General features: G+C 32.7%; 1 protein-coding gene across 1 annotated transcript; it reads left to right on the top strand.

Moving 5' to 3' along the window:
* Positions 1-39,050: 39,050 nt before the first annotated feature.
* LOC148628840 (uncharacterized) lies at positions 39,051-69,387 on the top strand. The gene is made up of 14 exons (XM_088595469.1): positions 39,051-39,634; positions 54,066-54,207; positions 55,876-55,943; positions 57,270-57,350; positions 58,809-58,988; positions 59,289-59,395; positions 61,126-61,234; positions 61,758-62,031; positions 62,728-62,792; positions 63,436-63,510; positions 63,782-63,940; positions 64,910-65,007; positions 65,518-65,629; positions 66,140-69,387. The coding sequence occupies exons 1-14, from the start codon at positions 39,571-39,573 to the stop codon at positions 66,343-66,345; spliced, it is 1,740 nt and encodes a 579-aa protein (XP_088451595.1). The 5' UTR covers positions 39,051-39,570; the 3' UTR covers positions 66,346-69,387.
* The last annotated feature ends 2,702 nt before the right edge of the window (positions 69,388-72,089 follow it).

Genomic DNA, 72,089 nt, shown 5'->3' with positions numbered 1-72,089 from the left:
TAAATCTGCAATAAATCTATCTGACTCTATCAGCTTTGACAAAGAACTTGCCAATGATTTAATTATCAGTACCTTACAGGAAATCATACTCATCCTACGTATACACAAGGAAATATCACTACTTGTTGAACACGCACAAAACAATCACATTCAATGCATATGCATCAAATCAGAGATAAATGACCATACCATACATGCGTGTGGGTAGCTTTTACGTTCGTCCATGACAAACAACTATTTTAGAAACTAACAGTCAATAATTATTAACTAACTCGTCAATAGAATTGAACACATACTTTTATCTCGAGGAATGTTTTAGTATTCCATGCGACATTTATTGTTCATCAGCTCATTAAAAATTAACAAGAGAAATTCTATAACTACAGAACACAGAAAGTAAAGAGGATGTCCATGTAGGACCAGGCAGTGGTTTGCACTTGACATTTTTTTTTTCATCAAATTCATATTACGAATACATCCTTCCTCAAAGTTCAGTGTTGGATTTTGATCAACTGCAACGATTAAAGTTAAGTAAATTAGATAAAAAAACAATAAAATGCATTGAATAACGGAGATAATCCTTTCATTCTGTGCAAAATTTATTTGTTTTGTTATAGAACTTTAAAATCGTTTTTTGAGTCATCCTTTCTTGAACTGACATACAATTGATATAAACATTAAATTTTAAAAAAAATCAGTGGAATAAAATTTACCAGGTGTCAACCATAAATAAGATCCCCCTGCAAAAAGAAGACTCCAACACTAAAAGTGCTTCAAGTTTTTGTTGCATTTTAGCAAATTTCTAATTACCTTCCTGGTATTACTCTAATAGTTTTTTTTTCTCGAACGTATCATTTCCGCTCCAAGGATTCATAATCCTACATTTTATATTTCATCCTTCCTGTGGTAAGGTGATAAAAGTTCACCAATTAATTAAAGCGTGATATGTAGTTTTAATGTAATGGTTGGGCAAATTACCAATGAAAAATTACTTAGAACGGTTAATGCTTTATTTCGATTTAAAGTAGGTGTATTTCCGCTTTTCATAGGATCTGCAAGATCTTTGCATGGACAGCCTCTGAAAAAAAAACAACTCTGTTACTTCTTGTCTTCTACTGAGATTATTAAAATCAATATATTTAAAAAGAGTAATAAAGAGTAAATGTTAAATATGTCAAATTTAAATTTGGAAACCATGTTTTCGCGTGTTTCATCTATTGCAAAAGACATATCTTAAAAAGCATTCCTTTCGTACGCATGCGTGGTAACTTTAACATTTAAGTTACCAATTTAGATATTTTAGATTGCCACCAAGAATGCGCAACTAGAATGAATGTTCTTTCTTCTTACACTAATAGTGCTCTGATTTTTTGTTGCTTTTGTTGCATTTTATCAAATGTTATTGTGTTGTATTAATTGAGCTTATTAATTTCTTGTTTTCACTACCTTTGAGTACTTTACTTTTTCTTGGTTTATTGTCATTTGGTAATTTTCAAATGTGTTATGTGAAAATAAAATCACAGCTTATAATATATAGGAACATAGATATCTGCATTTGCCACAGAGTTCGAGTGAAAATTTGTGAAAACTAGAAAACTATGCTAAAATGGTTAAAATTCAAGTAATTAATCCGTCAAGGAATGATGTCAAATGATGTCATAAGATGGCATTGTAAAAAGGGGGCGTTATGTCACCAACTGGACGGGATATTACTAAATAAGTTAATGCAGTGCAGATGAAAGACTATGATATTTCAATCGCAATGGCTTGAAACACCTCATTATAGCTCTCTTTTATTCTTGATCTAATTTTCGTAAAAAGTAAAATAAATTTTATATTAAATATCTTATTACCATCTGCTTTATTATTGCAAAGATGTTAAAAGTGTCGTCTTCTTTTGCATGTTTTATTACTAAAGATGTTCCAACATTACAAATTTCTTAATTAGCTGACCATATGTGCAGACCGGAACGTTGGGTAAGGAGGTAGACCTAGAGTAAGGGACATAACTCATAAAATCAGTGATATGTTTGCATCATATTCAATTTCACCAAAGCTTCTCAAGCTTTTGTTTGAAGCAGAATAAAATGAATCCACATTAACTAGATGCTTACATAAGATTGATGTAAAATGCTGAATATAAACGTTCCAATGATTTTTAAGAGTTGTGTCCCTTACCCTATGTCTACCTGCTTAAGTGCAAATTAATATAGGACAAAGCGAACAACATACAGGAAAGGTTCGCAAGTAACAGCAAGTTATATAGTTGACCTGAGTTAAATATTATAGAGTTAGTCTTCCGTGTTAAATAACTTACAAAGAGCTGAGAAAAAATAATTCAAACATAAATTAAAATATCTACGAATTGACAGGTCTAAGTATCCTTGTTAATTGTGTAATGCATTAAATCAGATATTTCATCATGTAATGGTCATTCAATCTCTATACCCTGAAGTTAATATAATCTATCGCTATAAAAAATAAAATAATACACACAAAGTACCAAAAGTAATTGAACAAATCGGACTCCACTAAAACAGGGAGTATGGAATAGGTGCACCGGTAGTGTAAATGTCCTCCGTTTTTTCTAGAGATATAGTAGTAAACTCTCAGCTAATTTTTAATTTGTACAGTTAACTTCTTTCAAATTCTTAAATAAGGCTAAAACCCACTGCCCCATTAAATATGAATATATTTCTGAGTCTACTCAAAAGGGTATAAAGAATATTTCGCTCTCTTAAATACCCCACTTGGTAAGAAATGACTGTTCTCTTTCGTGTGTACAATATGGATTCTTATGCTCGAGATTTTAAAAATCTAACACGTACTCTATTATTTTTTTCTTAAACATATCATTTCCGCTCCATGGATCCAGAATCCTACATTTTATATTTCATCCTTCCTGTAGTAAGGTGATAAAAGTTCACCAATTAATTAAAGTGTGATATGTAGTCTTAATGTAATGGTTGGGCAAATTACAAATGAAAAGTTACTTAGGAAGGTTAATGCTTTATTTCGATTTAAAGTAGATGTATTTCCGCTTTTCTTAGAAGCATTGGTTTACTGGTCCAATAAAAGATACCAGTTAAATAGTAATACTACAGTTAACCAACGTTTACCAATACTAAGTGCTAAGAACCATTTGAAAAGTCGAAGATGGGGTAACTTTGAAACTACGGATTTTTTTTTTCACTAGTGAAATAAATGCATCGTCTTTTCACACTCGTTGCAAAAATCCCAGGTATTCAGTAGGAACTAATATAAGAACCTTTTTATATCCACCGTGACTACAGACCTGTGCGAATTTTCTTAGGATCACCTAACAACATTGAGTACCTTGACAGATGTTACTAAGGACAGGACGCACTTCCCTTAAGGGTGCTCCTGATCACTCTCAAAGGTTTGAGTGATGAATTCGTAATTTTCTTTTTCTTTTAGTTTTAATTGTGGCTCACTAAAAGTTAGGAAACTTGTTTATATTTGAAGATATAAGTAAAGTGTTGTTTTTATGACTGAAAGGTCTATCTACTCAAGTTGTGGGGTCATTTAAGACTTATTCGGAAATCTTTTGCTGATTCGAAAAATTGTGTACCAATCCACATATATTTCTAAAACATTGCAGAAGGATTTAGTGTACTACAAATAAAAGCAGGTTTGCGACATGCTTGATTTCCTCATTGATAAAATATTTGTCACATTTGAAATGGCTATTTCGTTGGCATTCAGTTGTACACTAACTGTACTTCTCTCCTAGCATATTCATACGAGGCTGAATTACTTCAGAATCTCGTCAAGAATATAAGAGATGTTAAATCCTATAACTTTATTTCGTTTGAAATGCCTGTACCAAGTCAGAACCATTGCGGTAATAGCTGCCCTGGTGGTGTAATATCTATTTTGCCAGATTGGTTTTAGGCTTGACTTGATTATGAATCGGATTAGTGTTCGGTATTTTTTTTTTTTTTTTTTTTGTTACCCTTATTTAAGAACTTTGCCACACTTCTGAAATTTCTAATATATAGAGATATATATAAGGGTCTGAAAAATTCCCGAATTCGTACCGCTGTGACATCTATGGCAACACAGCCTGCATGGTAGTACGGGACAGTTCATCTAGGTGTTATTATGTAGGATAGAGGATTAAATTAATGATGCATGTCACAACAAATCATTATTATACAACGTCTCAGAAAGCTATATTATAATATAGCCTAGCTGGCCGAGTGGTCTAGGGCGCTGGACTTAATGCAGGCGGTGTTGCCATAGATGTCACAGCGGTACGAGTTCGAGTCCCGCGGAGGGAACGACAAAAATTTGCTTCGCAAATTTGACAGTTCTAACATCGTTGGGAATTTTTCAGACCCTTCTATAAGTTTACGTTATCTTCCCTGTATCAATTTGATCCGATGGAGCAGTGTAGTGAATAGAGTCGTCACATTCTGAGACGTTGTACATATATATATATTAATATATATACAGATATCAATAGATGTCTATAATATGCAGCCTGTTTTTTTTTTTTTTTTTTTTTTTACAAGTTATTCCAATCCTAAACCCTTTTTGTTCTTCTCTATTGATTTTTGTTTTGAATTGAACTGAACAGTGCCTATATTTGAAAGAAATGGGTTTTAGATGTTTTTAAATAAGTACAATTGATATGTTCTTTACAAAGCAAGGGAGGCGTTCAAGAGACAAACTCGATTTCTAAACAAGATGAAATGAATTGTAAAATGATGTCATCTGCTTTATGGGAAAATAAAAGTAAAAATCAAAGTCTCAAGCTGTTTATATTTGGACAAATATTAATATAATCTGTCGTGAAATACGAATTTGTTTTGCATTTTACAAATCAAGATACATCTGCTGACCTTATTAAAAGAAAATTTTTCATATAAAATGGATTATGGTTTCTTATTAGAAATGTTATGAAAGACCACCTACAGTTTACACTTATCGACACTGCAGCAAAAGTGTGTCTTGTTTTGTGTCTAAGAATTAGATGCAAGTGGATATTTATTAACTTACGCTTCACCTTACAGACTAAATAACGTGAACAAATACGTTAATCAAACTCTCATATAGCATTCAAGTTTTCTATTATGAATGTTATAATACATAATAAAAAATTTAATTACAGAGAATAAGAATCTGTTTACATTTTACCTTTTCAAAACATTGTATTACAAAATAATTTCATTTTTACTTTTTTTATCAAGATACGTCCAGATAGACCTAAATTACAGGGAATGTTGTCTAAACCAAAACTCTGCTGGATTCAGAATATGTTTAGTGTTTAGTAGCCGATCGATTAACCAAAGTTCAAATTACGTTTATTCTGATACAAATAGACTTTTGAAAAACATCTTGTTTAGACAGGTTTTCAATTTATTCACGGTTTGGTATCGCAGGTTTTACTGTAATTAGTTCAAAAAAGCATTTCCCGGGTAGTTTGTTACGAAAAATAAGGATATAGATGTATCATAATTCTATATATGTTGTGCAATTAAATTGTATGTAAAAATTAAGTTCAGCTGACGGCCCAAGTTGTACTTGTTCACAATACCACACACTAAAATACGAAATTAAGGGAAATAAATAAAACGCTGAATAAAACATATCTTGAAATCATGTAAAACACAAAATTGCAACCATAAAAAATGCAGATAAAAACTTCCAATAAATTCTCAACTTAGACTAAAGGGGTGTTAACATGCGGACTGATTTTACCACTGTTTAACATGCATACAGCCTGATTTACGGCGATAGACTTCTAACTTTAAATTCAGAAACTCCTTTTAATTATTTATTTGATGCCTTATTTAGATGGCTGGATACTTTACTTTTTTAAATAAAGATTTAATGTCAATCCCGTGTTACTGTAGATGTGAGGCGTAATGAGTTGCAAATGGAAAAGAGCATCAAGGAGGCATTGATTGGAGCCTTATTGACATTTTCCACGTTTCTAATTAAAATTTCATTCTTGTATCAAGAGATGAAAATCTAATTATCCGCCAATAATGTAAGATTTACCTTACGAACTTGTGACACTAAGAGGTTTTACTTGTCTTGTTACTTATCGATCCTTGTACTTTCTTAAACAAGCTTAAATTTAATTATTTCTTCTTGTTTCAATACTTAAAATTCCATCGCCATCTAATCTAGTTACACTACGATCGAACCAGTGTCACAAAGACTGGTTAAAATTGTATGTTTTCTTAACATTGTTCTAATAATTTAATTTCAGAAGTAAACGCTTTCTGATTGGATCTCATAAACAAAATTTTTGTAACGTCACTATGACGTCATCATTTTTTTTAAATGATTAACTCGTTGGATTGTAAAGAATTATTAAATTATAAAGATTGACTGTTATATTTTTTCGGTCTTTTTCGAATAACCTCAATGCCCATGGTGCTTAAATGAAAATAACCTGCTACGCAGGCTATTTAGTGCGCACCGCGTGATTGATTATTTCTTCAAAGACCGAAAAAATATAACAGTCGTTCCTTAAATAATTCCTCCCGTGTTGAGACCATTGTAAACAATATTATACAATTATTAAATGGGTTGGATGCAATAGACCAGAATATTTGTCCTGAGGTACTGAGAATGATCAAGTGTTCTATTGCACGAGGCCAACTCCTTGAGGAATCCATTGCACTGACCCCATAATGACCTTTATCCAAGCCTTTTGATTGGTTGAACTTTTTTTAGCGCTTCATTCAATTGGAATTTACACACACAAAAAACTCGTGTGTAAAAACGTAGATGTGACTCTCGTCTGCCAATTCGTAAATAATGGAGCGGTCAATTTCCTATTCCTGGTTGAATGGTTGTCTCTTTGACATATTCCCCATTTCCATTCTTTATTATATCTCATAGACAAATTAGGTAATAAAACAGTTATTAAATGGGCTGGATGCAATAGACCAGAACATTTGTCCTTTGGTACTGAGAATGATCAAGTGTTCTATTGCACTCGTTGATCATTCTCAGTACCTCAGGACAAATATTCTGGTCTATTGCATCCAACCCATTTAATAAATGTATAATCCGTGTATATTTAATAAACAAGATAAAACCTTATAATTAGGTAATAATCTACTTTATTGTAGCTTAAACATGGTTAAATGTATATTTCCCCACCTGTTTATATTTCTTTGTTGCTGTTTTGCCTTTCTTGTATCCCTTGCAGTATGTTTTGCTGCGAAAACCTGGCTATACCAAATACTTTTAAAAAATCCTTCGTATAACGCACTTATTCAATGTCATTTAACCTTGGTAAACTGAACATATTATACAGTCCAATACAGGTTCGGTTTGGACAGGTTTCATTGTATTATGAAATCTTTCTTTCATATTTGCACCTGTACTGACATATTAAACAAGAATTCGCTGTTACCGTTTAGACTCCACTGTTATTACAATGGTTCCTTAACATAATTAGTTGACTTTACTAGATATAAATTCATCTGTAAGTTGTAGAAAAAGGGTGTGGGGAGATAGAAATGTCAACTTTTTAACATGTGTATGTACTTAATAAGTCTAGATTTATCTAAAAGTTTCATTTTCTTCTATTTTCATCTAATTTTTTAAGTAACACTCCAGCTAAGTATCATGCAAAATGTGATTCATGGGTAAAAAGCCTATATATTTTTATTTTTGATATTTTGTTTGAAATGTCATAGTGAACAGATATTAACATGGGGTTTTTCATATAACCCGTGCTCTTAGGAGATAAAAATTATATAGAATGCAGATTTCAAAATTAAGGTAGATAACTCTGTAACTGACACTCAAATACAATAGAATCTACTGGATTTTCAATGTTGATTATCCCCTAAGAGCAGGCAGATTTGAATGAATAATTACACATTTCAAACAATAGACCCATAAAACAACTTAATTACAAAAATAAAGATATGTAGCCTTTTTTGGGGTGTATCACATTCTTCAGATTTGCATGATTCTTATAAAGACAGCTACTTAATAAACAGTGAAACCTGTCTAGATAGAAAAGCTGTTGAATGTGTTCCGTTTCGTCAGCTGTTCGGTTTACCAAGATTAAAAATATATTTGAACTGATCCGAAAGGAAAACGCTTGGTTTAGAGAGGGTTTCAATATTTTCAGAGTCCGGTTTTGATGTGTTTTACTGTACGGTTATTGATCGAGGAGAGTAATGTTTTTTTTTTTTTTTTTTTGCTATGGCATAAAAAAAGGCTGCGATGCATCTAAAAAAAGACCTGAACATATACAAGACTGTCAATTAACTGTAAAATATATAAAGACACAGCAAAATATGCTAACGATAATATTTTTTAGAAAGCTACAGAAGCCTTTCAGGCCCATACAATTTTTATAATCTGTTATAGCAAATTATAAAAAGTAAATTGTGTGGCCCTAAAGGCTTCCGTAGAAAGTTCATCCTTGTTTAGTTGAGTTTTTTTTTTCGTAACGACTCAAATTCTTAAATTTTTATTCCTAATCTTTGGGAACTGAACAACATGAATCGAGCCTACATTCACATTTTCAATATTTCAAATTAAAAAATTGAGACCTTAGGTTCGGAGGATGGACATGCGAATGAACAAATAAAAAAACAGAGATAAAGTTCCGATTAAAACAAATAATACGAAAGTTTACAAAATAAAAAACACATTATTCGTCGTAAAGGGACCTATTTCGTTATATAGGTCCCTGTTTTATAATGTACGTCTTAATATTGTCTTCAGTTTCTTATGGAGGGCAATACGTCGTGTATATTACAATAAAACTGTTTACTCACCATATAATGCTCTCCATCTGGCATTGATTCCAATACTTCTATTGTTTTTCTTGTTTCTTACTGGAATGAAATTGAAAACATGTCAGAAAGCCATAATAATATTATAATGACAAAGTTGTCTATCCGCTCAGTTCTTATGTAAACACTAGATGAATACACAGACATTTTGTCATTATTTAGGCTTTTATCATTATTCATGATTCTATTTGTATACTAACTACGACATCTCTAACTTTATTTGCTTGTTTGTTTGTTGGGGTTTAACGTCCGAGCAGCAACATGTCAGCTATATTCAGACGATGAACATGAAATTGATGATGAAATGATGATGAAATGAAAAAGGGATGGGACACAAGGACAATGGGGTCGACAAATTTTGATTGCCACTGGATATAGGGAGAAGTGGGTAGAGTCGGGCAATTTAGCCTCCTGTGGCGGAGCCCTATGGTACCTACTCCAGGAGAATACCACAGTAGGGTTCTTTAACGTGCGAGAAACGTGGCATCTTTCCCAACACGGTGCACCACTATGGTTTGCGGTCAGGTTTTCCGTATTATAGCCTGACAACCCCAGCATGTAACACGCCAGGGGTACCCCATTCCACCACCTGGGGCACACATCCCAGTTTCTCTGTGGGCAGAGCGCCCTAGCCCCCGGCTAGGGTTCTGAGCACTATTTAGTCGCCTTTTACGACAAGCTTAGCGCTGCTGCAGGCCTATTCTTTTAAAACACGGACCTGTACGGGGCCATCTCTAACTTTAAAACCGCTGGATAAATCTGGAAACAAGTACTGTCGTAAAAAAAAGATAGCCGACCCAGTAAAATTTTACTTCTAAGTTTCTACATTTCTTTCAAGAAAATAAATTGTGGCAAGCAATTTCAAATTTTCAATACAGTTTTTTTCGAACGCAATTTCAAATTTTCGATACAGTTTGTTTGAACGCCACTAAGTTATCAGTATTTGGCCAATCGGGAAACAGTATTGCGATCAGGTGACTTGGGTTTCCATAGAAGAGCGTTCTTAAAATCAAAGGGTAAAAGCAAAACTATACTGACTGCACATAACTGTAACATCATTACCTTTGTTTAACTTGTTCAATGGTTTCAAATCATGGTTTTAAATTACCAACTGTGAAGCATAAAAGTCGTTATTTGTGTCTACGCCACAGAATTGTAACTTTTGTATTACCAACTTCTATTTTCAATTGTATTATTTATTAGAAAAGTTATTAATATCGTGAAAAAACATCTTATTGTTTCAAGGAATTTTTAGATATCAAAACATTATACACAAATAGAAGTATTTTTTCGAAGACTTATTAAAACTCTAAAAGACATGTCATAGGACCGGATAGACAGACTGATCTGTTACAGATAATATACGCTGATGACAATAAATAATCTACGATTCTGCCTGATCGGATGGTTCTGATCCGGAATTTTCACAGCTAACTAACTGTCCTAATACATTATGTGTCTCTGGTGGAATCAAGTCAATGGACCTGCAGCAATAACAATTAAAATAGAAGCCGGGTTATGTCACTTCCAGATCGTAATCGGCCGTTGTAGCATATCTGGCTTAAACTAATCAATTACAAATCTTAGCATGCGTAAACGCCTGAAACTCAGCGTCTAAGAAACACGTTTTAAGTTGCAACTTGAACTTGAAAGTCTTTTAATAGTATTAAAAGTACATGTCAGACAATAGTGCTTTTAGATTTCAAAAGATTTGAAAAGTGTTAACGTTGTATGTCGCTATTCTTTGGCAAAATATTGTTGACAGAAAAAAAAAAACGTTCGATTCTATTGTCATTGCAGTAGGAAATAATGTTCGGTTATTTGATATGGCCAAATCATTTAACCCATATTAAGACAGGGGTGACAATATTGTATCTATTGACTGTGTAATGTGCAATGTGACAATGTAAATAGGAAATTATACGATTTCAGTCACATCTCTGATTGACTTATTCGGCTGGTTGACACTAACAAAACATCTCTATCCTAATCGGAGTTGGACAGCTCAGCAGTGTAGCGCTAATTGTTCATCTAGGTTGACAACATAAACGGAAGTAAATTGTCAAGTAAATCTTATCAATAAAAGCTATCGTCGTAGATCAACATACACCGAACACATGGCTCTTGATGATGAAGTCACAAGATTAAAAAGAGCTATGTTGAAGTACATTATTGTACTGATTAAGGCAAATTATTAAAAGCTATATTGTTATACATTTCAGCCCAAGTTCAAATGTCTATGATGGCTAAGGGTTATGAATGTTAAAGTACTTTATTGCATTGGTTTTCATGTCCATGAAAGCAGAGGATTAATACCTATGTTGAAGTAAATTGTTTCACTTATTTTTCATGTAAGGTACATATATTATTGAAAAAAGTACTATAACAAAGGTTTCCGAGTTCATATTTACACCGGATCAAAGCATTGTGCATGAAGGAACGTGATTAAGAGCTATGTAAAATACCTTTGCTGAAAAACATCACTACATAGGTTTAATATCGGTAAAGACACAGAATTGATGGCTTTGCTGAAGAAAATTTTACTTATGTTTCGATATTGGTGACGACAGAATGAATGGCTTTGCTGAAGAACATTATTGCATAGGTTTCAGTGTCGGTGAAGACACAAAATTTATAGCTTATTGCACTTTGGATTGTATATGGGGTGCTGAGTTATCAAAATACTCAAGTTGATTTTTTATGCGTAGTTTCTATAAGTATCTAAACGTAGCAAAATATTCCCTTCTATTTATCACATTGATTCTTACCTCTTGCAGGTCCGGGTATTAAAAGAATAGGCCTGCAGCAGCGCTAAGCTTGTCGTAAAAGGCGACTAAATAGTGCTCAGAACCCTAGCCGGGGGCTAGGGCGCTCTGCCCACAGAGCAACTGGGGTGTGTGCCCCAGGTGGTGGAATGGGATGCCCCTGGCGTGTTACATGCTGGGGTTGTCAGGCTATAATACGGAAAACCTGACCGCAAACCATAGTGGTGCACCGTGTTGGGAAAGATGCCACGTTCCTCGCACGTTAAAGAACCCTACTGTGGTATTCTCCCGGAGTAGGTACCATAGGGCTCCGCCACAGGAGGCTAAATTGCCCGACCATACCCACCTCTCCCTATATCCAGTGGCAATCAAAATTTGTCGACCCCATTGTCCTTGTGTCCCATCCCTTTTTCATTTCATCATCATTTCATGTTCATTTTATCATCAATTTCATGTTCATCGTCTGAATATAGCTGAAATATTACTGCTCGGACGTTGAACCCCAACAAACAAACGAAACAAACTTATCTTTCATGAGGCCGATTTTTGCATTAGATCATGTTTATCGCATTTGCTTTACAGATTTTTAGCCAGTCTTGTTTTAAATGATCCACACGATGCGGTCTTTCTTAAAAGAAATGAAAGACACCATAGCCTCAGAAACCACATGACCAAAATATATGACAAACGTACATTCGATATTGTCTATCTCCATTTATCAGACGTAAATTTTATCTGCTTTTGAATATTACGTCTTTTTCTCGCAACTCTCAAAATTCTACGACCGCCATAGTCAGCTTGAAATCCGAGACGTTATTCTATTATTCACTACGAGGGCACACATGTATTTATTAGATTTGTCGATTTCTTTTTTTTATAAGGTATATCAAAAGGGCACAAGTAGCTTGACGGGTTATTCCAGAAAAAAAAACAGATAACGCTTACTATAACTGGTCTGCCGGGTGCATGCTCACTGTTTTAGTAAAGACCGGGCCTCTTATTTACGTTTAGTTTTCTTTGTTTTCTTAATTCGCCTTAACTAAAATTTTCATTGACATTACTTCCATTGGTTAAACTGCAGTTAATTTATCCCCATGAGGAAAAAAAGGATTATAGCCAAGATAACAATGTCCGCACAAACCAAGTGTCACTAGCTCACTTTTTAATAGAGTCCGGGTTTCTTATTTACGTTTAGTTTTCTCTGTGTTTTCTTTGAGTACCAGTATGCTGTTTGTTATTCCTTTCTGTTTTCTTTGCATTGCTTGTGTTTTCCGTTTCCACCATGACTATGATTTTCATTGACTTTACTTTCATTGGTTTAACTGCAGTTAATTTCTCCACATGAGGACAAAAAGTTGCTTAACCTTTATCTCATTTTGTTCTAGTTCAATCTAATTTTTGCATGTGTCAATCCTGACAATCAAACTAAATAAAATTAATTTCGTCAATTTCAAAATGCGACATCACAAAAGTGTGAAAACGATAACAATGTCCGCCCGACCCAAGTGGCACCAGCGTCTCTCAGCAACCATTATAGAAACGAACAAAAATGTGAATAAGTAAAGTACGCGAAAAAGTACATTAGAAGTAACTAATTGCATGTCTTATATAAGAATACTACATACATTTAATGTTTTTTTTTTTTTTTATATCAAACGTACATTTGTATAGTCATGATTTTTATAACGCCATGATTTTATATTAAAAATTTCAGTTATTACAGTTCTTTCTCGATCTCTGGTATGTAAAAGACATATTATTTTGTTCCAGTTATCTGTACGTCACAAAGTTGGTAATTACTGTTGTTTTTTTTTTGTTTTTTGTTTTTCGTTTTTTGTTTAATCTTTGGATTAACGTTAGACAATAATAGAATAATCAATTACCAAAATATTACAGTCCCGAAGAATGCTTTGATTAAATGAGTGTGCGGAACTTATTCCGCAAACGAGTTTTAAATCCTGAAAGCGTCCTTTGCATGAGTGATCATATTTTGGCTATACACGATAGCCAATTGATTATCATATTTATTATATAGATTTTTTTTCATAATTAATCGATATTTTCAAAATAAATTTTAAATTCTGTGATTGGCAGATTGATACCAAAGTCGTGACGTTTTGGCGGGAGAAAGTCAGCGAGTGAAATTACCGAATTTATTTCACTGTGAATTATCGAAATTTATTACACTGGGAAAATTCCATAAAACACTGGGCTGACTATGTAATACATATTTATCAGATGCAGAATAGAAGTGCAAATCGCATGGAGATCTTTCATACATTTGAATTTTTTGTCGGGTTTCTATAGCAAGGTATTTACTAGACTCTGTAACAAAATGAATTTATGTGTTTCTTTGTGCTTGGAATTATTAGGTGATATTAGATTTTGTTGTTTTGTTTTGTTTTCATCGTTAATAATGAAGGAATTACTAAATGAATAACATCAATTGAAGTATACTGCTAGAATATCATTGTGTTTTTTTTTCCTTTATTCCTCATACTTCCCTTTTATTTCTCTCATTGTATAGTAATAATCTTTATAGAATCAATACCTTCCCTAGAGTCAGTTTACAGAGTGATAGAAATTGATCTAATTAGGCTTTCTAACATGATGACGTTTCATTTACAAACTCACTTTTGGAATTTAATTTGACACAAAATCGTTCAAAATTAGGCTTTATACATCGTTCAGTCGGTGGTCAAAATTAGTTTATCGATAGATAAAAAAACAACCGTCAATTTACCACCTATTTCGCATATTTGATTGGTGTATGAAAAATCTTTGGAGAAACATAATTAAAGTAAAAATTGCATTTTAATATGATTTTAGGCTATGTTTATGAGGGACAGAGCTATTTGTTCTCCAATAACGACTTTGTTGATACAACTGCATGTCCCCGGTATGTTTTTGCTATTGCTGATGAGTCGACCAATGGGAAAATACAAATGGCTAAAATAGAAAATAGAAAACCATGACAATAAAAGTAGGCGAAATAACTAAAACAACACACTCTTTTTTATAACAGTAAACGTAAATGAAAAACCCAGACTCCACTAAAAACTGGGAGCATGGAGCACGTTCGCTGATAAAGTAAGGATTCTCTCCTTTTTTAGAATCACCCACCGAGTTGTTTACCGTCGAATTCCGTACGTCATTTCCGACAGACTGTTTTGAAACAATTTCAGCCAGAAACCAAACATTGCATTGATATATCGTTGAATGCAGCTGTGTTATATACCAAATATGGAACTACTATTTACTATCAACCTCCAGATTGTGTTTAAAGTAGTACAACTTTACCATGCATATAACTAACCATGAGCAATATTAAGTTTTCGTATACCTAAGAGATATTTGAAATTCATTGATAAATATGGTATTGATATGCTGAAGACAAAGATCCTGACCAACTTGTTGTGATTCAGATCTGGCTTCTGTTAATCACTACACGTCTCCGGACAGTTTATTTCGATGTTAATTCTTTTTATTCCTTTTTTTATCTCTCTGGTGAGTAATATGATTCTTATTGTCACAAGGTTGCGATGTTTTGGAACATTGTTGTTTATCATTGAATTAATATTCATGGCATGGCTCTTTCTGTCAGGTTTTATTCAACTGCTAACAATTTTAAGTCCCTATTTTCAGCGCGACCGGTTCTGATTATAAATGGAGTATTTAATTTGATATAAAACTGATCCGCTTTGTAATGGGAAACCATAATTAGTCTTCATGCTCATATTTTTATTAGGAAATTATCAAAGAAGAATTTTGCATCAAAGACCTTCATCAGGGGAAAATCATAAAAAGTAGGAAATTTTACGGTGAATGGTGTAAAGTTTTTGATACCATGTAGTTACATCTTTGATTTTGTCAAACTTAATAGGGTAAAGTTTCTTAATAATCATTTTTTTGTGTAATAAAGATCTATAACGCCATAAATACTACAATAGAATTTTGAATCTTTTTATACTAACGCAGGGACTATCTCCCCCATAAAGTACGGAAAATGTGTACTTTGTCTCATGGTTTGTTTTGTCTTTATAGAGCATTGTGTTGTCTGTATTTTGATATTCAACATTGAAGCAGGACTTCACCTGCAATACACGTACATGTCTTACCGACCATCTGCACTCAGCAATAACATGTCTAAAGAGATTAAGATTAAAATATCCCTATGTAGTGTATTCTAAATGTAAAATTAACGTAAATATAAAGACGATTTGTTTTATAAGACAAAGAGTTCGCTCCCTTTGAAAAGGGGCGGATGATACAAGTTTTACCATACATGTTAATTCACTAACTTCTTGTTTAGATATATATGATTACGACAATGGTAGCGATGGATTATATACTTGGAGGACGGGGGTACTGATGCATTTTTGTAGAAAGTATATTCTGAAAAGTCGCTTTCAAAATAAGTTGAAGAACAAGCTTGATAATTTAATCGACAATATATTTGTCCATGTGATGAACTAATTCGCTAACTACTAGCTCCACTCCGATAACAGTAGCCAATGTTTAACCTGAAGGCAATTAATTCGTTAGATCATCGTGAATATTTTTTTATTTATTTTTTATTTTTGGATTTTTTTTTACATTTTTTGTTTGCTGTCTAATGAACTTCAGAGCGACACATTTATTTATTTTTACGATGTCGACGAAAGTGCAAAATGTCATGACAAACAATTAAAGTTTGCAGCATGTAAATCTTCATTTTTCTTTTTTTTCCGACGCTGTCGGTATAGCTTCGCTTTTTACCCTTTGACCGTAAGGACGCTCTTCCATGGAAACGCAAGTCAACTGATCTTTTTCCTGATTGGCCAAACACTGACATCTTAATGGCATTCGAAAAGTCTGTATCGAAAATTTGGGATTGCGTTCGAAAAAAAACTTTATCGGAACCTTAAAAATTGCGTACCATGTGTTATTTCCTTGAAAGAAATGTAGAAACTTAGAAGTAAAAAAGAACAAAATTTTATTGCGTCGGCCATCTTTTTTTTTAAGATAGTACTTGTTTAACATACGACTTTATTTGAATAATAGTTTACGAATTCAATTACATTTAGCTGAACATTAAGTATGCCACTCTACTATGGGTTTGTTCGAGGTTTTAAAGTAGTAATCTTTGTAAGAATCATGCAAATTCTGTAAAATGTGATACACCCTATACATGGCATTTTTGTTACTAAAGCTGCTCTATAGGTCTATATGATGAAATGTATAATTATTCATTCCAATCTGTCTGATCTTAGGAGATAATCCACACTGAAAATCCAACAGTTTCTGTTGTAGTTAAGTTATCGCACGGTCCCTGCGGACAAAGCTTCAAACAACATTGCATTCGTTTGTAAAGTGCATTACTTCTGTTGCCTTATTGAGGAATTGAGCATTGATAGTAACATCCCAGGTAATGCCACATACTACTTTTGACAAAGATGAAATCCTAAAATCCTGCATGTCTTCTCTCGACATCGAAGCAAAATGTGAGGACTTACCTTACTTGTATTGGATTCCCAAATTTCATAAGAATCCCTACAAAGAAAGATATATAGCAGAATCTTCATCTTGCTCCACGAAGGAGATGTCAAGTTATCTTACAAAGATATTGTCCGCAGTGAAGGATGGACAGCAAGCTTGTTGCAATACCACATACTCTCGTAGTGGCATTAATCATATGTGGATATTAAGAAATTCTAAAGATTTACTTCAAAACCTAAAACCCCGCAGCTTTTCGGAAATTAGTTCTCTCCAAACTTTTGACATCACAACTCTTTACACTACGTTACCACATGATAAATTGGAATCTTGTTTGAAAGGACTTATTCGGAAATCGTTTGCTGTTTCAAAAAATTATGTTGTTTTACGTTACAAATCCGCATATTTTTCTAAAACATCGCAGAAGGGCAAAGTGTGATACAAAGGAAAGCCTTGATTTCCTCATTGATAATATATTTATTACATTTTATAATTACGAAGTAAGATACATAGGAAATCAGATCTGCGACATGCTTGATTTCCTCGTTGATAATATATTTATCACATTTGGAGGAGCTATTTTTCAACAGGTTAGCATTCCAATGGGCACTAACTGTGCTCATTTCTTAGCCAATTCGTTTTTATATTCATACGAGACTGAATTTTTTCTGAATCTCGTAAATAATAAAAAATTGGAAGATACTAAGTCCTTTAACTTTGCATACAAATATATTGATGATGCTTTGTCCACCAACAACCCTTCTTTCAGTAAATGGCTACCGTCCATATATCCACCGGAGCTCGAGATAAAGGAGATTACAGAAACAGCTCCTTCTGCATCTTTTTTGGACCTACATTTCGAATTTGACAACATTGGTCATCTTAGCACTAAGATTTATATTAAAAGAAACGACTTAAATTTTAATATGATAAATTGTCCTTACCTGTACAGCAATATTCCTTCATCTCCTGCATATGGTGTTTATACTTCACAATTGATTCGCTATGATTTCCTTGAACGCCAGAAATATCTGCGTAACAGACTCCTCAATCAGGGGTATGGGGCAATGCGTCTCAACAGGTCTATTACCAAATTCTTTTTTTTTAAATCAGTCCTTTGTTGAAAAGTATTCAGTTTCTTCTAAAACAATGAGTTGTGATTGTTTTTTGTAAATTGTTCTTTGTGCTGATTTATCGATTGTGGCAATAGCATGTAAATATTTTTTAATCACCACTGGTATATTCACGCCGCAATGAAAGAGTGAGGTTTTAGCTCGCTGTATAATCTAGATTCAACCCATTATTTCGTTTGAAGTGCCTGTACCAAGTCAGGACCGTTGCGGTACCAGTTGCTCCGGTGGTATAATATCTATTTTCCCATATTTATTTTGGACTTAACTTGATTATGATTCGGATTAATATTTGGTAATTTTGTTGTTACCCTTATTTACAGAATTATCTCACATTATTTTGAATTCTACAATATATTCTATATATACATTTTTTCCCTAAGAACAAGGATTGTTTAAAAGCCACATGTTAATTTTTGTTTACTATAACATTTTGAATAAAATATCAAAATCAAAACTATGTAGGCTTTCCAACCATGATTCACACTTTGCCTGATTCTTATTTGGAGTGATATTTAATCAACGAAGGAGAGAGAAGTTATAACGAAGATTCCATTGAGGGGAAATCTTTGAACAGACAACAACTGGAAAATAAAATTTACAACGCACGAAAAACAAACGGAAAAACACAAAAAAAAAAAATCAAACAGAAAATACGAACAGCACGACCACCCTGCCCCCCCCAAAGGCCCATATGGATGTAAAAAAAGAACCAAATAAATGCTGCATATTAAAGATCATCAAGTCTAGCGAAGAAGGGCATCTCAGGCAGACGAAGATTGTAGTTCAAAATATGTAGCTCCTTTAACAGATTTTACTACGGTGGAGTCACAAGGATGATAATTACAAACAACCGTGCAAACACATTTTCTGTCTTGCAAGAGTTATGAAGAGGTTAAAGAGTTTCTTCACTTTATTTCAAAGTTTACTAGTGCTTTCTATGTGTTTTTTATCCTGACCATTTCAACGCATTACAAACAAAGAACATTCATTTTTTTGTTTGAAAACTCGAATTTGTGATCTATAAAGGATTGACATTTTTAAACAAAATTTGGCGTGTGACACCTACTACCCGAGTATTCTGTGGACACCCTCTTATAATGCATCCTTTTAAATATGCACTAAACATTATTGTAGCATCTTGAATAGTTATACTTCATTACAGATGTTGTACCAAGTTACTGCCTTTCATGTGTGCGTTAAAAACAACCTTGTAGATCCAGAAAGCAAACGTGAATAAAAAGTTAGTGTTATCTTATATATATGTTCAGGTATTGAGGAATGTTGTTGACAGATTTGATGTGCCTGAGAACACGTGTTTAAAGATTCTCTTTCATGGCGAGAGGGCAAATTAATTATTCTTTGTTTGAGCCAGCAGGTATGTAATTTAACTTTCTACAAAACATTAGCGTTCCTAATTTAGCAGTAATCAGGAGAAAGTGAGCTCTTGAAATTCCATAAATATCTTGTTGCCGTCTAATCAAGCCTCATATTCCTAGGCTAAGATTCATTATCTTCCTTGCAATTAGGAAGACAAAACTGTTCAACTAATTTAATGGTTTACATGACAGCGTGCTTGCAGCAAATTAAGCCGTTAGCCGACAGGTGATTCGGATTTTTCTTCATGTTTTTCTTCGTTAAAACATAATCTTGCTGTTTTTGATTTTTAGTTCCCTGCAATTATGAGATACGGAAGGCGATAAAGAGTTACGTCGAATTTCGACCTAGGAACTAAGAAGAATACATGTGAGTTTCAATGATCCAAATTGCAGTATTGAGCATATGAGCTAATGTTACAAAGCAGGATACAATTTATGTTTTTCGACAATTACAACCCTTGATTAACTTACAGCGAATACTATAGTTTACTTCATAGAATAGAGTTATTTTTCTCTTGATAGAACGACCATTACCCGAATCCCATTTTTAACTTTGACAGTTTACAAGACAATTGACAAGGATATTTTAATTTTATCATTTCATATGTATTCAAATCAGCGTCTGATAAACAGCTTATGTGTAAGTATTTGTAAGAATCAGGCAAAATGGGAAAAATCAGAAACATGCATGTCAAAAAGCCACCGATCTGACAATATAATTTCACTCAGGTATACATTCTCTATTTGAAAAGACCATTATTTGATCTTTGCATCACTGGCTTTGCTCAGAAATTTTTCGACAGAATCTTAGAAAATGAGATTTTTGACAGAGTTATCTGCCCTTGAATGTTTATTTCAGTGCATTTCAATGAAATTGTAACTCAATAGTCCAGCATGATATGGACAATCTTGTCTGTTTTCCTTGATTCTGATGGTGCAAATAGTAAAATTACATTATCAAACTGATCGTGTTTTTTTTTTCATACCATGTTTTACCTACTGCCTGATTCTTATGGGGTCTGAAAAAAAGCATTGTCTACTATCAAGTTAATTTCCTATTATATATATATTAAGACATTTCACCGGGTAATGGTGATTCAATCAAGGGAAGACCAACTCTATTCCCTGAAGTTCACTATATTACTCGCTGAAATAAACACAACATAACTTAAGTATTATAATATTTTATCACACAAAAGTACATTGTAAGAACTTTATATAACTTGAATGACGTATCATTTAATTTATTTCAAGTACAGTCTAATCAATTCCGCAAATGAATGAGGCCATTGAAGAACACTTTGTGTTTTTTAAAGACAACTGGAGCACCATCTGCACATTAATTCATTTCGCAGTTGGTCATTTAGATCAAAATGCAAATTAAACATTCCATTGTGAATATCCTGGACATTGTTCAAACCCTTTTAAAAAGTGCCATCGAACTGTTATTATAATATCTGCTAGATGTTTTACTTCAGATAAAGAATAGTCATATTAATTATACACATTTGTAGTAGTAAAAGGTTTGTTTTCAAGAGGTGATATTTAACAATGTTATGTATTGAGATGAGTTACCAGATCTCTCCACTACACACCTATCCTAAAAATGGAACTATAGACCGTTCTCTTATTTCACTAGAAGACCTATCCGAGTTGTTCGTGTTAACAGACAATATTAGGGAGTGAATAGACAAAATAAGGTGAGTAAATAGACAATATAAGGTGAGTAACTATGTAAAGTAATGCCTATACAATATAAGCCGAGTTAAAAGGCAATATAAGGGGAGTAAATAGACACTGCATGGTAACTATACAATATAAGGTGAGTAAATAGATAATATGAGGTCACTCTACACGTTGACGTACTCCCAAATAGTTAGGAAACGCTCTCGGACCCACGTCGGGTCTCGGAGTAGGCCAGAGCCTCAACACAGCAGCACAGCCTTTAGTAGGACATACTCTGACTGAGTTCTTCGGTCAGATATCCCGAAGGCTGGGCTCCGCTAACTTCGACTACTAACTGGCATTACTAACAGAATGGTCGTGCGAGATCCGTAAGGATAGTCAAGACCGTAAAAACCTCAATCATCAATATAAGGTGAGTAACTATACAATATAAGGTGAGTAAATAGACTATATAAGGTGAGAAAATACTGTTCAGGTAGTTACTGTAGCAGCTTTTATTAGATTTGCGAATAATGTGATCTGATGAAAATCTAGACAGACAGAATGCAAACCAGAGATATGAGACCACTTAACCCGTCTCATAACAAAACAGAATCAATCATATATGTTGCAAATTTCTATATGTTGAACATGTGCTTCAATGAGTTACATCATCACAGCGTCAGAATCAAATTTGTAGGAAGATCTAAATCCAAAAGTAACCTTACAGTCAAAGCCAATCATGGTCACATACAGGTTACTTTTACATATAGTGTATTTTATGTGGATTTAAAAATCATATAAGTCTTTCAGGACAGAATATTGCAGGCTCCGAACGGCGTCTGACGTTCGAAATTCACTGTAGAAGCTGCCGCCAGCCCTCACAGAAAATTCAAGAATTTTGCACACCCGGGAAAAAGTGAACGATTTTACGCGACATTTTTTTCGATTGTCAAACGACGTATGATTTGAATAACACCCGAGAATTTCAAAAGGCCTGTCTGCAGCGGTTAGTTAGAGAGGAAACGAACGTCTGCCGCTGCGTGGAGCATGAGAACAAGTGTCTGACTGCGCTTCGAAAACTATTTTTGCGTCCTGCAAAGACCTGAGATAGAAAGATGTAGTCTATATTTTCCTCGTTCAGATGAATTGCAATAAGATGCATCAATTCGTTTCTCAGATTCTTTTTCAAGCAACCGAATTAATTTTGCCTGATTTGAACCAAATTACCTAAGATCATCTGAATATTCTGACTCATGAAAAATTAAGAGAAAATGAATTCGAATCGAATATGCTAGTCATTGAATAATACCATTGTGGTTATTGAGAAACAAAGAAACACACACACTGGTTGATTAAGTTTGGAAACATTAATTCTTCTAAAGAAACATTGACAAAATGAAATCTGCTTGTTGCGGATAAATCTATTAGAAGCGAGTTTAACTAGACAGATGAATCAGGAGATGTCAGATGAGAAGTGATGAAAAATAATTCCACCATACCATTTAAAGTATTTTCTTGACAAATGAGATTTATACTGACAAGTCATTTCTTTTATCAGGATATTTATTGGACAAATCTCTATTAACTAATTAAGTCAATTTTTCTGCTTCATAAGCGACATAAAGATGGCAACAAGTCTTTTTTGTTAAGTATAAGACGGATTTAAAAATTAAAATCTAATAGTACAGAAAAGGAGAATATTTTATTGGTCAGTAAGTATGTGTATGTATATATGCGTCTCAGAATGTGACGACTCTACTACACTGCTCCATCGGATCAAAGTGATACAGGGAAGATACTGTAAACGTATAGAAAAGTCTTAAACATTCCCAACGATGTCAGAACTGTCAAATTTGCGATGCAAATTTTTGGTCGTTCTCTGCGCGGGACTCGAACTCGTACCGCTGTGACATCTATGGCAACACCGCCTGCACAAAGTGCAGCGCCCTAGACCACTCGACCAGCTAGGCTATATAAAATATATTTTTCGTTGGCCAGGTCATTCCTCCTCGTAGGATTAATCTAGGGCTGTAACTTAGTACACGATGTATGGTAGTACAGGACAGTTCATCTAGGGCGCTGCACTTTGTGCAGGCGGTGTTGCCATAGATGTCACAGCGGTACGAGCTCGAGTCCCGCGGAGGGAACGACCAAAAAATTGCATCGCAAATTTGACACTTCTAACATCGTTGAGAATTTTTCAGACCTTTATATATATACTCCTATTTCAATAGATTTTACTCCTTATTTGAGCTTGGATGTCTATATAAAGCAGAATATTGCTTTACTAGTTTTTTTTTCGTTTTTGCTTTTATATTTTTGTTTATTATGGTTTACAGTTAGTTGATTTTTGTTGGTTTTTTTTCTGTTTTTTTTGTTTTTGTTTTCGTTTGTTTTTGTTTTTTGTTTTTGTTTTGCTTGTTGTTTAAGGTTTCTATTTTATTATTGTTTGTTGTGTTGTCATTGTTATTTTTTGTTCGTTTTGTTTTGTTTTGCTTTGTTGTTTAAGGTTTCTATTCTATTATTGTTTGTTGTGTTGTCATTGTTACTTTTGTTTGTTTTGTTGGTTTGGTTTTTATTAGTTTGAGTTTGTGTTTTATCTATAATAAGTTGTTGTTTTGTTATTGTTATTTTTGTTTGTTTGTTTAGGTTTGGGATTTTTCTCTTCTCTAACTGTTATAACTGCTACCTCGTCTTCACAAGTCAAGACTTCCATATAGATATACATACATGTATATCAATCTTCCGAATATCACCTAACAACAGATTGTAGGATGCATATCATTGATACCCACACAGGTGTTTTATTTATTTCGTTGACAATACTTTATGGGGGTAGAGAACATCTAAACGCTCAAACCATAAATCTCTCAAGGTTAAAAATATCATATTTCTTAAACTGATAAAATGTGTTTCCCTAATTGTATAATTATATTACCTTTTCAGTATGTTATCTCATTCAAAGTATAACTACTATGCTCGACACGTTCTTGAAAATATTTTATAAGATTCATCGCATAACATCATCCGTTTAGCTCAGCTGGCAATAGTCAGGTATAAATCTATACATCCCCCTGAATTGTAACAAAATAACTGATGAAATATTTCTTATGGGTCCTTTTTTGGTCTCCTTTGAATATTAACAGTAAATGTTGATAGTGTACATCTGAAATAATGTCATTTGAAGTCCTAGATTCCTCTATAGACCAATTTGTCCAGGCCATTTTAATCTGTGAAATTACAATTGCCTCAATTTATAACGATGGTTGGCAAACTGGAAAAGACCACATAGAATCCCGAGAGTATGTTGGGTACTTGAGTGTTTTCAGTTTGTCTTTAGCTGTAAGATAAAGATTGATGAGGCGATTTTGTCTCTTGGTAAAATAATTTGTCATCCTGATGTTCATTATTGATAGTATTTTGATAGCTGATACGATCAGTCTCATGTAGATGATTTTCAACATATGAAAAGAAAAAAAAGTCTCAGATGTGCTTCATTCCAAGACACCGACATTACCAGTATAATTGTTTTGTTTGTTTGTTTTGTTTTGGTTTTTTGTGTGTAGTTAATTATTTAGGGTTTTCAGGCATGTTTTTGTAGATTTATCAAAATTTATTTTATTCTTCCAACAATGATATGTTATTTAAGCACATATTTTGTAAAATCCAGGTCCCATAATAACAGTAGTTCACTGAAAAAATATCCAGACATTTCAATGGAGTTATTTCCAATTTACAACGCATACTGTATAATGTCGATATCTAATCAGCATGATTATTATTAAACGACAATAAAATTTCTGTTGTTTTTTTTTTTTTTTTTGTTTTTTTTTTTTTTTTTTTTTGTTTTTGTTTTTTTTTTTTTGGGGGGGGGTGGTTTCACACCCTCTTTTTGCCTGTTCTTTATGTATACTCAAGTTTTTAATACTTCTCTTTATTTTTTGTCAAATTATTATTCTATTAGTCCATATATTTGTGTGTATTTTTTGTGTGTAAAAATTGTCAAAAACACATGATGTAGATCTTTTTAGCAACTTTTTGACAGACCTTATCATCCAACTAATTGATTAACTTGATTTGTGTATGTGTCTTGATAAGCCAATGCTACTTCATGTCTGTTTTTTTGACGCCATAAATGCACTCAGAATTTCTGATATTGGAAGAAATTATAAAAGTCTTCAATCATATCTAACAGACCATATATATAACATTATAGATTGCTCAATCGGAAAGACATGGATGAACTGAAATATTATATTTTGGATATGAAATTCCCCAAGCATTAAATAAATACTAAATTATACTGCAGACACATGGCTATATTTGGCGAATGTTCGCAGGCAATGATACAGCTATTAACAAGACCCTACGTATCAAATACACTTTTCTTTGCTGAAAAGTTCACTTTTCTTTTTCTTTTGCTAAATATCCCTGTAGAGATGAAACAAAAAATATGTTGTTCATAAACTTGCAGCAGCTCAGGTAACATTTAAATGTAAAAACAAACTTGTTAATAGCATTTAGTAAACAAAAAAGGGCGATTATTTATAATTTTTTTTTAAATGAATGAAGACTCAAACCTCCCTACCAAAGTCTGCTTACGCAAATTTTCATCTTTTCCCTTTAAAAGATGCTATTTAGAATTTTTTTCCCAGAAAAGATATGAGTCATCGTTATTTAAAGGTGATCGACCCAAAACAGCTAGCCAAATGAATAACGGAAGTATAATGCAGATAAAATATTTGGTTCTGGCGATTGAATTCATGTTCCTTGTCATTGTGTCACTCAAAACAAAATGATCCTCTCAACTAATGCAATAGTTTATTGAAATTGAAATCTATACGTTTACATTCGCCTCACGTGCATGTGGGACCTTAAGTTTAAACATAAGCTTCGAATTATTCTAGACCGCAAGAGAGACGTTTAAAGGTACCATAATTTGATGATGGTTACGATCAACTGTCATAGGCATCTTCAATAAAACATTCATGTTGGATGGTCATTTAACAACTTTTCTAAAAACGATATTAACTCAGTGAATGTTATTTTTATCTCAAACATCAGCTTTGATTGACACTATTAGGGACACCCTTTTGAGTCCCCTTTGTTATGGAATTGATTTCTCAAACCCTCTTATAACACGATGTCAACTTAATATTGAGGGATTTGTTACACGATGACAACCTCGTCTGATAGGAATGTCCGACTTTTTCTGCCATATTTGGTTTTTATTTCTACAATCTGATTAAAGTTAAGCAGAGAAATTAATTTGCTAATAAAAGATGTTGTGTCACTAGCATTTAAGACCAGGTTTACTATTCTTAACTATTTCCTCCAACTCAATTTGTAATTCCATTTTATTTTACGTTCCAAGGAACTCAATCCTGGGATTTTATACAAACATCCGGTTTCCGATATTTTGTAGGCATAATTCGTCCTAATACGGATCTTCTCTTCCTGTTGTACGTGGATAAAAACGGACTAATTAATTAGATAGAAGGCTTCTTAATAACTCATTGGGACAAATTAGAGCGAAGCCTAAAAATAAAGTCTTGTCTATAACTATTTCATCTTTTTGTTTACGAGTATGTCCATACATGTGTTTAAACAACAAAATTGTTGAGTCGTGTACTGTTCGACGACATTAAGATTATAGGAGTACTTATATAATATATAGTAAGGCTCTGACACATTTATAAAGACTTTGTATGGACATGTATAATAATTATGTAGAGCATTTCTTGCTTGTGGAATGGTGATCTCGCACCAAATTTGCTCACTGAGAAAAATATATTGTTTTCAGTATCAGTCTTTATAAAAATCAGACAGAAGGTGATTCATGCATGTCAAAAACCCACCGAATTCACTTTTATTTTTGTTCAAAAACAGTTATTGGTCACATAACCAGTCTTATTTTTTTCATTTGGTTGTTGCGCTTTTGAAATTAAAATTATACAGATTGTACATGTAATTGGTAGTTTGCAAGAGTTATCGTTCTTGATTTGGTTGAATTTAATTGATTTTAGGGGGAGATGCATGTATGATTTTCCAAAAAGTGCAGATCTGGATGCAGAAATAATTATCGTTATGTGAAAGTATTGCAAATGTAGACTGAAAATGCATCGTTTGTTTGGTTGAGTTTTTTTTCTACACCATGAATCATTTTACCATTGATAGTGTCTGAAATTTATGTGGATTGGTACTTAAGAAAATGAACGTGGAAGACGTAGTCAGTTGGTTACGATTACCAAATTTTGTGTCCAGAATAGTTTTCATCCATTATAGAGATAACAAACTCATGTTTTTCCTCCAAAAAATGATATTGGTTGGTTATTTACTGAAATGGTAAGAATTAAATAAATTACTTAGAAATCACTAGAAACTACAAAATAAAAGGAAAGAACTCTTTTAAAATTGCATTGGAACAATATATTGGAGGATAAAAAAAAGTACTCTATGCCACCAATATCATGGGATCTGTCTGTTTCTTCATAGACAGTCAATCAAGAATTCTCGCATGTCCATCAGTCAAGTATTACATTATAAATATTTTTGTTTTGATTTTAAACCGGAAATACCTCGAAAAGGAATATACTTAAAGGTGGAATCAAATAATTGTGTAACACTTTATGATGTAGATTAATGGAAGTGACTGTCAATGTCACTATCAATTGTGATCTCCTTATCAAGAAAAGTTGATTCGCCACAAACAGTAGGTTTTGAAGTACATTTTTCATCATATGCATCTTCGTGCTTAAAAATAAATGTAGAGAAAAGGTGTACCTTTAACAAGTATATATTTTAAAACACGCCACAAATTGACAAGTCTCCGTTTCCCTGTTCGTTCTATTATTATTATTTTGTTTTTAATTTTATTTCTTTATTTGTATTAGGTTCACATGTCTCCGAAATGCACCTTTGTTTTACTACTTTGATTTTTTTCATTAATATTTACATGTAAAGTTTTTTTTACAAAAAAAACCCAAAAGTACTTTAAAATAACCTCTTCAGCGAAATACTGATGCCGAATATAGACAGGATTCTTTCCGCGATTATGTCTTCATCCTCACTTACCCCTTTGTAAAGGAAAGATTCCCGTCTCCCGTCTTGCAAACTTAATTAATGTAATCAACAACAAAAATTACATGCCCAAAAGATCGTAAGTTCCGTAACTAATTTTTACACACAATCGTCAGATTAAATCATGATTCCAGATTTTTTGTCCAGTCGCTTACAGCTTATTAAATATAATGAGGATAATAATCTGTCTGCATTTAAATGTCCCAAGCAATTCGGCAAATTACTTCCCTTTCAACATCATTACTTTTAATTCAATGGAATGTAACATGCCAGCATAGACGATACAGAAGGATTGGGAGTAAACGTTTCCGGTTTCAGTGCTCCCACGTGACTATTCTTTGTGCAAAGTCATTAGCTGCTAATTATTTTCAAGCATTCATTGCTTTGATATTAAAAAATTAATTTTGCTTTCGGCGAAAGATTTTCCTAAATAAGCCCTAAAAGCTATGATAAAAGCTATACACATGTGTGTTTTATTCAACTTTTAAAAGTTCCCTGAACAGAGAACAATATCAAAGTACTCATGTACTGAATCAATTTAGATCGATCGTTTGAATTTTGACGCCTCAAATAATCTTCAAATTGCAAAAATATATAGGGATAAGCTAAAGGGAAAGAACGGAGATCGACTCCGAACACGAACTTTTCTTGTAAATTGTAAATATTGAATTTTGATTTAAACTCACACATTCTGATTACGAAGGACGTTGAATTTATCTTTCAAAATCACACAAAAATTCAATAGTGCCAGTTTACGTAATATTCAGGTTTGATGTATATGGGTTACCTATATGAACGAACACATAACTCTCCGAAATAGTGCATGACTGGAATACAAGCTACTAGTTGGCCTTTCCCGGTTTATAAATTTTCAAATCGAAATTCAATTTATCGATCTCCAAATCAAAACTGTCGGTCAAATTATTCAAACTTAAGCCACGATCGTTGAAATAAACCCAGTCCTTAGATATAAGTACCTCTTAACTAGCTACAACTAATTCTCAGTTGATAAACTATATATCTCAAGTAATATAAATTGTCGCATAGAAACCTATATTTCATTTACAAGCTTTTAGTTTCTGGGACTAGTTTCAGAGACACGTATATAAACAATCACCAGCATAAGGTGGTTTAGTAATATATAATTTTGCAAATCATATGCGAATGTACTGTACTGAAATTACGAGTGCAAGGAGCCGCTAGCAATATTAGCGATTTAAAAATATTCTGTCCTCCACTAACTAGAAAATCCAATTATAAAATTTCTGGCCTACAGATTCTTCTGAATAATGAAAATAAATAATCAAGCTGTATAATATTTGAAAAACAATGTTCAGATCCTAGATTTAAAAAAAATATATTCTTTCCGACCAAAACTGGCAGCCTTTTCCCTCAGAATCAAATGGTCGTCCCCTCAAAATGGCTCGTTTAAGATTTGATATTGCGTGTCATTTTTATATAAAACCTTGCCCATATGTTCTCTTTTATTAACTCTTTACTTACCAAAGAAGTACAATCATAAAGATGTACAATCATGTGTGTACATGTACATGTCATAATGATGAACAATAGTTTACATATATACAATGGTGAAGATATGCAAGTGTTAGAATGATGAGAACAAATCTAAGAGTAACTCTTTTTTTAACTGATTGTTTTCTTCGTCGATAATATCTTGTCATATTTTTTTGTTCTTGTCTTCAGTGCTTTGACGATGAAACAAAGGAATATATGATCCGCCATGCTGTGGTTATAACATTGGGAGTATAGAGCCAATTAATTCTGTTCCTATCAAACGTATCTTTGAAGTTTTTTCATAAATACTATGCAATATTTTGATTAATAATACATGCATTTGATCATAAATACCACGAACTGCACTGAGCGATGCCAATTGAAGGTGTGATTTTAGCATGGCATGAAAACGTTTCTCTCTACTCAATTATTCCAGATGAATAGCGATGAATTTAACAGTCGTACCACCCTGACAGTGTTGGCGTCTTGACGAAAAATAGATATGGAATACACATTAGGAATCAAATATAATGCAACCATCGGCATTCATATTCATAATAACCAGTTGTGTAATTGTTTTTGATGTATACAATAAATCTTCCCACATCTTTGACCAATGGGAAGATAAATTATATACGCCACAACCTATTTCTTGGTGGTTATTTTCTCAAATGCTGCACTTGGTGCTTTAATTGCGAATCTCCTTGCGTTTAATTGTATACTTCTTCATACATGTAATTACTTCAAATAGCTTGTAAAAACAATTATATAAACGCTGATGAACTTATAGTTTTTCATTGATAGTTTTACTACCAGATGATATGCTGGTGAAAGTCTTATATCATTTTCAAGTTACACTTTTTAAGTCGCTAATATTGTTAGCAACTTCTTTTACTCGTGATTTCAGTACTTTGCATTCGCATATAATTTGCATATTTATGTATATTACTACTCCACATTATGCAGCTGATCGGTAAGTATTGAACATTACCCATTTTCCCATTCAGACACAGGGGCTCGTTACAATTGACTATATAGGTCATATACATTATCAGGGCTCCGAGATTACAAATACATTATTTACATATTTCATATATAGATTAAGGACTTTCGCTCAGTCAATTTCGTTATACATGGGCCTGTTAGATTATATAACGTATTGACTTCGTTGAAAGTCCATAATTGAAAATATAATTATTGCTAGTTGTTTAATCTGCATGGTTCCTAATCTGGCTCCCTTGTCAATATCATAAGTGACCCAAAGACCGCTAAAATTGAAGAGACTTAACTTGTGGAACGAAAATATTACCTGCACTTCCTGGTAGCAAGTTGTTTTGATTGAAAAACATTCGGGACATCACAGTTACGAAAGAGTAAACATATCAAGCTGAAGTCATCCGATTTTAGAGTATATCGCATTCGTGAAATTTCGGATGTTGAAAATCCAAATTGGTGACATAGAACATTTGACAATTCACGACTTCGGAGACTTCAGTCTTTGATTGTTATAACGTAAAAACTCACACAGGAATCGAAGAAATATGTTAGATGCTAGTTCATATTTGTTATATACATGTACATGTATACTAGTTACCTTCACACCTGTCAAGTCTGTGACGGTTTGTATGTTCCCAAATAGAGGCACTTTTTATCATTATGTTCTCTTTGAACATGTCTTATAAAAAATTAAGACAAGTTCTCATGTAAGTATTAGACACTAAATTGATGAAATAGGATTTTTTTCTGAGCTTCATATTACAATAATTTTAACCTAATATAAAAGTTTTGGATTGTGGTTTCCTTTTCAATCTAATTTAAAAAAAAAAAAAGGGTAATGTTACCACGATATCAAATTAAGTCCCCACGGCAACAACTCAGGAGTTGTCAGTCGAAATGATTGGTCCATTCGTCATGTTTTTCTTCTTCTGAATTAATTATCTCAGAAACTCTGTTGGATTCCTTTAAGGTTTACGGGTTACTTAAGATATAACTGTTTTGTATTTGAAGCTCTGCGGACGTAGTTTTACTGTCACAAATTGAGTGATTGCATTAGAATTTTTGTTATATATGTGTGTGTGTGTGTGTGTGTGTGTGTGTGTGTGTGTGTGTGTGTGTTTATTTATTTTTTGTTTTCTTTTGTCCTCATATCTTTTAATTTTAGCGTATTCTGTCTGTCTCCATTCCTTTCAGTTTTGCATGTGTTTTGTGATTGTTTTCTCACAAAAATGTTGATCTTGATTTCTTTTTATAGTTTTTTTTCTTGTCTTTCGGTTATGCCTGACTCCTTGTTTTTTTTACACGTTTGTTTTATCCAATGTAATATTCTTTGTCTTATACTAATCATACATATATGAAGAAAAATATGATATATAGAATTCAACATTGCAACTAATATGTCTAGACTACTAAAAAATGCTTCTTATCAGGCTTTTTAATCACTTTTTATATTAATTTTCTATAGAACAAAGAAAAATGTTTTAATAGTTACTGCGTATTCTTTTTGATTAGACATAATAAACAGTTAATAAAACACGTGAAACAAAGGAATAAATGTAACAACAATCTAATAAACACGAGAAGAGAAGGGCATATAAATAAAGGATATTTGACCTTGGCATTTGATCCGCTAACTCAAATGAATGATTGATTATGATTGATTATTGGGGTTTAACGCCCGAGCAGCAACATTTCAGCTATATTCAGGCTATAACTCAAAATGGAAGGTGTCTTTTGTCGAAAGACCAAGTTAATCTTTGTAGTCGTTTCTAAAAAACAATTGTCAAATATTTTTTTTAAAAGTAAATGTGGCGTGACCTTTGATTTTCTGACCTCCAAATCAAAAGAGCTTTTCGTGGACCTGTACAAAAGGCGGAGTATAATTAAAACTACTACAATCAAATGCTCATTATGCCTCTACCAACATATTGTGTCTGTCTGCCTGTCGACTGTCCATCCCTTGCATTTTTAAGCGAATCTCCTTGAAACCTAGTAAACCAACCTGTATGAAACTTTTTAGGCAGTTCGATCATGAAATTTTTTGTACATATTACTAGGAAATGTTGTTTCGCTGAATTTTATAAGAGTAATGTCCCTTTAACTTTGAAATTTAATGAATTATACCACTGATGCAAATAGTAAGTTCAAATACCCGGAAGGTACAAAATCGAATTTCATAAAACTATGGAGGTAGTGAGTACACAATATTTAGTTGTGCATAATACTAGGAAACTTTCATCTTCTATTTTTTTGTAGGAGCCTTTGAACTTAGAATTTCCCAAAATAAACAGCGGCAGTTTGTCATCGTAACTCCTCCAAAGCTACTCAACAGAATCTTATGAAAATTAGGCAGCACAGTATATGGAATAGAACCTGTAGCCTACATAGCGCTTTATATTTCACTTTGTGTTTCACAGATTAACTGGTGTTTCTTTGTTACTTATTGAAGCTAAATTTCAATCATACATCAATAGATTTTTCATTACATTTTCTACATTTCATGGCAAAGAGGAGACAGATTTTGAAGTTAAAAACAAACTTTGATATTAAATAATATTATGAAAAATACGACTTTGAAGGCAAAAATATAAAATGTCATATTAATGTATTGAATTTTACCATTAAAATAGCACAAAAGAAGCAGAAAATAGACTTGCAGTCGTACACGACTGAAGGGTCAGTCATGATTAAAATACCAAAAACGGTATCGAAGTTAGAGGTCAAACATTTCATACCGGCTCCAGGCTCTGCACTGTCCTACTTTAAAAGGTTAATCGCAAAACGTTTATCATGATATACTTCTAAAGTATATGTTTATATTTTCAAAAAACATCCAAAATTACGAATATTTTGATATGAAAAGCGAAAAGGGTGTTACTGCAATGAAATAAACACTTTACTTGTGTAATACTAGTATGTTCACACGAGATTTTCTCTTTGTTGAACACTAAAAGACGGTTAAACTGTATTTAATATACTAATCAAGGGCGGATCCAGGATTCAAGTTTGGGGGGAGGCGTTAATTGAATCAAATGCCGTGCAAAGCAAGGCAAAAAATATTATGGGGTGAAACTTGTGGTGAATATTTTTCTTACAAATTTAGGGGGCGTACGCCCGACACGCCAGTCCTTGGATCTGCGCCAGCTTATCACCGAATTTACAGTCATGTATCCCCCTCCGATATCACAAATCTGTTCTACCTTGAGAAAAAAAACAACATTGGCATTGCTGTATGATGCTATGTACAAGCTGTATTCTTCTCAAGATACAGCTTCAGGATATCAAAATAATTATGAAACAAAATAAACGAGTTGAAATCCTTATCTCTTGATTCAAAAGTTTATCAGTCTCTGAGGGGCAATAAAAGTATATAAAGGGATTGTAATAAGCACCTTAGGCAGCCTCGCATATCAAATATCAGATGAACTGCATTCAAGATGATTATAATTCATCTTTGAAATTAGAATCAAACCTAATCAAATTGATAGATACTATATCTCTACCATCCACACCTATGATAAATTCCATCCGATTTGCGATATTTTTTTCTCTTCTTCCTTTTTTTAAGTTAAAGAACACCTGTATAGTTTTAATTAGGAAACACGTGCATTGTACGAGTAAATCTTACATGTCACGACATTACGTACATGCTGTTCTTATTTTACATGACCTTTGTGAACGCACGTAAATGCAGATGCAACTTGTTTCAACTGACCGCAAAATTTATGATGAATAGAATAATTTTCTGATTTTGCAATGCAGAAGAAATAAATAATACGTATATTTGTAAAAAAAAAAAAGGGTTATATTCCAAATACAAAGCCAAATTCACAACTTATAATTATATATAGTGCAAGGTTTTGAAGGAAAATTACTTTCACGCTTATATTACTTCTATATGTATGTCATACGCGAATCATGGGATTTTGAAAAGTGGGCAAATGACTTTCAGCTTATTTTTGCCAAAATGTAACACGAAATTAATAAACTTTTTTTATAATAGGGGTTTCCAAATTCCGGAACTTCTTCCTGGACCCAATACTATGTATAAATTCTAGGAAATACTCACTTCCTTCCCTTTTTAACCGGATAAAGTCATGAAACACAGTCCATATATATACATGTACACATGTATAACTACGTCAATACCGTTTTAGTTTCTATGTTATGCTTTGCTATCACGAAAGGTTTGAATTAATGAGAATTTTCAAACGCTTTTTATTCCTTAATATGATGTTTTTGCTTTCTTCATCTTCTTTGTCTGTTGCCAACTTTTTGTTACCAGAACAGAGGAGTGTATTGTTCGAAGCGATTGAAGATCTCATGGAATTTAGATCTGTTGTCTTATCATAGGATACACAATACATCGTTTCTCCACTCTTCTCGTCAAAAGTTCGTCCTCCCTTGATTTTTAATAAGGTATCGTTTATAAATCATTATATCAGGCAGTTTTCTACAATAATTGATTTATTTCCCCAATTCCTTTGTTTGCCTCCTGCATTATTAACGCAATCTGATTAACCTGGACGAAATTATGAAAAATGGGTTGGCAGATACAAAGTGTTAAAAAAATGTATTACTACTTGGACGCAGAGGCGACCCCACAATCTGAAAATTTTGGTGATGACATGGAACGACCACAAATTAACTTACAACACACAGAGGCCTGTCCACCCTATCTGAGCACCAGATCTACGCTTCTTCTTTTTGTTGTTATTGTTGCTGAGCCCGTTAGATTGAAGATCTCATGGAATTCAGATCTGTTGTCTTATCAAAGTATACACAATACGCTGTTTATTTATATGGTTGTATGTTTGTATGGTTTTTATTTTGTTTGTTTGCTGGCTTGGTTGATTGGTTGTTTTTTTGTTTGTTTGTCTATTTGTTTGATTGATTTTTTTTCTGTCTTTAGTTCCTTCGTGTTTATTGCTTTAATCGAGAGTTTTTGTTTTAGATTGCTCTTTCAGTAAATTATCTTTATACTTTTCATATCCATCGTCGTAGCTTTGTGTGTTCAATATCTCCTGGAACAATTAAATATTGGTCCAATTAGAGAGTGTGGATCTGAGCAAATCATTCTTCTTTTTGTTTTTTTTTTTGTTTTTGTTTTTGTTTTTGTTTTTTTCTTGTGATTCCACCCGAAAATCTATTATCAGGAGAAGGAAAATCATAATGTGCGAAGAAAATCATGGTACTTACAATTCCTTCATACAATCTTTTGTTAGATTCCAATTTAATGAATGACCTTGCCAAACACTTATTTGAACATTTTCGCGTTTCAAAGTCATCCAAGGGGTCAAAAAAAATGTGGCAGAAGTCATGACAAATTAATATGTTTTATTAATAATCCCATTTAACAAAAACATCTGTAATGCGGAATCAGTAGAATTAACAAAATCTTAATTCCACATTTTACCCAATTTAAATAAGTTATAATTGCATGTAACGGTATACTCATTCATGGATTTAAGACGGTAATAAAGCCTCTTATTTTCCCTACCAATCGAGCATGTCAACAAAGAAGAACTTGAAGAAACAACGCCTATAAAGCCACTTCAAGTTAATCATGACCCGGTGGATTGTGTAAAGCAGGCAATGATAATATCTCCTGTTGTTGATCACTGTGATCGGGGATATCATAACGAGGCCACCATGTTTACACTCGAAGATACCGCTGATATAATCTATAACAATTAGGGGACCAATTGGTCGTGTAATTGTGGGGTCGTCATTTTGCACGTTGCCCATAGGTATTTAAAAGAGAACGAGAACTATGATAAATAATCCTATTTATTTCTTATGACAACATAAAGATAACCGTATAATTTGAACTGATATATTGTACAGGGGCAGATCCAGATATTTCGTAACAGGAGTTTCAGGCTATAATTTGTTCATATTTTGCAAAAGTTTACACGAAATAACCAAATGGTCCAAAAATGGAAAGAGGGGGAAGGGGTTTCCAATCCCCGGAACCACACCCCTGAATACGCCAGTGAAATGTGCTAAACATTATACAAAGAAATTAAGTTAAATATTTCGAAACTCATGAAATGAAAAAAAGTACCTGAAACAATTTAAGGGCTGAACAAGACCTGGAATTCTAATCTCAAAAGTTTTTTACTGACCTATATTTCCTAACTGCATTTACCATGCAGGTTTGTGATATAAGAATTATTTCTTTCCCTTAAGCCGCACTTGATAAGACACCGTATTATGTGACGATATTTTAATGTACATTTATCATTCATGACTAACACAAGTATATGATGCGATCTGGTGCTTTAAAGTGCCTTTTATGAAAAATCAACATTTTATCCTTTTTGTGTCCCAATCATAGCCAACATCTGTATAGAACATATAATTCATATTTCGTTTGACTTAATATAAAGTGTTAGTGATATAATCGTAGCATATTTTGGCGCTATAAACTATTGAACAAGATGTAAAAGGCGACAAATGCTGAAGGTAGATTGGTGTCTTTTCAAGTGTTTATTAGACAAACGAGTTAAATTGAACTGGAACACAGGCGAAAGTATACGTCTTACGGTGATAAATAAAATTTAAAAAAAAATGGTTATTTGTCACCCATATATAAAGACGGGTGCAGTTGGATTCTATTCATTAACCCGAAGGTTGACAACCCAAGAATATATTAGCTTGGTCCGTACACGACCCGTTTGCTCATTATACCCTTATTGTGTCCATATTATATAAATCATTTCACTAATTGACGACCATGTACGTGTATATGGAAGATAGCTAGTAGCATTGATATTTTACAATGACCTGACACTCATTTGTTATTACACTATTAAATCCTCTTTGCCCTATTTGTAATGATTAGTACGTATTATACATACATAGACCGTTAAACCTCTATTAATACTACATTGTTGGTAAATCCTATTCCCCTAAACCCGTTAAAAGGTATGAGAAAAATTCGTCACATTTAATATCCAGAATATCGACAATTTATACAAGATGAGAAATGAGACACCCTACGAACGATACGTAAGCTTAGACAGAAGGATGGGACAGTTCGGTGTAGGGTTAACACATATAATATCAAATTGCAACTATAACACTGAATATCAAATTATTTCTTTTATGATTATTAAAAATGTATGTTCTTAATGCCCCTAATCGGAGCCATAATGAATTCTACACATTTCGTCTGATTATCTTACCTGTGCACGAACACCTGTCCTGTACACCCGGGTTTAATGACGCTGTCTTCAGCCACCCAAATTAGTAGGAATTTGAATTATGCAATAACTTTGTCCTTCCCCTCACCTTGATCAGAATCTATCAAACTTTCAAACAGATGCGAATCCATATATTCTGAAAAGGGCAGAAAAGGACAGAAAAAGAGGGGTTCCAGGTTATTTTGCTGATTTTGCCCAAATTTTGCACAATATTACTAAAATTTACAACGAGAAGAAAGAGAATCCCAGGAACAGATCCAGACACTTTGAAAAGGAGTTGTGCCAGCCGGTATTCCTCAGAAAAGGGGGTACTAGGACGGTATACGTCATATTTTGTCGATTTTACACATGAAAATGACAATTTTTTTCAACAAATAGGAGGGTGCCAACTCCCTGCTCAATCCCTGGATCCACCACTGACTCCGCCCCTTTGATCCGCTACTATATCTCTAAAATAACTTATATGTACTTTAAGCAAATCTTAAATGTATCTAACGTACATGTAATATCATCTTTCCTCCCTAGTGTTGACAAATCCATTGACGCGTTATATCTAATGGTTATGACACTCATTATGGCTTTCGTTAGAGATGATGTCAAATTCAATTTGAATTCAGAACAGACGGCTTTCTAAAGTAATCCAATTTGTTACAAATTGAAATTCTACCCAATGCCAGCTGCTAAAACTATCAGAAAATGGGGGAATAAAAGATGAGGATTTCCCTACAAATATCCTGCTAGGCTTAGTCAAGTAATTGAAAATTGACGTAAATTTCTTTGAATTTGCTTGTTCTTGAGACGTTATTAATTTGTGCGAAATTGCGACAATTTCTAATTTTTTGTCAAATCATAAAAACGTTTGGGAGACAGTCCTCATTTTCATTCTTTCTCTGCTAAAGGCGAAATGAACAGCCTGGAAAATGAATTTTAAAACTGAATGCCCTAAGCCAGCAACTGCTAATTGTAAAATGTCTAATCAAGTTGAAGAAAATGATTGGATAAAAGAAAGAATCTATATTTAAGAAGTGAAGCGTGATTCATTATTCTATCGGAGATGGTTGGAAGAAGTGGACTGTTACGTCTCTATGTAGATACTGCTTGATTTGACGGTGTATCTATTGACATGTCCCTTGATCGATGTTCCGCCTTCCATCTACATCACATATATACATCGGAAATAAGCCGAATGCTCGTAAAATATTCACATCATTAACGTCACATAGCCGAGCGTCGTAATAAGGATCATCACTGCAAAAACTTAATCAGTGAGTTTCACTGGAATAATTCATTCTGAACAGCCTACGGATTGGAAAAGTTGCAGAGTCCAACATATAACATTCAAAGAAGCGATTTATCCAGTTGTAACAAAATCCGAAGAGGATTTAGTCACCCTGATTTAAAGTTTTTCATTGTTGTCTTTCAAGTGTGACGGATTTATTTTTCTCAGCGAAATGTTATCCACAAAATGACACCGACAGACATAAATATAGTAGAGTGAACATGTTTTGGATTTTTTCAGAAAAGAAACATTGCATCAACATTCGATAAACATGGAGGTGTCTCTGATAACATTATGGAGTATACACCCATTGCTTATTTTATTTCTAAATACGGGTAAGTGTACATTTAACTGTTTTAATCCACATTTTAGATAACAATGTGACATTTCGCTATAGATGTGCACTTAAATGACATTTGTAAAGTAGTTGAAAGAGAATACACATTATAATTGAATTTTAACAACAAAGCCCTGGTGATTTAGAATTAATTTAGTTGTTTTGTTGTTCACTCTATCCATATATTATTCATGAAAAGACTGGAGAATAGGATTCAAACGACCTTTTCTGTATTTATTGATCAACTGGGATATTGGGACATAGTTTTTGCGTTTTTTTTATACCTTCTGGTGATCCGCTTAGGCAGACGAAAACTCATTATCAAGTGTATTAACACGCTTGAAAAAATTCTTATATTTTTACAATCTAATTAAAGAAACACCTGCCTGCTGTCCCTACTACTCTGAGATGTTTTAAAATATAAGGCAAAAAGTTTGACTTCTCAAACCAAACAATGCGAATTGGATTTGATAGGAAAACTTCAAACATGAAAATTTTCAGCCTTTCTAAAGAACAAAAAATCTATTGAGAAGTTTTTGAACAATGTTTATTATGATATCACTGAATAATCTATCAACAAACCAGTATCTTATATGTTGACACAAGTATTGCCCTATTAAGGTTCATATAGCCAGATAAAAAGAGATAAAAAATAAGACCGGAGACTTTCATTCTCAAGTAGACTATATGTTAAACAAGAGACACACAATCGATATTCACTGCAACTTGCATTGAGATAAATGATTGAAAAGAATTATTGAGGGAATCAACACAAAATCTTTCAAATTAGAATTTTAACACGTTTTTACAAATTTGAGGCTTAGTAACATATTGCAGAAGACTGGCGCGAAATTCACAAGAAAGGAAATTATTTCTCTAAATGAATATTTTTAATCCAGATTGTAAACATTATGTTTGCTTATATAATGCTAATTCAACAAAAACATGTCGGAAATTCCACTGGGAATAGCAGATATTCCCTAGTGTATTCGTTGTGTAACAGTACATATGAGATATTGTCTATTTTCTTTTCTAGCACATGTTTCTTTTTTATCCAATTCAATATGTACAGTAGACTTCATTATCACTTTAAAGGATTACTTAATTGAATGATGGCCCCTTATGTAATCCCCTATGGTATCAAATCGTATTGTGATCCTCCCGATGGGGGTTTTGATAGTATAATTACTGACCCGTGCCTTCCCGGGTGATAACTCAATTACGACTCTGATTTATTTCGTTTTCATTACGTTGTACATCACGCTAGCAGAAAATGGGGTAAAATTATGCATTAACACATCTTAACGAAAATTTAATACACGCCATAAATATAATGTTAATATGATGTTAACAAGCAACTGCTATGCCGCATCTCCTCCGAGAGCCCCAAAAACAGGTTCCACGTGTATACATGTACAAATTGATTAGGTTCGTGAAAAGATTGAATAAGGAAATAGAATATTGCCACTTGAACCAAAATCTGATGTCAATTAACCGAAGTTCTTTGTGACCATCTAACAAAGGACCGGCTGGTTGGATACCAAAAATGTGTCGTCCGTGACCAGAATATGAATGATTGTCCTCTACAGATGAAAAAAAAAACAACGATACCTTAATATTGTAGTGTTTCTGAGTATATCGTTTATAGTAATTGAATTATTTGCCACTGTGATCACAAGATAGGCGTGAAAATGTTTAAAATATTAACCTATTCAGTACGAAACAAAGATGTCAATGTTCAAATGGCCTTACCAAGATTGTATCTAGTTTACACAATGTAAATTTTTTAAAATGACCTGTTTATGCATTACTCTCAGCATTGTTTTATAAATTTAAATCATGGTTAGTTTTCAGACTAAAAGATTAAGTTTAGGTAATTTACATTTTTAGATTTATACGACAAAAGGTGATACATCGTTATCTTGACAAGAGTATCCATGAACAAAAGATGTCTTTTCAAACACTAATTTGCATACACGTCAACATATTTAGTCAGTAGAAGTTTTTCGTCTTGCTCAGTCATGTTTGGAATTAGTTCTCATTACACTATGACCTTTATCAGTTTCTCACGTGTTTTCACTATACCACAGTTGAAGCCATAGGTACCTCACAAGTGTTTGTAGGGGTCACCTTATCCTCCCATCAGTTCCAGTACGGATTGTCAGAGATGGATGATGAATCATTAATCTAGTCGTTAAACGTAGATTTCAGATTACCCCAAGCAGCGGTACAGATGATAAAATTTTAGCTTGACCTATTGAAAAATGATTTCCCGCTGCATTTTGGCATAAAACAATCATACCATAAGACAATGTACAAATAAATGCTGCACAAAAAGATGAACAAGAAATGGCGGGTGTAGGTATAAAAAAAGAGTGTTTCAGTTGTGTATGTCAGTGAAGATTGAACATGAACGAATAAACTTTAAGGTCATCACAATAACTATTGAACACACTGACATTTACAAAAAGCCCTATTGTCTAAAAAAGGGGTGACCCAGAAGATTTATAATTTAAAAAAATAGAGGACGATGTTAGCATTCGACCTTAGAAGCTTCATTCTGACAGGAAGTTAACTTGTAATACCAAGGATATTTTTTAGTTTCTCATCTTTAACAACATGAAATGTTTAAAGCTGGCGTTTTAAAGTTTGTTTGATTATAAAGAAAAATACATCTAAGTTGATGTGAAACAATAAAATCATTTTTTTTGATATGAATATACCCAGTGACATATAATACCCACGTTCGTATTACATGTCCCTCGTCCTCTTACAAATTACACCTTTCTCGTATTAAAACAATCATGAAGATGCGTTTGTTATGGGTTTCACCATATTCGTTCTTTTTATATGATTGTGTAACCAAGCAGGCAAATAGCCTTAAATTGTCTTTTAAAAATGGTGTGGTATTTACAAGCCTGCACAAAAAGTACCAGTCTATATTTACGAAATACATTTTAAGAGACACCGTATTACCAAGTGATTACCGATTGTACACGTACCTCCTCCTGAGTCAATTACCTGTCATACCACAGATGTTGTCAAAGTTATATTAAACTTTATTTCTAAATATATTTTATTTATTCAACCATTCTGATAAATAACAAAAATGAAAATATTTGCTTATGGGAATGTTTAAATTGTGGTTTATGAACCGATATGCATCGATGTGAAAAGCCGCACAAATGCGTTTTGCTCATTTAGAGGAAAAGTTGAATGATTTTTGCATTCATATTCACTCAAAGAATATTTCATTTCCATGTGAAAATGGGATTTTAATAGTTGAACCGACCTTATCGCCATTTTAGAATAATGACGTTAATTACGACTAGCTCTGGTAGCCACAGTGTGTTGAAAACGGATGGCTGTATAAATATTCATTCAGACCAATAATGTTTGTTACTTTAAAATTTTCTACCTTAAGGCTTTATATTTTAGGTACTTATAATATGACTTATATCACTCCAATCTTAAGAGTATAGTAGTTTAGGTACTTTTTATGTCCTCTATATCACCCCAATCTATTAGTAATGAAATAAGGAGTGTATTCAAATTAGATTAAATTTTTATACTTATATTGAGATTTTAAAATTTGACAGGATGTCCTATAGTACCACGATCTTTACTTAAGTAAAACATGTCAGTTAAGGACAGAAATAATTTTTTGTTGGGGAGTTTGATGATATAACAGTTTCGACGGGAAATAGACAAATATAAACATTTTTCCTCTTTCCCTGACGTTATCAACAAAGCGAGTTTATCATTACTTTCCGTACTGAGCGTTCAATACATCCATCCATCTATTCATCCATCCATCCATCCATCCATCCATCTATCCATTCATTCTTTCTCTCTCTCTAGTGTTTTCCATTTTGACTCTTTTATCTATCCATCCATACATCCATTTGTCAATCAATCTATTAATCCATCCATCCATCCATCCATCCATCCATCCTTTCTCTCTCTTGTGTTTTCCATTTTGACCGTTCCCTTTTTCCATTATGGCTATTCCATCCATCTTTCCGTTTATCCATCCATCAATCCATTCATCAATCCATCCATCCATTAATCCATCCATCCATCCATCCATCTATTCACCAGTCGATTCATCCATCCATTCATCCACCCATCCATCCATCCATCCATCCATCCGTCAATCCTTTCATTCATTCTTTCTCTCTCTTGTGTTTTCCATTTTGACTGTTTTATCCACCCATCCATCCATCCATCTATCCATCTCTCTCTCTCTCTCTCTCTCTCTCTCTCTTAGTTTACCATTATGAACGTTCCATTCATCCATCCATAGATAATGTTTTGTATTATGATACCGCACTCCATCTGTTTGATGTTTATTTTTGTCATTAACTTCAATATTAGAAACAAATACTATTATAAATCTGGAGGATTTGTACACATCTTTGTTGAGATTCCCTTTCCTATGAAATATTTGTTTTCCATATGTTTCAACTTTAACTAATATTTTGTATAATAGAGTAATTAGGATCCCATCAACACTTTCGCTTTATTAGTTTCTAGAGGTATTATTGTAAATATTGAAGATGTTATGGTGGTATGATAGCGCTGTTATTCTAAACAGATTTCTGTACTTGTTCATGTTATTTAAATAAATGTAAGAAGACTTTGTTTTTATGCCAATATGCGAACACATTATGAAATTAATCATTATAAGTGATAATTATTCAAGTGAAAACAACACGTTTAAATATTTTATTAATATTATGAAATCGACAAAGATTTCACACTGAAGACGATATGAACTCTACATGATGTATTTATCATCACGTTCTTGCCCAAGAGGTAATTGGTTCCACCTGCTTTATCTTGTTATAGACAATAATGATATATAAAAGTTATGCTGGGTTATTACCTTCTCGTGTCGACTGATGTAACATCGATTATTGAGCTTAGTCAAATTATTGACGTATTTAATCAGTAGTTAATCAGGAAGTATTTTTCAGATCAGTTTATGGTAGAGTCTCGTGGGAGTTCTATCATAACATTGTACTGGCATTACTGCTGGTGTCAAGGTTACTCATTGTGTCAACCTCCATTATGACTTCTGTAGCTACATGGCTTATTTTCAGACATTACTCGAGGGGTCAACTTCGTTGAGAACAGTGTGACTTATTTTGGTCAGCACTTTTTGTATGGTGGATAAACATTTTATTCGCAAATTGTGTAATCACTATAACTTGGTTGACGGTTTCTTCTCGTCAGGACGACTTGATACAATGTAGATTTTCTGTACTCGTCACAATAACCTGTTTGACGATTTGTTCTTGTCATAATGACTTCCTAGATCATTTGTACTTCTCACAATAACTGGTCGACGGTCTCTTCTCGTCGGGATGACTTGGTACAATGTACATGTTCTGTACTCGTTACAATAACTTGGTTGACGGTTTGTTCTCGTCATAATGACTTGGTAGATCATTTCTACTTCTCACAAGATCTTAGTTGACGATTTGTGATCGTCAGAATGACTTTGTAGATCATTTGTTCTTCTCATCACAATATCTTGGATGACAATTTGTGATCGTCAGAATGACTTGGTAGTCATGTTCTTTACCGTCACAATACTTTGGTTGACGATTTGTACTCGTTAGAAATACTTGGTAGAAAATGTGCACTCGTCACAATTATTTGTATTATATTAGTGTCCACTTTTGTTTGAGATTTTAATTTTGATCCATATTTTATTGTTAACTTTTTATTGGCTCATTCTAAGCCAGTTTCTATTTTTCCTTTCTCATAGAATATCTGTTGGCTATGACTTTCATAGAATGGGAAACATTTTCTTTAGTCGATTAAGTATTGTACATTGATGTTCAGTAACTCAAATCTTTCATCTGGTTTTCATTATGGTTCTGCAATTAAGACTCTTATGAAATAAAATGACCTACAAATTTGACTTTAGTTCTGTGTAATGTTTTGTTTCAAGTCTTTTTTCACATCTAAAGTTCAAAGGAACTGAATGGTCTTTATGATGCACTCTGTTCAAACAATAGAGAAAGTTTCAGATGATGAAACATCCTAAAAAGGGAAATTCTATTACAGAATGGATGTTAGCGTTATTTTACCCTCTATATATCAAGTCATTTTGCCAGCATAGTCTTAGTCATAAAAGTCCAGTCTACTGTTGCTAATGACGTGAAGTAATTTGCTTTCTGAATTATTTCCACCGCTCTACTCTAGCTACAGCAGATATTCAATTTATAAAAGGCTAGTAGCAAAGCAAGCCTATCATACACTTGTAATTATTTTAATGACCTCTTGATGTGCTTGTATGATCGGAAGTAAATTGAAAAGCAAGATTCGTCGATAAACGTTCAGTTTTCAGTAACACTCTAGCTTAGAATCGTGCAAAATGTAATACATGGTTGGAAAGCCTATATTTTTTTTTAATTTTGATATTTTGTTTTTGACGTTGTTTTTGACATGAATAAAGTAAAACGTGGTTTTTGTATAACCCTTGTATAAAAGATAAAAATCATATAGGAATTCAAAATTAAGGGAGGTAACTCTGTAAATGACTCTGAAATACAATTAAATATTGGGTTTTCGATGTAACTTATTTCCTAAGACCAAACAGATTGGAACGAATAATTATGCACTTCATTATAAAGACTCAACTTAATAACAAAAAAAAAATAATTTGAAGCCTTTTTTGAGGGGATAACACATCACAAAATTTACATGGTTCTTATAAAGACTGCTACTTCAAAACACCGTGATTCATAGAAGGCCTTCAGTTCTGCCTGATCGATACAAGATCATCTTATGCCAGGTATTCCCGGATTAACAGCCATCATCATTCAGTTTCGTATTTCGAAAGCTATTTTATATGAACAATAGTTTTGTTTTGACAAAACAATACTATAAAAATATCAAAATAATTCAAATTAAATATTTACAGATTTTTGACATTCAATAGGATTAAATTTCATTGATAAATTCAATCATTTTGGTAACTGATTGTGAAATAATAAGACAAAATCAATGCTGGTTTAAATTTCATATAATACGACAAACGAATGTCGTAATCCACTTTCTGTTTTCTCTTGAGGGCTGTTGTTTATCTAGAAGCAAAAACATGTCGCAAATACTAACCCCGGGGGATAAGATTCTTGTAGAAAATATTGTACCGGCATACACACCCTACCCCGTCCTTGTTTGTCAAGTCCTCTTTTGATTTACTTTTTAAAGAGTCTTGAATCAAGGACATGTACAAACATTCTGGTAATTTTTCGAGAAAAAAAAATCTTCATAAAAATGCATTTGTTTTTATCAATTAGCAATAAAAATTAACTACACGTACTATATGATTAATAATTTGCTTCACTCTACGTCGTTTTAAGAATTTCTTCACTTTATCAATTCTGTCAAATTAAGTCGTACGGGAAACAAGAAGTAGAAAAGCGAAGAACGTGGAAAGGGCAGACACGATACAAGTCATATACATATCTGGGTACTTTCCTTCATATAGAAGCTCTAAGAAATATGTTACAGAAAAGTGTAACGGACGGATTGACGGACCGACAAGGTGATTGTAATATAGAGAGGGGACTAATATAATGAAACCTGGTGTAATTTTTCTGCAGACTTCGTGTAGAAATTGAGATAATTGTAATTCTACGTTGGTTTTTCCCTCCATCCATTCCGTATTATTAGCGGATGTATTGGTCAGTTCATTTCCACCATTAGGAAATTCAATCACTGAATACCAATGTAGCGTTAGTTTATGAGTGTCATCAACTCGGCTCAGTGCCATTGTAAGCATTGTAAATATTGGTTTTCCTTGCAGAATGTTATGGTCATCTCTATTTATGTTCATCTAATAATGGACTATATATAAACATTCACCACCAAAGGAACTGAGATGACATTGCGATTTGGTTTATGTTCTAACAAAGGTATAATATGGCGGGATTTAGATAATTACAAATTTCGTCGATTTATCCTTACATGTTTTGTGGTTATTCCCTATAATTTTTGAGACACAGAACGATTTAGTTTAATAAAACATTGCTGATTTTTTTATATCTTTAAATCAGCTGACCTACTATATCTGCCATAACACGTTAAATTCTGATAGGTTTTGCCATTTATTTCCGATGTTTTATCATTAAGATATGGAGTGAAATGTTCGACAGATTGCTTTTTATCGGTACCTAACTGCAGTTTTGTGGATTATCTCCTGTTTTCACTTGTTGGGCTGATTATGCTCGATAAACTATTGGCATCTCACCTGCAATCTGAAATGTATACTCATTAACATTCAAGGTTCATTGGTATTTGCTTGTTCGGCGTATCTGGATTGATTACTGATTGCTGCTTAAGTTTTGCTGGTGTTGTGTTCATACTGTTTCACCGAAACATTTGTGAGACCGAAACAACAAGTGTTAAATTATCAATGACGCATGTAAGACATTCTTCGCCTAAGTGACCTGCGGAAACACAAGAACACACCTGACTGTATAGTTTACCCAGAATACACATAAACATTGTGTGCGTGGTGTACCCAGATCAGTTTTTTTCTTCTTTCTAATCTGGTGTGCATGTTTACAAAATTATCAAATTACCAGTATTGCATTCAACATTAAAGCGTGTAGTCCGACTTTCTTGTATTTTTTTTCATTTTTATAAATTTTGGATAAAGAGAAATTATTTATCATTGTCGCAATATATTTATAAATTATGTAATCATGGCGTCAATAGAAAATGCATTTAATCCTCTTATCTAGTATAAAATCTATTTTTTTATCCGGACACGTAAAGGAGACATCAAACATATGTTATGTTTTGGATAAAATGACAAAAGGTTTTTTACTGCAAGGAGTGTAATAAGTCTACTTTATACCCATTTAAGTGTATATATCATGTATAGTAAAATCTAATATCATAATTTTACAGGAATCTCATCCACCATGACATAGCATTTATCTTAAACATTAGCTTCACTAGTAGTATAAGTATTCATTTCTGTACAAGGAAGATATGTTAATACTAACAGATAGCATCACTATATCGTTAAAACCACAACACGCACAACAAAGCATTAAAATAAAAGTAATGGCTTAAGTAAAGAAACTTAGATTCACTTAGCGTCCATTGTTTTCGTGTTGTTTCTTGATAGTAGCGTTGTCACTGAATTATATAAAGAATCAATACTGAGTGCATCTCCTTGGATAAAATATTAATAAGCCTTCGGAGTTTTATCAATCTGTTGTCTTCTAGAGGGAAATTTCTATCTTCTGAGACTTATGAGCATATAGGCAGAAAAAATGTCAGAATCTTATGGGTCTGGCTGTTTCTTTTGATATTCTTAGGAGATCTCTCCGTCAATATATTCGTGGATGCTAGATTAGTCTAATGTTTATGTAACTAACATATAAAGTACCATCACCCAATTTCCAGACCACAATTTCCATATATTTTAATAAATATGGAATTTTTTTACGTCCTTAATTAACATCGGCAGATTCGCAAATAATCCAGAAATAAATAAAATTTCGATTAAGGATCAAAACTAAATTTGGAATGGAATCGATTAAAAAATAATTGACTTGTCTATGAATTGTTGTTGTTGTTTTTTTTTTTTTTTATTATTATTATTTCTGACCAAGTTATGCTTACAAAACCAAATTTGGTTTACCCAAAAGCTGGTTACCGGTATATCACACCATTTGGTAAAAAAATGAATGAAATTCTTGACACTTGACTGCCAAGACCTTTTTAACAATGTACACGTGTCAACATCTGATTTATCCAGTGCAAACAGTTTTCATGCTCGAACTCCAAAGGATCTGTAATTGCAACAATAAGGTAACAGAGCCCCTTTATCAGGATATTGTATGTCACATTGTACAAAAGAAGGAAATGACCTGTCAGAGATTATGGTGCATTATGCAGACAATTCTTTAAAATTACTTTTTTGAAACCTTTGCTGTCAATAGAATGAAAGACGTGAAATCAGATGTCAACGTATTTTCAAAGAAGACATATAATTTGTAAAGGAACCATCATTTCAATGGTATCCGGATTTTTTCAGCAACATCAAAGATTAATCCAAGGGAGGGAACTTGTTTATATAATTGTACCTTGTTCAAAGGTACAAAATTAAATGGTAGTCTGGATTCGGTTCTAATAGAATATTAATTTTGCTTTTTGTCTCTTTGTTACTATGTTTAACCTACACGTGGGTTGTCTAAATAAAGCAGAATATACTTGTTATGCTAGTTATGCTAGAATATGCTAGTTATGCTAGAATATGCTAGTTAAATACAAAAATACCACTCATATTGATATTGCCAATACACAAATTTAAATGAGTAACCTTTCTTAAGAGCCATAAGAACCAAATACATATAGGAATATTTACATGAAAGCTGTACACATGCACGAAGTACTCGAAACCAAAAATATCGAAATAGAAAGCCATAAGAGGTTTTTAACGTCACTGACCACACTTTGGTCTCTCACAGACGGATAAATCTAAATATACTTCTGATTTCGTGGAGCATGATATACAGGGAATGAAATTGTCTGGGGATTTTAAATGGGAAATGGACGGTTTCCTTTTAAATAGTGTTATATTTATCAAAATGATGTGTTATTTAACTAAAAACAACACTGAATAACAGAGAATTAAAAAATACATGTACATTTCTGTTGATGCCGTAGTAATAAACTGTAGATTTTATAGGATCTGTGGTGAATGGGACATTGAAGAATTGAGGGATATGTACATGTACATGAATGACTTCAATGAGAATTTGTTCAAGGATTGTTTATACTGTTTTGATGCAGTATAATTCAAGGTTTCATGTATAACAAAGTGATAATTATCATAATTTGCTTTAAGTGTTCATCATTACATGAGTGATTGATAATTATTCCATTATAGTTCTGATAAATCGGTCAACACAACTACATCATGTAACTGCAGGTTAGATTGACTTCTGTCGAGTGGTCAAGCGGTTTTATGTTAACAGCGAATAATATAACTACATGTAGAGTTGGTCTTCCGTTAATTAAGTTAATATTACCAGATGAATTTCCTTCGGTAAATTACATTTCAAACTTAATGATAAGGAGATTTACAGCGGGTAACATAGTTAATTTCATGGAGTAGGGTCAGTCTTCCATTGTTTAAATGACGATTACCTTGTGGAATGAATTAGGTAGTTACTTGTATGCTTGACAATTTACAAGAGATATCAGTTTGAATCTATGTTTGATAGAAAAGTTTCTTATTAATCGTTATTCAATCAAGGGAAGACCAACTCTTTTCCATGAAGTTAACTGTGTTACTCGCTATATATCTATTGGATAGACGTGTGAAAAAAAAAAAGAAGAAATTTTTCATGAGTCAGATTATAATGTACTTATGGAACCTTCTTTTACATGGACAATCTATGGAATGACACAAAGATAGAGTTTGGTCAGCAAATTCGTTCTCTGTGGTCTTATTACTGTGGTTTCATTTTAGTATACCACGTTATAATCGTGAATGTTTTGACTACTTATACTTGGTTTCTCTAATTGATATGTCCTTCTTCCAAAAAAAAAACCATCATGCAACAATGGGATGATATTATTTATCTGAAGCATGATTTTGTTGCTGATTTCGGCCTTGTCAAATACTGTTAACATGTGTTGTTCTTCTGGTTCAATGACAATAGTCCTTATTACTAATATGTAACCACTGATACTCCAGAAACAATGTTGAAGGTGTTAATGAATATTGTATTCTGACTAATAATCAATCAGTTAATGGTCTTGATAATAAATGACTTTTTCTGTCATCAGAAACGATACGCGATGCTTTGTTTCATCGGTCAGAATTAGTCTAGTTTATATCTGTCATCGTACATTATCAGTCTGTATCAGTTCGGTATGACTGCATTCATCGTTAGGATAAGAAATAAACGGTCCTTCTGTGTCAGCTGACATACCCTACTGTGTGTTAATAAATCATTTGACATTAAACTTAAATTACAAACTAACTAACGACCAAAATAATGACTGAAATATATAATGCAATAATGCACCAGTATTTAGAAACAAGAAATTGTAAAGTAATACCGTTAAACTATCGGCACTTCATACAAAAGACTCAAACAGTGTATTTGTCATCCGTTTTCAAAGTTAAAGAAGACACCCTTTTCAAATGACATGAACTATTCTGCTTAATTGACCTTTCAGTAAAGGAGTTATTTTTTGCACCGTTCCAGTTTTATTTTTATTGATATTACCATAAAACAAATCCACAAGGAAGGTTCAATAATCTATGGAAACTATCATTTTAACATGACAAATCACGCAAAGTTTATGATAAAGCTATTCAATTTTATTTTCGTATTTAGTTCATTGTATTCCAAATACTATTAAGCTAAATGATACTGTCTTATTACTAAATTTATTTTGACACCCTTTGAGTTTGTTAAGTTCTGATTTCAAAGGTGAATATTTAGAAATGATTTTGGTGCTTTAACATCTAATCATAATGTAAAAGTTTAAGTATCATCTAATAAGATTATCAATGTGGAGCTATCAATGTAGTCTCGTTGACACTATCAAACTTTTCTTCGTCTAAGGAAACTTGGTCAAAGTTTTTTTTAAATTTTTTTTATAGTGTTCAGCCATCAAAGAAAATTTGGATAAAAAAACTTCGATGGATTGGAATAGAATATAAATTCATCCTATTTTTCTTGAAACTTTGATGGACTGGCATGGAATATAAATTCATCCTATTTTTCTTTAAACTTTGATGGACTTTGACGGACATTGACCAATTACTGTTTGAGTTTTGTAATAATGCAAGCGTTTTGTTTACAATACAAATGCACACGTTAATATCACGAGAAAGGAAAGTATGATGAAGTAAAGACCAGTAAAATTTTTGGACAAATGAAACTATAGAAGATTTAATAGACATTTTTTTTAAGTTCAGAGCAGAGTGTCTATCTGGAATGGTAAAGTAAAAGAGTGAAGTGATTTGTGATTAAAGAAACGGTGTTATACATGAGATCTTCGCAAATTGGCAAAGTGAAATATAAATATAGTCTTCCTCCAACTTTTCTTTGTCTTAGATCCACCAAAGACTTTGATGGCGTCAGCAGACATTGAAAACTTTGCCCAATATTTCTTTGATCAAGTTTATGAAGGTAAACTTTGAGGACGCTTACCCTACCGGTGCACCTGGTCCATGCTCCCAGTTTTTAATGGAGTCCGAGATGCTCATTTGCTTTTGTTACTTTGTATGTATGATTTTTGTTACCTTATGTTCTTTGTTGTGTATGTCTGTTTTCCATGTCTGGTCTTTGTCCCTGGATTACATTCTTTTGATTTCCGCTATAACCTTGGTTCCCTTGATTACTCTTTGATTATGTCAACACGGCTTAAATAGGTTCAGTCCGCTTGTCTGTTTGTCTATACAATGTCTGGTTTCCTTCCATTTTTTGTATGTTCCTTTATATATGAAGTAGATCTTAGTCAACTTTGTATTTTATTATTTTGATAAACAATTACATAGTAAAAAAATGTTATAATTATGTTTTGCTATGATATAAAGCGAGTTGTTGTATACATTTAAATTGTTAATGTCTACACATAAAATGACCCAAAAATCAAACTTGATATTTAATGCATGATCAGGTCCGAGTTCAATGACATTTTCGGACAAGCAATTTATGTATAGGCATGTTGCAAGAATAATTAAGCTTATCTGAACTACAAATAAATGAAAACTTCAATTAATTATGACTGTAGTTATCCCATCACCAAGAAATTGTTTCTTTACCACAAATTCTGCTACGTTTGAACATTCCATACTATATATCTACAACAAATCTAAGCAATCTTGAATTCGTTATTGGAAAATGGGTCTCTTATTGACAATCATTCAATTATAATGTTGATATTTAATTACTCGTCAGTCAACAATGGAAACTCTTGAGATTTGGTTCCGTTTACCAGAATAGATTCAGTCTGTTCGTTATTCGATGCCTTAGATCTTGATGTAGTAGAAGTAAACGATAACACATGAATGGAATCTTTGTCTTTGATTTTTATGGAAAATCTCACGGTTATCATTTTCGATCCAAAAAATTTTTCATATATTATGAATTACAAATAAGAAAACGAACATCATGTTCTGTTAACCCTTTTCCAATAGACCCGTTCGATCGATTATATTTTTGCCTTAATTGACCTAAATCCGTGTATGTATTGTTTCTTCTTTATCGCACTAAATGTTTTCTGTTCCCAGTAGGGGTTGATGAAAATGTTCATCTGTTTAAAAGTACTATAAATGTACAATATTTTTTCTATCAGACATACTACATCTGTAGAACTCCAATGCATGATTCATGATAAAACACCAATTATATCATTTTCTATTGCAGTGACGGCGTGTGTATTTCCCAATGGTATGAGAGGGCGTTGGTATCAGAGTCGATACGGCGAGTTAGAAATTTCCCACAACGAAATAACAAGGAAAGGAACATGTGCTCAGAAAGAAGACAATAAATACCTCTTGTATAATAGGTACGGATCATGTCTAGTTGTCTGTTAAAACTTTCTGGTTAAATTGTAGTACATTCGTAATTGAACTATAAAATACCCCATAATCTACTTCCATTGTTCAGAAAAAAAAACGACTAGATTTAGAATATACCAATTGTTGACATTTTTTAGCGATATTTTATCTACATAAAGCTATTGGCTTTCAATTTGAAATAACAGTACATGTGCAATTCCCACAGAAATATACTAAAACTAGAGAATATAAGTTCAATATTTACACGGCATTAAAATTCACTTTGGTGATAAAGACAACATTTACATGCATTCGTGTGTCTGAATAGTACTTGTTTACTGAAAATTTGTGGGGCGTCAATTTTTTTTTCTGTATGTTATGAATAAAATAACATTAAACGAGGTATGCTTTGACTAAGTCGACTTCTCCCTTTGTTCTGTATTATCAATATTACTGTGTTTATGTACTATTAGAGTTTTCTACCGATAATCATGCAGGTTTATTGTCAGAGGAACAAATTAAACCGTCAAATGAAACAAAAATATAGGACTATGGTTTTGGCCATAAAGACTGAGGCCATGCAGCTGTTTATATACCAAACACATGCTTCATAATACAAAGCATTGATCCAACAGTTAATTTGGTTTTTAATAAACGATGCATGCTTTTTATAGATCAATATGATATAGGTTTTAGCAGATCGACTTTTATTCTGAAGCTATTTTCAGGCTCTTTGTCCCGTATGGAGTTAATTAAATAGATGTCCAATTGACTTCACCAACCCTTGATAGTTTCTTTGTTCAAAAGTGTTTATTGACATTTTATTGTTTATGTCTTTCACTTGATTGTTAATTAATTAAAATTTATTTCTGTTATCATTAACGTTTTGTAATAAATAATGTATTATAATAGAAAATTTGTATATATTTTTTTTATCTGTCGAAGAGGTGATCTAGTACTGATGAACGCTAAATTAGAATTTTATACTTTAATGTTTAGGCTCGTATATATAATGTTTTGGTTAATCACAAAAAGGTCATACTGTAACGGCGCTTAATCAAGTAAGAAATTATTGCATGTATTCATTATTGCGATTGCGATTTTTAAGTAAAAAATGTGAATACGTTTTTGCGATTTTGAGTCAAATATCCCGAATCGGTAATGTCGAAAATTATATAAAGCGAATTTTTATTATTGTGATTTTAAGCATTGTTTTGCAATAATAAAGACACCACTATTATTTCGGAATTTAGAGCATAATTTCTTTACAAAAAGTCTAGAAATTCCTTTATTTAACTGGGTGCATTAAATTCAACCAGTTATCATTTCACACATGCATTTTTACTGAAAACACATTTGGTCTTTTACTTTGGAACAAGTGCACATGCGTCACTGCTAAAATATCAGGCGAACATTAACTTTCCCTCTAACAAGTAAACACGCAAAATGACTTTTTGATACGAAAGTTGCATATCTCCCGAGGTAGAACAAATGGATATACTTAAGCCTTTTTTCTAATCCTGCTTCGGAAAAATATTAACTATTATATAGAATTGATCTCAATTTTGCAATTTGAATTATAGCTACCATATTTGTTTTAATTCGACAAAAATAGACTTTATGATGCCTCAGAGTCCAAGATACAATTTTGAAATGCTTTTGTTGCCTTTTTTCAGAAACAGAAATTGTTATATGTGTGTTGTGATGACTTTATGGCATGAAAACATATTGCAGTATAAAGAAAGTAAGTAAAAATAATCATTACATTTTTGTACTGTGGATTTTGAAAAATTTTGGACAGAAAAAATCCTAGCCGCCACTACCTAGAAAATAAATTAAAATTGGCCTTCAGATTCTACTGAGTGTACAATATAAGAAAATAAATCTAGCCCAATAGTATTTGAAACTAAATTTCCTGATTCGAAAAATTCCGTCCGGACAAAAGCTTCCAGGCCTTTTGCAGAAATTGGAAAGAAAACTGATATTTTTTATCGATATATTTACAGCGGTGCTATTTCTTTCTTCCTTTGAAGTAGAAGAATTCTGCAAGAGAATTTAAGTTCTTTGTTATTTTCTATATTTGCTAATAATATTTCTTCTTTGTTCATTTTGACGACAGTTTAAGTACTTTAAGCCGTTTTTCTTCCCATATTTCATTGAAACCGTTGATTGCAAAGGCACAAAGTGTCTCAATGGATTGCCAAGCAGCCGTTCTTGTCACATAATAGAAATGAATGTTACAAATTATAAAATGCAGATTAATGTCTATTGACTGTTTGGTGAGAGAGCTCCACTTTCAATGAGTTTGAGGCCTGAGCAAACACTCGATGGTATTTTGAGCATATGCGTAAATGATTATACGTCAGCATGGTATGTCAGGAAACAAACAGTGACCTATACTACAGCAAAAAGACACATAAACACAGTAATCCCACGATCCAAGGCGTGATTTAATTCAATGCCTTCGGTGATTCCTACGGATCAATATTCTCCCTGGAGTCAGTTTACCAAGAAGTAGTATTTGATCTAATTAGGCTTGCTAAGATGATGTCATTTCATTTACAAATTCACTTCTTAGATTCAATGCCTCTGATTTGTACAAAATTAGGACTTTAAACATGTAAATGAGTTTTCTGGATAAATTGTGGTGGAAGTGAATTCTGACGCTTACACTAGGCACCACAATGTCAAGTGTGAAATGATTCCTTGAAAGAGTTCGGAGTTTTACCTGCGTCGCTAAAGGTGAATGCAGGTCGAGTAAACGCTCCGATGCCGCCCGTCTGTCCGTCCATCACGCTCAGGGATCTCTTAGAATAATGTGACTGTAACGAACCACTATCTTTGATTATTTTTCGAACTTTGTGTTTTTTTTTATTGGAAATAAGTAATGTTCAATCTAAATCAAGTTATGTTTTATTTGATAAAATCAGCTATACGGTTAACATGCTTGATTTAGATTTGCTCAATTCAGTGGATTACAATTAAAAACGAAATGGAAGTTGCGTCTTAGGTACATATATATATTCTCTCTGTTGTAGGTTACTGTTTTTATATATTCTCTCTGTTGTAGGTTACTGTTTTGTAGAAAATGATATAGATAAAATATGTAACAGAATACACGGAGAAGCACAATTGCATACTATAGTTAGAGGTTTGTACAATGTAGTCGATCTCAGATGGGGAGGTGGGTACACGCACTACAGAAAACAGTTCAAAGTTCAATATGCATAACGTTTTAAACTTAAATTTTCTTTTTCAGCCAGAATTAAGGTAATAGGGGTCTATAGTTTCCAGCATACCTTTTCTCACTTTTTTTTACAAATTTCTCACAACCGAATTATTGCTAATGACATTTATTCGTAACTTAATGTTGTTTATATTCAGTGTAAAAGAAAACAAAATCAACAAAATTATTACTGTAAACTCTGATAACGTTTTCCAGAGATAACAATTTTAATATATAAAATCTGTTAACTGATAAATCATTGCAAAAATTAGCAATATTTTTTCCCTTCATAGATATGAGTCGATCTATTTACATTAATAATAATAGATCTTGATGAGCATGCTAAATATACACTTCCTCGAGGTAGGGCTTGGTAGAACAAAGAATTTTCCTTGCGGAAGTGTGCATTGAGCATGCTCATCGACTATCTCAGAGTTAGCACAAAAGGGTCTATACACACAAAAAAACACATTGTTTTACCGAGCCTCATAAATCTCTCTTACAATATTGGTCATTTGTTATCACTCTTATAACCGAATTTTGACGGTTTTAACTAAAATGATTATCAAGAAATTATTATGCATAGCATGCTCCATTCACGGATATAATTGGTTGGCAGATATTCTTTAAATCCTTATTTTCATCGCCAATATTACAGATGATAATGATGCCATCAAACTGGTATTAAACAGATCCATTTTGTAATTGAGAATGATAATTATAGTTTATGTTCATATTTTGCCTCAAGGGATAATTATTAGCCCATGCTCATATTGTGTATTGTGTTTTCAATCGGTATCCTATTATATGTAGTGACTATAAAGAGCGCCAATGACAAGGAAAGGCGCTGTTTAATTATTTTGAACTGATTTATATAATGTTTATCTATAAATTAATAAGTGAAAGTTTTTGTATTTCTGATAGAGCAAGGACGCGCAATGAGTTTTTATCACTGCATTCTACATCGTGAGCTTATCTTGTGCCATTCACAGTATACATTGTACTGAGCTTATGGTGCGTTATGCTTCATCACTGCACTGATTCTCTGCCCATCGAGCTCCATGCTTACCATATATTGTCAAACGAATATGGCCACAATGCATGGAATCATTAACAGTACATTGATAGAGCATGGCGCCATGGGCTCAGTAAAAGTGAATTGCGCGCCATGGGCTCAGCAACATTGTTTTAATAGAGTAATGCGCACAATGGGCTCGGTAACAGTACTGTCCCCAAGCATACATTGAAATGAATCGCACATGCTTTTGAATTTACAAGATAATTGAGTATATGTATGCATGCACAATAATTGAGCTCTGCCTATTACATGGAAGGCGGATTACCTCCGAAGTATAACTAATTTCGTTCTGTTTTCTGTTTCAGTTCCAAGCAAACCAGTACCATGTCCATTCCAAGGATATTATTCCTTTAAGTATTCTAACAGCACGACACACAACAGGCAGTGCTCGTCTCCTTTGTCGGAGATAAGAGCATGCGCTGATGATTCTAAATTTAAATTTGTATACCGGAAATGTCCGGGAATGCCTGAAACAAGTGATAAAGGTATTAAATTGATATTTCAGATAAGTGTTTTTTCGCTTAAAATTAGCAGTCTGTTCTTGTATTATATGCTTTAGAAATGAGAATGAAATAGTTAATGACAATTCTGGTTCTGTTAAGCTCTATTTATATGAACTGACTTTTTATCACAAAAATATTTTGTCAAAATCATTTTACCACATATAGATCAATAAATTTCAGTAATTATATCAAAAACATTCTTTCAGTCACGCTTTTATGCATTTATGTTTCTGTTAAATGTATTGAGAATCATTGAGGTAATATTGTACTATTGTCTTACAGAATTAGATTTCCAGTGCCTGGCTACATGGGAGAATGGAGAAAAGTTTCTATACGGAAGGTTCAGAAGTCCACAACTTCACAGCCGTGAACAAGAATACCGCTGTTTTGTATGTACAGTCTAAAATGATAAGCTATCTGTTTTTACCAATATATTTGTCATCGTGTAGTTTTCGAGTTATTGTTTTCATTCACAGGAAAACAACGCGTTTGAACTTATTTACCGTTTATCTTCTGTCTGCCAGTATACATGTACCAGTACATATAATTTTGTGGTTTTGTTCTATATCGATAATACTTTTGTAATGATGTTGAATTTGAGGAAATAATATAATCACTAATTAGAACTAAATTATGTACATGTATGAATTATGAAATTTTCGCTTTCAAATTTTTAATGTAAATGTTTTTGATCTTCTAGAGATGATTGGTATCATATAATCTTGCCATATCAGTTTGAATAACATGTTGTTTAGACATACAATTATACATGTATTCATTCAGTCTTTAAACAAGAAAAGAGTACTGTTAATGCATTGTCTAACAGTTCGCTTGTTTCGAATGTCTAGACTAAATCATTGGAACAAAATAATCCATAAATGATTTTGTCAGTTTTTTTTTACCATGGGAAATGCTTATAAAAGTAGCGAGTGTGCAATAAACACTAATGTTAAGATTTATACTCATCTATCTTTAAAATTAATCCTGTTTTAGAGACACTATTCAAGTCTCTGACATTAAGGGACGCCTTTAGTCTTCTTTTGCATCATATAAAGTGTTTTCGAATTTTAACAACAGGAGTCATCAAAAGCATTATTCAAATACGTTCTTGAAAAATATGCGCTCCCTTTGTTGTTTCGGAAGCTGGAAGGGTTCATTGATAAACCTTTGTATTATTCTCCCCTGTCAAATTATCAAATTTTTGACACAATTTTCTTTTCAAATAGAAAAATATATGGTCAGTGGGGATTAACATTTGGGATATTTCGTCTACTCCCAAAAATATGAAATTAATGTTCAAATTTCAAGAAACAAAGACTGCCTGTACTAGTTTTTTTTTCCTTTATAGAATACTAACTGAATGTTAAGTAGGGGTAAGGCTTTAGAATTGGATTAAAAATTGCAACCAAAGCATTTCATTCTCGAATGTTTAGTCATCCATATCCGTTTTTTTATTTTTACTTGGGGATTTTAGAATTTGACAAAATCTAGGAAGATGATTCAAACTATAAATTTTCATAAAAAGGAAAAATGCAAATATGAAAATTTATTTTAAGACTATATATAATTGATCACCTTATGGTAAAAAGAGAAATTCAAACCTTATTTATTACAATTTCTCTTCCTACGTACGTTAACACAAATTAAATGTTTTTTCCTTTTCTGGGATGTCATCAAAGACAAGACTTTCACACAGAAATGATTATGTTAGTAATTGATAATGTGATGAAGTATGTTATAGTAAGAAATGGAGTTAATTTAATAATACATTTTGGAGAAAATTTCATTTCAAGATACGTAATTTGATGCAAGAAAGATCAAATTGACACTACACCATTCATGGTCTAAAATTAGAATATCGTCTCCTGTCTACAAGTGCTTGATTTCAATAATTACCTTATTTTTTATGACACATGAAGCCAAAAAATGTGTGCCATTATCACGGTTTCAAGGAGAGCCATAACAGGCTTTTCCGAGTTGTTCCCTCAAGCTTTTTCATTAAAAAGAAAATTTACAGTTTTGTCGACGAATTATTCTGACTGAACAAAACGTTATAGAAGTTACTCAAGGCTCTATAATTTACTTTCGATGTAATTTAACTCTAATTATGGTTTTTCAGATGCATAATTTCTTCAGTATGTCAGGAGATATGTCGATATCAGCTGATGCCACGTGTCAGGGGCTTCAGAGTCCAACCGTCGGGGTTTCTACAATGAAATTGGATAAGGGTAATTATTCGATTTTTTTACAGCGAGTACGTTAGTTAACTTCAGGGAACAGAGTTGGTCTTCCTTGATTAAAGGACAATAACTGATTCACTTCAGGAGGTATAAATTTCCACTATTTCATAGGTATTTAATCTGAAACTAATAGAAATTTTAAATTTCATCAAGTTATGGTCGTTTAACCAAGCTTCTAGACTTGTTGTGAACGTATGATTTTTCGCGTCTGCTATTTTTTGGCGGATTCTGTCAAATGAACATATTCTCGGGTATCAATTTATGCCGCTTCAAAAAAAATGATTAACTTTATATTGTGTTAAAAGTCTATTTCGAGGGTACTATTTTTCGCGGTTTTCTGACCCCAGCGAAAATATCGAAAATGTTTTTGTTGTTGTTTCTATATTAATCATTTGTCACATTCTGAACCAACTCCTGATAACATCTAAAGTGCGAAGTCGTTTGATGTAATCATCAAAACGATTTGAATAATTCTTTATTTTTCATACCACATTATTATGTTCTTTTACAGATCCTTACGACTACAGATGGCCACTACCACATTGTTCATTTTCAAAGTTCTTCATTCACCACAAGAAATGGCGGGACTTATCGGGACAGTACGAACTGGAGGTTGAATCACAAATGTTCCGCATAAAAGATACACATGCTCAGGAAAACAATATATTTGATGAAGACAACTTTAGTTCTGACACATGGCTAATGCTGAGATGTATTAACCAGGCCGGTAGTTCAGGAGACACCGACTTTGAGCAATTTGTCGTGCACTCAACTGATGATACTTGGTTGGTTTGTTTTCTTTAAGTTTATTGACCGTTGATGTACTTCGATGTTTTTTTTAACGAGGTAGACCTAGGATAAGGGACACACAACTCTTTAAAATCATTTGAACGTTTGTATTCACAATTTTACAACAATCTTAAGTAAGCATCTAATTAACTTGGATTCATTTTATTTTGCTTTAAACGAAAGCTAGAGAGGCTTTGGTGAAATTGAATATGATGCAAACATATCACTTATTTCATGAGTTATGTCCCTTACCATAGGTCTACCTCCTTAAATTGATATGTGATATTTAAACACAGTGATAGTACCAAAGAAATTTGAAGCGACTCCCGCCTGACAAATAGTATCAATGAAAATATAGGACATAATTATTCCAGATGATACGCAATTTTATGTGCAATGTATTAATCTTTCAGCAGTAACATTCGTGTATCCATACGAGACGATGAAATAAATGTGCTACTGAGTCTGTTAGAATGCAAACTTCACTTATCTTGTTTTAACAACTGAAATAAAAAATGCTCACTTCAGCGTTTTTTTAGTCCATCATTGTAATTAAAATACTAATTAATATTATGTTTTTGTTTTATCAAGACTCTAAGAACACCAATCTGCTTCATGGAATAAATGGTGGTACGAAACTTTATTTAGCAAAAATGATGATTTTATATTTATATATTCAATTCATCTTCCAGCACCTCCAAATACAGATGTGTGAGACTGACAAAGCGACACAGTAAAGTAGTTGAACTACAAATAGGTATATATGATACTTTATTACAATGAGAACAACGGCATCGTTCCTTTTATGTACTTAAAACTGCGTTTTTGTTCTGGGTAGAAAATAACAGCCTGTAAGGAAAATGTCGATTGTCTTTTAGAAAAATTTTTTTTTACTAAAGAGAGAAGAAAGTTCCTATTTTTAGCTGTGCGAAATGATGGGTCGAGATTATAGAACCCGTAAAAGTCTTGTATATTACAATAAAGAGTCCGTTAACAGTCCTGTCTCATCCATTGGTGTCTAACAGTTTCCTAAATTCCATGATTGATTATTCGTGCAGTTTGCTCACCCAGTGGCTGCTTTCAGTGATCTGGTTTCGACCTATCACTGGTCAACTAAATAAATAACTAAACAATAAATGAATAAGTTTTATTTAAAGTTGGCATGAAATATATAATAATATACACAAGTTCTATAGAGCTTTTGACCGACATAATAATTGGAGAACTACTCAAAATGAGATAATGAATCAAATGCAAAGTTTTCCCATGCAAGATAGGCGGAGCCTCGTTAGAGAACGGAAAATCCCCGGATCACTGCAATTTGTGTTGCACTTACACAGGTGTTACTAGATTGTTATCTGGATTCCCATGGTATTGAATGCTCATATTTTTGGTTTTAGGAGAAGCTCTAGAAGAGGAATATAATGTCTGTCATGATGGACGATTCAATCCCGGTTTAAATTTTCTATTGATACGTAAGTCTTGATAAATAATTCTGTTGACATTTTTTTTCTCTTGGACAATTTTTTATGACTTCATACTCTGAGTAAGTAGGTTGACTAAAAGACTATTGATTTTCTTGTTGAAGTGAAGATATGTTTGGTTTTTTTTTCATACATATTTTATGATTCTTTAGAACTTTAATAGTCTGATAAGGTCCTTGTTTTGATTACATTTGAATTATGCATGGTTATAGAGGCTGATAAGACTGCAACATATTATAGCATCAACATCATGTCATTTTAGAAAAACGAAGACATACTAGATCGACATCTTGTCCTCAGCCTGGATCTTTTAAATTCAATGACATTGCAACGGAGTGTCAAGGACAATACAACAGCGGATGTAGAGTTAGTGACGAAATAGAAATCCAACACTTTTGTCCAAGAACCAATAGAAGATCAGGTCGGTATTTTGATACAACCAGTAAATAAATGTTTCAAGTACTACAACATTGTAATGTTCAATCTTAAAAATTTGAGGAAGAAAAGAGATGTGTTCGTGAGTCATAGGAAGTAACATTTTTGCTGTTCCAAGAAATGTGTCACCTAAAGCCAGAAAGACCCAATTCTTTAGCACACCGGAAACGGAAATATAAGTATCTGGATTTGCTAATTACTTATAGTCGTATAAACAACTTAAATCCGAAACTAGTTTAGATCTTTAGATGTTACTGGTTAACGACCAGTATTTTCACTACCAATGATTCATGTAAGCCACCCAGGTCACCACCAGTCTCACGCTTATTACTCATTCAGAATTACCTTTCTGTAAACCCAGAATGCCCGAATAGTTCCACGAAATGGAACTTCCTGTTAGACTGAAATCAGACTCTCGGTAATTCAAATGTCAAATTCGTATTGATTGCTGTTACGAGGATGTGGTATTCTTAATACATACAATATTTATTCTTTGATAACAAAGGACTTATCTCTGCGAACTACTTTGTTGGGAACTGCATAATAGTTTCCTATCTTTATATATATATACCCAACGAACCTAAAAACCTTTAGATCTTCAATATCATTCTTTCCAACGCATCAAGAAATATTTAGTTTAAGGGATTTGAGGACATGTTATTGCATGCTGTGCTGTTAAACAGACTGTCTTATCAACAAAGTGTTTAGTCTAGTATAACATTTAAATTCTTTATTAAAAGCATGTTTTCAAAATTAGCAAAATTAAAAACTGATGCTGACGGGAAGATAAGATAAATCTTTTAGAAACTTTCCTTCCTTCAGCAATATGACACATAGTTTTGACAGTTTTGATGTTACACGTCTTCATAAATTCTTTTTTTTAATAAAATGATTTTGCAGTTTTGAAATATGTTTTTGAAATGGTATTTCTTATGTAATAATATTTGTGTTCCAGTTGATATATACCAGTGTTTAGTTAGCTGGGAGGAAGGTAGATCAAATTATGTGATAGCTCATCACCCTGGAAGTAGTAGAAATCCTGCAAAATGTCTGGTACGAATATAAATCATATTAGCTTGGGATCAAAGCGATGTTTTGCTTTGAATGAAATAATTGATAGCAATATATGTATACTTACACAGTCAATGCTTTATTTCTTAAAATGTACTTTTTGATATGACTTACTCTTTGATGTCCCTAAACCTATTAAAACAGAACCATTCTATAAGCGGAAACTAAACTACTTAAATATAACTATATACAACGTTCCTCTGAACCCTAAAATGCAAGAAACCTTCGCAAAATAATGTAATGCTGAATAAAAAAAAACTTTATTAAAAAGTAACTGTCTGCAGTATGATTGATAAACCTTTTTAAACAGGAAGTTAACGCAGTGATTATAAATTTTAAATTTGACTATCCTGTACTCATCAGGTATAAAATATTGTTCTGTGCTTGATGAGCTGATGTTTGTTAACATTCTCACACCCGGTTAACAATATGAAAACAGAAACTTCATCTGCTAGAACATGCCTGAGATTTACTGTATATTTTGGGATTCAGGTCTACAGTGAGACATCTAATGGAATTGATGTACATGAAGATGAATTATGTAGAAATAGGTTATCTACCACTGCAAACAGAAGAATTAATTATTCTTTGTTGAAGCCAGCAGGTAAGCCATTAAAATGTTCATGAAATGATGGCTTTGCGTTTGCAAAACTATTTGCTGGAGAACAAATAATAAAAAAATACTTGACAAGGTGTTTTATCGGCAAATTTATTATTTTTACAGACATAGTTTAGACTGCATTACCTATATTTAACAAAAATGTTTGGCATGATCGTTGGCAATACTAAGACAGCATGTTTCTTTTGACAATTATTTCTTGGACAAACGTGGTAATTCATAATGTTAAACAATGCTTGTGTTGTGTTTTCTGTGTAATCATTCCAATATTACAATGTTAGTTCTGCCTACTGTGATTTAACAATGAAGACATCTTGTATGCACTAACGCAAACTGTTTTGTATCACAACGGCGGACAATTTAGCATTATTATTTTCGTGGTTCATACTTTTAAAACACCAAATCACAATACTAAATAAAAATATAAGCTAACGTAAAAATCGAAATGAAATCAATGTTACACTGAGTTACACATTATTTTGCTTTGAATTGTAGATCAATGTAGCACATACTTACCCCCAGCTATTCCTAGTGGTATTACATCAGACAGGAACATTGGTTCGTCTAGTAATTCTGATCCTGCGGGTGCCAGTGCAGTCATCATCGATGCAGGGTCTAACGGTACCTCGAAACATACAATAAATAGTGGTATCACTCTGCTATTAACGTTTGTGTTTGTTTTACTGTATACAAATAGATGATGGCGATATGAAGCTGAATGAGATGTCTTTGAACAAATGAAACTTCAGGAACATTCATTCAGTTCGGAGCAACAGTCAGTCAACATGATCTCATGTATGAAAGTTTAAGCGTGGAACTTCATAGGACTTTCAAACATTTAAATGTTTTATCAATTGTCATGACTGAAACAAACCAACGTTTGTGGGGTAAAAACGAAAAAAAAGTATGGTTGCTAATGCACATGGGAGTAAAACATGCTGTCGAGTAAGAAAAAAAGAACCGCTAGAATGGTATATGATATTTATTTATTGACAACAGATATTAGTAATTACCAGTGAATGTAACATAAATATTCGACATTTGAATTCCGGTTGAAGTTGACCATTTTCATGGGTTCATCTTGCCATGTCACTGTATATATATATATTTACATACAATGTGTAACACATGTTACTTTAAACTCATTAGATATACACCTATAGTGACATTTCGCCTTCAAAAGGTACTGTGATAATATTATTTATTCATTTTCATAGTCCCATAGTTTTTTGTTTTCACGTTGTGGTGCTATTTGAGATTGTTTTTTTTTTATTTTGTACATACCATTGCTGTTAGAATGACCGCGATGCTTAACAACGAAATGCAATTAGTTTAAATGAATGAGAAACCAAGAACGAGTGTCGTAATTTTTGACATATTCTTTTTTTTCAATCTTAACAAAGAATTTAATCGTAAAGGGCATACAATTTTTGTTAATTTTTCATTGAAAATGTAGTTTCTCAAGGAAATTAATTAGTTTTTTTGCTAATAATTTTATATAAAGATATTATTTTAGTATCTTTTTAGAGATGACAATTGCATTTAAAGCGAATTAAGAATTCATTCATTCCTTTGTCGATGATGTGTTATGTTACATCTTTTTTTCATAAGCTCATTAAAAAAAGTTCATGTTATTCATTTTTCATTTCTTGATTTATTATGGAAATCAATTTTAATTTCGTCTCAGGTAATTTAATAGGTATAGTCAAGCTAATGTAATTTGGTGAGTGATCGTTTCAATTGTTTACTTTGTCTGGTTAGTAAGAAAAGACAATTGTTAAAAAATAACAAAATAACAAAAAATACTGTACTTTTGTTAAAACAGCTGTTTTGATTGACCGTACTTGCTTACTGTAAGGACAGCTGTTGAAAATGACAGTACTTGTACGAATGATTGTACTTTTTGCAGGAATGGCTGTACATTTTGAAGGAATTACTTTACTCACTGCAAAAGCAACCTAAACCTTTTTGTTTATCTTCACTTTCTATACATCAAATTAAGTTTTGTACCTGGAAGACAGCGGATAAAACTGACTTTATTCTTCGTAACAAAACGGTTTTGGTATTGACTGTTATAACTGTAAAACAAGAAGCCTGTGTTTGACTTGACTTGCTGTATACGTTTTTGATGGTTTGCTTTACTTACTGTATCAATTATTATTTTCCCTAAAACAAGAAGACAGTTGCTGTGATTCGGTTAATTTTACCTTTTGAAGAATATGGGACTTATTTCATCACAATTTTCCCCCCGACTACAAACAAACCCGTGCCCTTGGGAATGATTTTAATCATGGCTGACATAGATTATCAAAATTGAAGTTCCTTTTCTGTTTTAAAGTATTAAAATCTTAACTTGACTTTGCTGTGCTGTTTGTTTTTATAAATTTTGCAGAGTGCCAAATAATTTGAGATAATGTTTTGAGATGTCCCCATATATTAAAAGGTGAACTCTATTCAAATTGACATGCTGGGCAATAGAGGGACAATAGCAATCAATACACAATAGATGATTTAAACTGTAAATGAGTGGACCGAATCAAGTGAATCTTATGTGTTTGATTATTTTGTCGTCTTCTGCAGAATTGGCAGCACAGGACAGTAAAGGTCAGGCCAGTTTTTTTTAATTCAATTTAATATAAAATTAATTTAACTTCCTCATATCAAAGGCATGCTCTGCCTTAAAAAGTAAGACATGCATGATTGTCTGCAGTTCAATTTGTGGTGAAATTGTCCCCATATTAGCCGAAAGAAATAATGCACCAACCTTAATTATTCTAAATGTACCAACAAGAGAGTTGTAGTAAACCTGTAACAGCGTGAACTACTGTTGTAATTGACTGTGCAGTGTTGTTCAAACGATCTTTTTGCGTTGACATTTAGATAGGTAATTATCAACAACATACTGACATGTTTTGTTTTTTTTTTCAATTTTCATACTTCTGAGTTGGATACTTTGTCTTTTCTTTAAGCATTTTAAATTCAAAAGTTTTATCAATTGGAGTATTCGAATGCAAACAAACAGCTCATTTTGTCAACTTCACAATAATGTTTCACAAGCAAAACTGATGACAGATAATAATTCAAAACAGTTCTGAAAAGGTTACAACTTTAGTTTATTTTCAATTTCATATCTTCAATTCAACTATAGCCAATTCCAAAGTATTGTTTATTTGTGTGTTGAATTTATAATTTCCATATATGTACTGTAGATTCATGTTTGTGAATATGAATATGTTATATGTTATTGAGATTATGACTGAATATATGATCGTTAAGAATCAATTATTCAACTGTAGTTTAAGTGTATATGTAAGTAAAGGGATATGTAAGGAATGGCTGGATTTAAGTATGTAATATTTGCTTGAGTGTATATGTTGAAATGAAATATTTTCTTCAACGAAAGACTACCATAGAACCCAGTCAGGTTAGTGTTTTTGATGTACCATCAGGAAAGAAATTTACCAATTCAATTAATTTAATTACTAAATTATCTTTGTAACATCAATATTTCAAAGAAAAGGAAGTTCTGATTGGAAAAAACTTTTAATATATTACTTTAGTCTTGAAGTATGAAGTGTGTTTTTGTGATTTACATTGCGAAAACGGTCGAAGTGTCAAAGCATTTGTATAATTATGGTCTGTAACGAAACGTGGGTAATGTTTATATTGTTGAATGCATGCAGATGTGTAAGTGTGAAGAATTTATGATTATGAACGAAAAAAAAATAAACATTTTTCATTAATATTATCTGGTTATGTTTGCCAAGTGTAGTAGAGATTTAGAGACGAAACTCGATTATTGTGTTTCTTCTTTTTTATCAAGAATTTTTAACAAAGGAATGAATATTTATTCAACAATTACAATATTACTAAGAATCCATGCTCTTTGAGGTGTTTCCTGTATATTCCACATACTTCCCAAGAAAGAGGCCAGCTGCAGTATAAAATAAAAATCACAAATTACACGCTTTCCCAATAATTTTCAAACTTTGATCAAAATCTAAATTCATTAAACGTTTTCTTCCTTTTTACAAATTCTTTTTTTTTTAAAGAGAAGTGTATTCTCACCTTTTTTGCTTCTGTTTGAATGCATAATACGATTTATAAATCGGAAAACTTAAAATAGTAAATAAATAATTAATCAAACATACTCTCACTCAGACATTTTGTAACAAAAACTAAATGTTTTAAATATATCTAAATATTCATATCATATTCATGGATGTTGTTCGGAAAGTTTTAAGTATCACAGTGAGAGATTGTGATTGAAAAGAGAAGTTACATCCATGTCATGGAAAACTTAGTCCTAACATCTTCATACATGTATTTTCTAAGAACAAATTAATTTTTTTGATCAAAAAATGTATTTTATTAATTTTATTTCATTAATTTGCATGTACATCGCCGTAAACAAACACATTTATGTGACACAGTTTGGCACAGGACTTTTGAAAATAGAAACTTTATGACAACGTGATTTTTTTTTAAATGGCAATATTCCAACACACCAGCCTACGTTGTATACATTTCAAAGTTCTTACTGTCGTGCATATGATTTGTACACCCGATTTTTCTTTAGAGTCAGCACACTGTCAAATTAGTCTCTAAGACGGGGTATGTTCAGCCTTATTTATCTACGCTATTAAAGTTATACGGTACTTATTGAACCTAATTTGACGCTTACTGGATACTAACTGTCAATGTGGCTTATCTGATGTAGGAGCAGGATATGCTAACCCTTCAAGAGTACCTGATGTTTTTCTCTTTTTTTATCATTTTTTTTATTGTTGGCTTGTCTTAGTTATCTTTATTATTTATGTGGTTCGTCCATGTTTCCTATGTTTACATTTTGGCAATGTCTTTGGACTATGATTGATGTCTCTAAATTGTTCCTAGTAAGTGATTGAGTTATTTAAAGCATAAATAACTGTGATTTGGGGTGATTTACAATACAAATGGAGTGTTGTACATTTTTAACACCATTATATGCCATATAATCAAGTATCAATGTCGACTAACCATGAGTCAAACTTCGATTTTGACAATGAATCTAGTATTTGGCAATTACTTTGGGTCTATAAGTAGAATATTAAACAATGTCTAATGAAGACGCCGAAAATTACTTTCTATATTGTGTATTTTCCCAAATCTTCAAATTGCGGTTAATACATACGTAGTCTCCTTTTCATACTTGGCCGGCTTAATGGATACTAAATTGACATTCAATTTACATTAATGTTCCTGAATGGTGTAATGCAAATAAAAAACAGAAGAGAGAAAATAAAGCATTGTTTGCAAGACCAGTTTAATACCACATTATTCCAATGATATTATTTTGGTTGTCATTATGGCCAACAATACTTTTGGCTGACTTTCGAAATATATTCTGAGATGACATCTTAAGACTTTAGTCGTGGCGGAGCTTCTTTCACTGAACATATACTAGTACATCAATACAAATCGCACTGATGTGTAATAATATTTAGTTAGTTTTAAGTGACCCATCATCCATTAGAGACGTGTCCATGTATGTAAAAAGGGGGTAATAATCCAAATTACCGTACTGATTAGATCTAGGCAATTGTCAAAAAGATGGTTTAAAAACCGAAAAGTTGAAAAAAATAACCACAATGGTCCTGATTTGGTACAGGTATTTCCGATGGAAACGGTTTATACTGAAGTATTTTCCGGAGAAAACCATCAAGGATCCTGATGTGGCCAGTAATTATCATACAGACCGGTATATTTCAGAATCTGCAATCTTTTTATTATGCTGCCAGTGCTGATTAGATAGCCAATGTATAATATCACTTGTGAATCTCAGATCAATCAGGACCAGTATTGTCTTCCTTATACCACTAATGATCTCGGATAATCAGCGTCACGAACCGGTCTTTTTTAAGTGGGCTGGGTGCGTATAAATTGTCTGTTTCAGGAATAATTTATATCATTCCTTTTCTAGGGGTTCTAATGTACTGTTTAATGAATATAAGATAAGTCAGGCAACATCAAGAAAATGTAAAGAACGGTTGTAAACAAAAATATTAGAGCGTAGAACATCGGAACGTATTTAACTAACATCACATTTAAAATAGAAAGTGCTATAAAATGAATTGAAAGAGTAATCAAGGGAACCAAAATTCTAGAGGAAATTAAAAGAATGTAATCCAGGGACGAAGACCAGGTATGAAAAACAGCCAAAACACAACAAAGAACATAAAGTAACTAAAGTAATACATATTAAGTAACAAGTTGAAGTTATTGAAAAATTATTTGAGCTCTGTTTTATTCAATTTTACAAATTTGTAAGACAAAACAAATAAAAGCATAATGGTAAACCTTGGAGTAAATTCGGATTTTTGCACAGATGCACACGAATCATCTGCTTTGACTATGGATTTATCATGGAAATTGTGATAACGGCATACGAAAAGTTCTATCAATA

This window comes from Perna viridis, chromosome 1, assembly GCF_037379345.1.
Source record: "Perna viridis isolate PV_CMFRI_1.1 ecotype Kerala chromosome 1, ASM3737934v1, whole genome shotgun sequence".
Lineage (NCBI taxonomy): Eukaryota > Metazoa > Mollusca > Bivalvia > Mytilida > Mytilidae > Perna > Perna viridis.
The sequence above is the reverse complement of the archived record's forward strand: the minus strand, read 5'-3'. Positions and strand labels throughout refer to the sequence as shown.

Coding starts and splice junctions, on each gene's coding strand:
- LOC148628840 (XM_088595469.1), top strand. CDS start 39,571: ATGGAGGTGTCTCTGATAACATTATGGAGTATACACCCATTGCTTATT. Junction 55,944..57,269: donor CATATTGCAGTATAAAGAAA/GTAAGTAAAAAT, acceptor TCTCTGTTGTAG/GTTACTGTTTTGTAGAAAAT. Junction 62,032..62,727: donor CACTCAACTGATGATACTTG/GTTGGTTTGTTT, acceptor TTCATCTTCCAG/CACCTCCAAATACAGATGTG.